Source organism: Magnolia sinica, chromosome 12, assembly GCF_029962835.1.
Source record: "Magnolia sinica isolate HGM2019 chromosome 12, MsV1, whole genome shotgun sequence".
Taxonomy (NCBI): domain Eukaryota; kingdom Viridiplantae; phylum Streptophyta; class Magnoliopsida; order Magnoliales; family Magnoliaceae; genus Magnolia; species Magnolia sinica.
This window is the reverse complement of record NC_080584.1, coordinates 83,977,783-84,049,871: the sequence shown is the minus strand read 5'-3', so window position 1 is coordinate 84,049,871 and position 72,089 is coordinate 83,977,783. Positions and strand designations below refer to the sequence as shown.

At 40.5% G+C, this 72,089-nt stretch overlaps 2 protein-coding genes, 2 long non-coding RNA genes and 1 other non-coding gene across 9 annotated transcripts; all 5 read right to left on the bottom strand.

Annotated features, from left to right (window-relative positions):
• Positions 1-9,344: 9,344 nt before the first annotated feature.
• Positions 9,345-17,551, bottom strand: LOC131221957 ((E,E)-geranyllinalool synthase-like). Of its 4 annotated transcripts, none has more exons than XM_058217256.1 (12): positions 17,179-17,551; positions 16,768-16,957; positions 16,216-16,433; positions 15,968-16,091; positions 14,583-14,698; positions 13,881-14,107; positions 12,514-12,629; positions 12,334-12,435; positions 11,568-11,783; positions 11,335-11,464; positions 10,280-10,525; positions 9,345-10,108 (listed from the first exon to the last, which is right to left on the bottom strand). In XM_058217256.1, the coding sequence occupies exons 2-12, from the start codon at positions 16,866-16,868 to the stop codon at positions 9,494-9,496; spliced, it is 2,211 nt and encodes a 736-aa protein (XP_058073239.1). In that variant the 5' UTR covers positions 16,869-16,957; positions 17,179-17,551; the 3' UTR covers positions 9,345-9,493. The 4 variants fall into 4 exon arrangements, with proteins under 4 accessions (XP_058073239.1, XP_058073240.1, XP_058073237.1 ...); XM_058217257.1 differs by having other exon boundaries at positions 17,270-17,551; XM_058217254.1 differs by lacking the exon at positions 17,179-17,551 and having other exon boundaries at positions 16,768-17,097.
• Positions 13,021-13,874, bottom strand: LOC131221958 (uncharacterized). The gene is made up of 2 exons (XR_009159689.1): positions 13,295-13,874; positions 13,021-13,258 (listed from the first exon to the last, which is right to left on the bottom strand). It is a non-coding gene; the product is annotated as an uncharacterized LOC131221958 (long non-coding RNA).
• A 6,194-nt stretch (positions 17,552-23,745) lies between the features above and the next one.
• Positions 23,746-53,227, bottom strand: LOC131221954 (uncharacterized). Its single transcript, XR_009159685.1, has 3 exons — positions 52,996-53,227; positions 52,889-52,965; positions 23,746-23,761 (listed from the first exon to the last, which is right to left on the bottom strand). It is a non-coding gene; the product is annotated as an uncharacterized LOC131221954 (long non-coding RNA).
• Positions 48,705-52,596, bottom strand: LOC131221953 (uncharacterized). Of its 2 annotated transcripts, XM_058217253.1 has the most exons (7): positions 52,432-52,596; positions 52,075-52,166; positions 50,888-50,966; positions 50,326-50,391; positions 49,553-50,245; positions 49,331-49,422; positions 48,705-49,011 (listed from the first exon to the last, which is right to left on the bottom strand). In XM_058217253.1, exons 1-5 carry the CDS (start codon positions 52,471-52,473, stop codon positions 50,099-50,101), a joined length of 426 nt encoding a protein of 141 aa, XP_058073236.1. In that variant the 5' UTR covers positions 52,474-52,596; the 3' UTR covers positions 48,705-49,011; positions 49,331-49,422; positions 49,553-50,098. The 2 variants fall into 2 exon arrangements, 1 of the variants encoding a protein (XP_058073236.1); XR_009159684.1 differs by lacking the exons at positions 49,553-50,245; positions 50,326-50,391; positions 52,075-52,166; positions 52,432-52,596 and adding exons at positions 49,107-49,158; positions 51,728-52,020.
• Positions 53,228-62,722: 9,495 nt separating the features above from the next.
• LOC131222163 (small nucleolar RNA R71) lies at positions 62,723-62,827 on the bottom strand. The gene has a single exon (XR_009159871.1). It is a non-coding gene; the product is annotated as a small nucleolar RNA R71 (small nucleolar RNA).
• Positions 62,828-72,089: the final 9,262 nt, after the last annotated feature.

The following is a 72,089-nucleotide window of genomic DNA, read 5'->3' as shown; positions in this document are numbered from 1 at the left end:
GTCCTTCTACACGACTGAAGATCATATTGGGAATATGTCCTTCTACACGACTGAAGATCAAGTTTATGAGCTATTCTCTCAGTTGTAGAGATTAAGAAGATTATTAGATTTGGATAAGAATACTAAAACTCCATGTGGCTTTTGTTTTGTCATGTAAGGTTCTCACCTGCTTTGTACATTTTTGCACCTGCAAATAACAATCCCGAAGAGAATCAATGCCATAAAAGGGAATTTTCTAAACTAAGTCAAAAACTGGTATTGGATCCAATTAATACAAGCAGAAAAATCCAATTGGAACTAGAAAGGAAAACATGAGAAAAAAAGCATCATGTACGCAGTTACACCAAGCATCTCTTTTACCCTGCTTTCTATAACTACTAGTTTAAGTAAAACACTTGAGATCCAGCTACTCTACAAGAAATGGAAGAACTTCCATTGCCTTGCACACCCAATCCATTTTTTTTTTTTTTTTGGAGAAATGGATTGATGCCATGATTTCATTACTCACAAAATATTACAAACCTTCAGGTGGGCCCAACAAAAAGGGCAGGCCCCATCTATCATGAGACATGGACAGGACTAGATACATCAGAGAAATAAACAAAACAAAAGGCGAAATCAAGGTGAGCATTGTTGTCCCGATCATGAAGAGCTTAAGCGGACCGCCCGGAGTCCAACCTTGTCAAGAAAAAGACTACCCCTGACCTTGACGGGGAGGAGCGAAACATTCGTGATCAGCGAGTTGGTCTAACAGCAGCTTGCCAAGTGAGCCATGCCATCCGCCGGCTCATTACCTTCCCTATAGATATGTGAGAAAATAACTTGGGCCAAAGCTTTGAATCTAGAAATCCTGGCAATCCAGTATTTCCATTTCCAACTGGGGGTAGAGGACCTATTCAAAAAATCAACGACCTGACTAGAATCTGATTCCACCATAATCTAATGGAAGCCATGCTGAACGCATAGTTCCAGGCCGTCATGAATAGCCCTGAACTCAGCGTTGATATTTGAGGTGATACCGAAACCCGAGGAGAATGCAAAGACGAACTTACCCATATCATCTCTACAAATACCGCCACCACCCTATGGACCCGGATTCCCTCGGGAAGAGCCATCGACATTCAGCTTGATCCAACCAGGACTCAGCCTCTGCCACCTAACCACTTGAGAAGGCCTGCACCGAAGAACCGACGGCTGAAGACCTAATTCTTCCATGAGAACCGAGTAGGCCGGGGGTGCATAAGAGTCGGATAGCGGGAGGTTAGAAAAATGAGCCACATAGATATATTTTGGTGGAGGGCAGAAGGAGAGAGGGTGATGTTCTCAAATCTAGCAGCATTCCGACCTTTCTAGATTTCCCAAAAAACAATACATGGAGTTATTTGAGGCAGAGGGGAGGGTTGGTTTGGGTCATCTCACCAGGCCAATAACATACTATTGATGGATGAAACAGAACTAAAAATCAAACCAAACATGCTCCCAAAGAAATTCCAAATGCACCTGGCGAGAGGGCTAGCGATAAAGAGGTGGTTCAGCAATTCCACTGAATGACTTGAGTCCTGAAGATAGGAACAACACTCATATCTCGAAGCCAACGAGATGCCCCATTTTTGAATCTCCATGTCAATTGGGACAACTCTGTTTATCAGACGCCATATGAAGAGAGATATTCAGGGAGGTAGGCTGGCGTGCCAAATGCAGATGGTCCAAGCTTTACGAGGATTTCTCCTCCTACACAAATCCCAAGCAGAGCTAACAGAGAATGAATCAGATGAGATTAGCGGCCAGAACCTACAGTTCGGCGCATCAGAGAGACAGAACCCGGCCTGAAATATGAAATCAATAATGTGTTGTGGAAGGAAACCAAACACGGGAGAGGGAGGGAGAGGGCCCGACTGACCCAGAACCTGATTAACTTGGATCGAGAGGAGATTGGCCGGAACTGGGGAGGACACATATTGTAACAAGCTGCCCATACCTATCCAATTAGCGGTCCAAAAATTGCAGTTACCTCGCCCGATCATCCATTGAGCTTGCCTATTCACAGAGGGGATGAGATCATTAACCTTCTTCCACGTTAGGGACGCGGCGATTGCAGGGCTGCCAACATTGTGTTGATAGCGGGCTGGTGAATACTTTGAAGACATGAAATTCTTCTCGGGACTAGTCTCAGAGTCAGATGAGAGCACCCAGCTAAGCTTCATCCGGAGGGCAAACATGAAGTCTTACAAGAATCTGATGCCCAAGCCACCTTCAGATTTAGGGAAGCCGACAGACATCCACTTCACCCAGTGAAGCTTTCTTTTCCCTTCTGACCAACTCTAAAGGAAATTTGCATAATGAAGCTCGATAGCTGAAATGACTTTGATAGGGATATGGGTGGCAGCCAAAGAGTGCACAGGAATGCTACCAAGAACATGCTTTTGGAGGACAAGTCTGCCCACCCGCGACAAGAAACGGGTCCGCCAGCTGTTAATTATAGCTGCAATCTTGTTGATGAGAGGTTGCAAGGAGGATGAAAGAATCCTGCTCAAGGAGATAGGGACACCCAGATACACCAGAGAGGAATGAGTGGCAGGAATGCCCAATGATCTCTCAATAATTCTAATTTTGCTAGGGAGAATCTTATTGGAGTAGATAAGGGCACTCTTAGTTCGGTTGATCTTTTGACTGGACGCTTGTTGATATATATCTAGGAACACAGATAGCGTACAGAGAGATTTTCGACCCCCATTAGTGAAAAGGAGAGTTGTTCGCGTACAAAAGATGGGATACTGTGATGCAACCTCTCTTGAGCTTGTAGGGGGTACATTCATCCGAAAGAACCAAACGGCTAATCCCTCTACTAAGCACCTCCGCTGCAAGGATGAAGAGGCTTGGAGACAGGGGGTCCCCCTGATGAATGCCTCGTGAAGATTTGAAAAGCCCGACGCTTCACCATTGATAATCACCGAGAAACGTAGATTGCTCCAGCATTTTTCCGCCATAAGAACCCAAGGCAAAGCAAAACCAAACCAAACTTAAATTCCTGCTTGACTCCCCTAAAAAAAATAAATGCATGACCATGACCAAAAGCAAGAAGCCTAAACATGAGAAGTAAATGGATATTCATTTCTAATGCTTATCCTGAAAGTACTGTTAGGATCAATGAAATGCAGACAAGTGAAAGTTATATATATTTCACAGCTATGTAATAATGTATACTGTGCAAGTATATCTACATGCCAATTTATCAACGTTTACAATCCCACAACAAAACAATGGTTGACAATAACATTTGTGACTTAGTTCAAATGATGTTGTTAAGGTTAAAGGTTATTTATTGACACAAGTAGTAGACAAACATATATCTCAATAGCTAAAGGATACAACAGAAAATTTTTTATTGAGATAAAGATTGTTTAGGTGGAATAACAGATGGCTGAAGATTCAAGCAACATTAGGCTCAGAAATCGGAGTACGAATCTCCATCAGAAACTTGACCGATAATATTAATTTGTAATCAGTTCACTCACATTGGTGTGGTACATGCAGGTGGTATGGATAGATGATTGAGGAATGAGTATGGGTAAACCTAAGTAATCGACTCTGATGCAAGTTGTACATCTCGTTTGAAAAAAAAAAAAAATCTCTCTTTTGAAGATGTTCTTTTTATCGCCATTAGTTCCAAGTAATGTTTTAGTTACTTTTTTTTTTTTTTGGAAAAAGGGCCTTAGCCCCAAATTCATTAATCTGAAAATTTACAATCATTTAGGAGGCCCCAACAAAAAAGGAGGCGGCCGCACCTATCATATACCTCAAGCTACACCTGGACCAAAGAAAAGAGCAAAAAACCTGCACAAAGGGCTAGACGAAAGGGTGGAAGACAAAAACCTAAAGACCAAAATCTGACCATCATAAACCTCTGATGGAACCAATCCCTAAATTGTGTAGGACTAATGACCCTCTAATTGACCTTAGGAGATGCTAGTGAAAGAGGAAAGTTCTGTCGGGGGATCGGTTGCTAGCTAACCTTGCTAGTGCACCAGCCACAAGTAATGTTTTAGTTAAAATTGGAATATCTACTCTTTGTAGGTTTGCCTAAATAGAAAAGGCTTGTTGGGGGCCATTGCACAAAACCTTAGGATCTAGCCTTCTAAAACACCAAAATTATGAGATAATAAAGCAATGAAATAAATCAAAGTACAAACCACACGACACAAGAGATTTTTATGTGGAAAACCCTCAAAGAGGTAAAAACCACAGGAACTCGTCCAAATCAACAATCCACTATGAAGTAGAACGTTACAACCAATCACAAGCACACACTATTTAGATCAAACCTTCTTCACTCATGCAGGAGTGGATAAATAATAAGAGAATAAAAAAAAATGGAGAGATCTCACCAATCACGAGGACGTAGAAACGCTGAGACGTTGACTGCAAAGTAAATCACCTCTACGACCAGAATCTCCCTTCCACAAGCTTCCTCTCTCTGTCTCTCTCTCTCTCTCTCTCACCTTGGCTGTTAAAAACTCTTAACACAATAGCTTTAGAAAGCCTTCTCAATGCCCTAGAAAAGCCCTAAGGACCCCTATTTGTATTTAGGCAACTTGCTTCCGTACTTCTTTGACAATCGCCTCAAATTTACGCAGTCCGCACAAGATCCAGACATGAATCTGCATAACCTCATTTGGTCAAGCAGAGTCCTCGACCGGTCGAGCGGACCTTTGACCGGTCAAGCAGACTCCTTGACTGGTCGAGAAGCAAGGAAGAATTAATTCAATTGATCGCTGGACTTTGAGTCGAGCCAGGACTCTACTGGTCGAGTGCCACCCTCGACCGGTCGAGCCGCCCACTCGACCGATGGAGCAGCACGGTAAAACACATCTGATTTACTCCATGCTGCCCAATCTCTCCTCTGAACTGAGGAAAACCCCATCAAGGCTAGCCAAATTATATATTTGAAGAAAATGAAAACAAAATTTTAAGGTAAGCCAAGCTTTAGTTTCTTTCATTCTTGTGAGTTTGAGGTTTAATGGGAAGCTAAGATTAATAGGATGAAGAAGTCATTAAAAAGTATCATTAAAGAGAATCAAGAATTAATGTTTTCTAGTGATATGTTACATGTGGAATGATAGTTGTGCGTGATTTTCTGCGGGAACACAGACAAGATCTAGACCAGTCATCGGATGGGCTATGACAGAAAATCACACAAACTAGACATTCCTCACCATTTGATCAAGACGGCCTAAAAAATGCATTGTGGCCATTTCTTAGCTCAATTTGGGAACTCGGTGTTCTGCATTTTACACTTTTTAGATAGTATTCCATAATGGTATAGTGACAATGTTTTCTATATTTTGTATTTATATCAGATGGGCAATGGTCCATATAGTACATATTATCAGAGATATAAATAGGAAGGTCTGTGGCGGGAACTTAATCTTGAAGCTTGACATGGAAAAGGTGTATGATAAGGTGGACTGGAGCTTCCCGAAGCTGGTCCTTCTTAAATTTGGTTTCATTCCTAATTGGGTTAAGTTGGTTGAAGTCTACTAAATCAACAATTGGTTCTTGGTTCTTGTTAATGGAGAGAGTTGCGGTTTCTTCAAATCCTCTAGAGGCTTGAGACAAGGCGACCCCATATCTCCCAGTTTATTCATCCTTACGGCTGAGGTTTTTAGCAGGGGCTTCTCAAGGTTGGTTCATAATGGGATGTGTAAGCCATTTAAGTTGAAGCTCGGCTACCATCTAATCTCCCATCTCCTGTATGCCAACAACACAGTCTTTTTCTTTCTTTTTTTAAAAATTTTTTTAACAGAGACAAATTTCATTGAAGGTATGAATAGAGAAGAACAGATCAGTATTTCAAGTGGGCACTCTCGCAAATCGTTGGATGTAGTCCGAGAATTCCTTTCTAAATACCAGCAGGCATCGGGTCAAAGAGTTAACATGAGAAAAAGCTCTTTCCTCTGTTCTTCCAAGCTCCCCGTTAGTTGAATCAGGAGCATCGAGAGGCTCTACCTGGGAGTCCCTATTGTTCAAGGAAGGATTAAGAGTAGCATCTTCAGCCCTTTGATTGATAAGATAGCTACCAGGATTCAAGGTTGGAATGGCAGGCACCTCTCCCAGGCAAGGAGATTGACGCTAATCTCTTCGATTCTCTATAGCATCATAATCTACATAATGGCGGCCACTGTTCTTCCTGCTAAAGTTCTGCACTCCATGGAGAAATCCTTTGCTAACTTCTTCTATGGGTGGCGAGAAGGCAAAAGGAACTTTCACTGAAAGAGGTGGAGCTCCATATCCACCCCTAAGGAAGAGGGAGGTCTTTGGATCAGAAAATTAAAAGATGTTCTCCGTGTTCTACATCTTAAATTGGCATGGGGTGTGAGATTTGAGTCGGAGGACAGCCTTTGGGTGAAATTCATGGCCTCCAAATATTTGCAACTCGCTGCTTCCTCTAGCGCTAGCAAATCGGCCTGTTACTCCTCTCCAATTTGGAAAATTCTGCTAGATCTTTTCCCCATCTAGATAGGTATGTCCAATGGGATGTGGGTCATGGGAGTTGCAGCATGTGGCGCAACAACTAGACTGGGCTAGGCCCTTTAGATTCCTTTCCTTCCCTCGATATCCCTACGGATATGAGGGAGCTCTGCGTTATTGATTTTATTAGTGACAACAGTCTAAAACAAGATGCTCCATTTAATCTTCCTGACTGGATCAAGGCTCATATTCTACATGGGCGTTTCTGCACCTCAGACTCTGACGTATCTAACCCTTAGACCCTGCCGGCCTCTTTACTGTTAAATTGGCTTGGGGCATGGTTAGGGAAGTTGGGCTGAAGAAGTATTGGGCTAAATGGGTATGGCATCCGTTAGTTCCTCCCAAGATTTCCATGTTCTTATGGAGATTAATTCAGGGCTCAATTCTAGTTGACAACACGATCCAAAGAAAAGGGATTCAGTTGGCCTTAAAATGTGAATGCTGCAGTGTTAGCCGTAACTCGATCCCTCTCCATGAAACTTAGTTGCACCTATTCTTGGAAGGGTTCCTGGCAGTTAACGTGTGGAAGCTTCTAGCCGACTCGATCGGGATCCAACAGGACCACCACTCCTGCATCCAGGAGCACCTCATTGGTGGTGGCAGCATCCTTTCCCTCACAAATATATCTCTATTATCCTCCATCTAGCCCCTACCTTCTTGCTTTGTGAGATCTAGAAAGCTAGGAACAAGGCTAGATTTAATGGCCGAAACTTCTCGGTTCAAGGAGTCTTCAGGAAAGCTAAGTGGTGGATAGAATCCTTGTCCTTCATCATTGGTCTGCTCAGCGATCTCATACTATCCATGCCTATTATTCGTCCTTTGCTCAAGCCTGTCCGCTCCGCCTAACCCCGATTTTTTATGTTGTTAGATGGACCAGGCCCACAATGGGCTGGTTTAAGCTAAATGTTGATGGATCTGCACTTTCTAATCTTGGGCCAACGGGTGGCGAAGGTATCTGCAGAGATAGTATGGGCCTCCTCATCTTCGCTTTTGCCAATGGTTATAGTTCCACCTCCAACAACAAGGCTTTTGCTATGGGACCTACATGATGGCATGGAGCTTTGTGTCAACCGTGGGATGGTCAGAGTCCTCATAGAATCTGAATCTAAATGGATTGTGGATTGCATTAATGGTGTGTCCTCCAGTGCCTGGAAATGAAAGTATTGGCTTTCTAGGCTCCATAGGCTGACTCTTAGGGGCTCCTTCCGTTTCTCTCTCATCTCTAGATAAGCTAACAGGCTGGCTAATGGTTTGGCCAAGTTGGGCAATGACCCAAGATAGCAGGTCTTTCCAGGAGGTCTTCACTCTCTCCTATCTGGTCCGGGTCATTTTCTTGTGGATAAAGCTGGGTTGGGAACTGTTAGAAAAATTATTTGATCGCCTTTGTATAGGATATGATAGGTGGGCCAACTCCTTTTATACCGGGTCCCTACCTAAAAATCCATATCTGTAAATTTGTCTTTTTAATGAAATGGTTCTCCTTTTAAATAAAAATAAAATATAAAATATATAGTACATATTTCATATCTAATATGTTGTTTTGTTTTTAAACGCCGACGGATAGAAGCCATTGGTGTTGGACTTATGCTGATAGCTATAACCATCGGCAACGGCTGTTGGAATTTATGGCTCTAGTCATCGGCATTACCAACAGGTATAATCATCAGATATATCCGTTAGAATTTTTAATGGTTAAAGCTGTCAGCTATAACCCGTCAGTGAGCAATGCAAACACTCTTCCTCAATAGTCCTTCCGACAGCTAAAGGCCGTCAGGGAAAGCTAATGCAGACATTTTTTTTAACTGTCGTTGTTGCTATGTTTTTTGGTAGTGTTGATTTGTCACTTTGCCACAATATGACGGAACGTTCACCATCTCTGACTTTTCTTTTAACAGGTAGACATGATAGTATCATGAGTAATCATCAATAAAGATGAAGTACTTTATCAAGTAATACAATGTGAAAATTGTACATAAATATAAGCATTTATTTATTTAAGGAGTTCTTTATTACATTTTTTTAAGAAAGGTAGGCGCACACCACCTATAATTTTATTGACTCGACAAAGAAACTGTACATGGATTCAAGGGGGCTCCACAAATAGAAATCAAGCCTTTCCTATTGTATACACAACATATGATAATAAAAAAAATGATAATCTAAAAAAATAAAAATGAACATGGCGATCTAAGACATGAAGTAGCCTTGGAGAACAGAAATATAGCTGGACAGAACAACAAATCAAACCATCACTTATAATCCACACTTCAAAAAGCTACCAAGATTCTAATCAACAACACTTGACAAAAATCAAACAGCTTCGCTTGATACAGCTGCCACACCCTTCCACTATCAACATAACCTAAACCTAAAGACTAGCCTCGCCGTAAAAATCTACTTGTGTTATCATTTTTATTAGTTTTAAGTTACAAGTGTCTTTCCTACAATGTATACAATACCGAAATCTGTCAAGTCCAAGAACGGCTAACACCCCTTTGCTCAGTAACCTCATAATTCGATCATTAGAAATGATCACATAAACATGGTAAAATGATTCTAGAAAATAACTAAAGAAGAAGAAGAGGTTTGTCCTCACAAAGTGCTTATTTATCGATAATATTTGGATTTTTAAAACATTTATTAACTATGTAGTTCCCAATATTTTTATTTATTTAGGATTAGAGGCTAACATTAAGAAGACATAAAATAAGCATGGTGATCATGAAGCATCACTGACTATTCAAACTTACCTATTTATACTGAACAAAACAAATGCTCTACAGTACAGCAACATAAGAAACCAAACCATCACCATGTAGGCTATAACAAATACAACTCCCACTCTATTTAGAAAAGGTTGAACTCTTTATTATTACAATAGGAAATTTGAAATAGAACTAAAGCCATACTACAAGAGTACCCAACAGTACAATCTTCATGTAAAAAGCCTAATTCAACCAGTGTCTTATGACCAAAATACAGGTTTAGCCACACTACAAGGCATTAATATCCTATGGTATGATCTTAACTGAAATTTCAAAGGGACTTGACGACCAAGGATCAAGCTTCTGTTTCTGAATGGTTTGATGTCTATATAACGTGGCAACATAGAGTGAAATCTTTTGCACCAATCTTCCCGACCCAATCGGGTCATTTTTCTTAGGGTAGATATTTTGCTACCATGATCTGGGAAACATCCAGCAATTGAGGGCTTGATACTTGCATTGTCCTTCATTGATCCATGGTGATCTTGGACAGTTTCTTGCTGGAGTGAGTATTGAACTTGCACTGTTAAAGGGTTGTAAATTGCTTTGTTGATGTCATCATGCTTCTCAGTTGGAGAGTCGTACCCATTGCTGGAGTTGAAGAACATCTGAAATACTTTTAAGCAAAACAAATGGAGTCGTTTGCATGCTTTGGGCATGTAGTTGAACTCATCCATTAGAACAAGTTCAAGCAACTCTTTCTTCTTCACATCGAGTATCTTTCTTATACTAGATATTGAGTATTCAATATTGGCTTCTGGGTTCTCCTTCATGTATAGAAGTACAATATTCATCTTCCCATCCGCTTCTTCCTTCTGAAAGTGAGCTTGGAAATGAGATTTTTATGGTGAATGATAGAAAGACAATTTAGTTGAAATTTTAAGTAATCTAGTCTCTCAAATCAGTTACCACTTTTATATCACATCTGCCAATTGTGGCACACACGCCTTTTACTTGTTATTAGTTTGATGAAAATGCTTGTTTACCTGGTAGCTTTGCATGTCATTCAGTAGTCGTGTTATAACCATGAGAAGCTTTGTAATAATTTGAGTGTCGGATTGCCTGATCAGGCATTTTGATAACCTTGGGCTCATCAAATAAATTGCGGGAAGAAGAATAGTATGTGCAGCAACGGAGATCATGCCGGTCTGGATATATTCATCTATGGACGGTGCAATTCGCATTCTGCTCCATTTGGCTTCCTTCAGCCATGACACAAATGTTTCGTGCCACTTCCACATATTTAAAAAAAAATAACAATAATAAAAATTTAAAAAAAAAAAAAGGAAGGAAAGAAACAACCATTAGCTTTGTTGTTGAAACTTTTAAAAAGCAATCTTAAGCCCACATGTATTCAAGTCATCCAATCCAGATGCTACCACATATGCCAGCATGGTGAATATGCACATTATCCAAGCCATCCATCAAAAGGGTGCCTATTGGAATATTTCCCATACCAAGAATCAGGTTCGTCCACTAGTCATGTGAGTCAAAATTAACTGAACAAATGTACGGTTGTCAAAAACTCAACAAGAGTTTTCTAACCCGTAAACATATTTCCAATGTCCCCGCTCACTTACACAATGAACCACCTTTATCTTTGTTGGGCAGTAGCATCTAAATAGTGAGGTCCACCTGATGGACGGCTTGGATATTTCACATGCCGAGCCCATTGTAAATGAGAGAGAAACGCCGAGCACATTGTATGGGGAGAACGAAAAGCCAATTCACTGATTCCCAATGTTGCACTAATCATGAAGTTGCCCTGCCCACTCACTAGTTAAGCCACTAGAAGAAAGAGAGATGGCGTAAATCTTTATTTACTGTAAACATGTTGCCCATCTGATGAAATTAGCTTAACTTCCAGGCCAGGGAAAATTCATGGTGGGCCCCAAGTTGTTGAACGGTCTTGATCACAAACAAGTATCATGCCTCGGCCCTTCTGCTAGGAACTGCCTGTTCAGTCTTTTTTCCAAGCAAACCACCTTAGCATTTTTCAATGACAGAACAATATGAAAATGATGGAAGTTACAAAAATTACCACGCCTCGAAGATTATCTGCAACATCACGCCCTTGTTTGTGCAATGATTTTGCAGCAATATCATTGATGAAATTGTCAAGTGCATCGAAGATGACCTTGTTGTAGCCACTCAGTCCCTCCGCATCCCATCTTGTGCCATTAAACAATCATCGATTTTAAGAAAAAAGACATAAAAATCATATACAAATTAACATGCAGTTTAAATAAGCCCACATAGGATGGCCGATGGTACCTCTCGACTGCTTCAGTGAGTTGATTTAACTCGTCCATCGAACCTTCCATATCAAAGAAATCATCAATCACTGTAACAAGGATTGCACTCTTAGCAACCGCCATCCGTAGATCAGAAAGTGAAGGACTGTATGCAAGAGTTGCAATGGCAAAGTAACAGTAAGTGGTCTTCTCTCGACCAAATCCTATGTCACGAAGACCTGACTCCTTAGACCACCTATGTTCATGAATAAGGATACAATGTATCAGGACCACTTTATGAAAATACAATTAATTAGTTCTACCATACCCTGTAAAAAATGGTATGAGACACCTTACTTACAATACCCACAATGTTTGATTTGAGAAGTGAAATGGGTGCATTCAAATCAACTAAGGAATTACATGTAGCAGTTTACACGTACAATAGACAGGTAAAAGGCTGGATGGTTGTTACTGTTACTGTGTTTGTAGGAAAAATAAAAAATAAAATCAAGTGCATTGTTTTCATTATATTATAGTGCAATCAGTTGCTGTGAGATCTGCCATGATCACTCATGCCAATTCCAATTGTCCCTACTCATGTGCTCCACCTAAGTTATGGATTGGCCTGATTTTTAGGTTCATGGAAAATGAGGGATGACATGTAAGATGATAAAAGTGGATGTTATTAACACATCATAGTCGGGTTCCATAGCAGCTAATTGCATTATAAATAGTAAAAACGTTTGCACTGGATCTAATAATGGAGAAGATCAAATGGATTTACTAGAAAAAAGATTTAGCACCTTGTCAACTCCTCCAGTTCATTCTTGAAAGTCGATTGACGTAGTGCATAGTTGTCCTTTGCTAGTTGTAGCAGCATAGTGTCGTTTAGGAAAGATAACCTGCTGTTAAGGTCTGTCATTTGATCTTGAAGAACAGGAATGTGCAATTACCATGAATTGATGACATTTAAACGCCCATACCTATAATAGGAGGCCTTTCCCATCCATAGATAGTTTGTTTTGGTTCTTTCAATGGTCACTCTGTGTTCCAGATGATCCAATCGAGCAAGCCATGGAAGCATTAATTCATGTTCAATCTATGCCATCACACACATTGAAATAATCCATAATTATTAGTTTCAATAGTTGCATAATTCTACTGCAATTATCCAAGTATCATGTTATATAGTAAAAGCTTCAGTTCTCATTTTGTGTAAACAAGAGCCTCATGACTCAGAATGTTATGATACATTGGTTACACCAAAATAATCAATTATTTTCACTTCTTCTCATGGATGGAATCGATTCTATTTAGTACCTGTTTGGTAAGCAAATTGTGAAAGAATTACTTGTTTTTGGAGCATGGCTAGAATTTGTTTCTTATCTTGAGAAATGGTTAGGATATATTTTTCTCAATAATTGATTTTTTTATTTGAAAAATAAGTATTAGTAAAAAAAAAAAAAAAAGGAAGAAAAAAAAAGACCCTACCAGCTTCCATCTTGGTTAACAACTGTTGAGCCCACAAGATGGATACTCTAAATCTATGAATAGAACTTTGTTTGTGAGAAAAAAAAAAAAAAAAACACGAAAAGAAAAGGAACTTTGTTGGTTAAGATTTAAACCATCTATTATGTTAGCCACTAATTGAATGGCAACAAAATCCAAATTAACTAATTATTGAGAAGTCCCATGTGATTTCCTCCACCTATGGAGGAACTTAAAGCCCTTCCTTATCAAGGAGCACCACAACGAGTGTATCACTCTGATCACCAACTCCTTATGAATACATCATGTCCCACTGGAATTGGATAGAGAAAAGACCTTCAATGTTTGGAGACAAATACGAGAGAGAAACAGAAGGGAGCAGAGAAAATAGGAGGTTCCTCTTTCTCTTTCCCTCTCCCATCATCACGCATGCATACATGTGTGGTCCACCCTTGGCTCTCACATGACCATGTCCCCAGCCCTATAGCTGAGCATGAAGAAGCTCTTTCCTTCATCTTTATTGTATGGATAATTCAGTACGATGGATGATGGGCGTCAGCTTTCATCACTGATCAAAGGATACAATGTAAGATTTCCAGTTTTAGTTGTTTTTGTTTTTAAAATTAAATGTATCTACATGAAAATCCTTTATGACACATTAAAATCTATAAATTTGTTTTTGGCAAAACTTTGCACTTCCGCGCACATCTTTTGAACAACATTATAAACAAAGGTGGGGCAACCATGGCTTTAATACTTTTTCTTAGGTGGGTTAATGCGTTTAAATGATGAGGCCCATCAAAATTATGCATTTTGGGGTATTGGTTGACACAAGCCCAGCCCATTGAAAAGGGGTAATTACCTCTTTGTGAAAATTGGACATAGCAACACTATTCTTTGCATTTCTCATGGCCATTTCCTTCTCCAGTAACTTTCTTGAGAATGCTCTAGCATCCTCAAGTTCATTTTCACCAATAAACATGAGGTCTGTCGCTCTGTGAACATTTAACATTGCAGTTGAGAAATATTCGCAGTTTTCTTCAATTTGTTTTTTAATATCCTCATGTTGCAAGAACCAACAAAACCTCCCTGCAAACAAAAATTCAAGCATGGTCAGGAAGATCATGGAATGAAGATTGATACTCTGGCAAAGGATGATGGTTCACACGCACCCACTGAACCAATGACCCTAATTGGTAGACCATCAGTGAAGAGTTAAGGCATGTTAGAGATTATACTTATGTTGGTATCTATTTTCATGATCCATTGGGACTTTTTTTTTCCCTTGTATTGGGTTATCTTGATAAAATATGGTAATACGGGAAGATAAGGTGTCCCAATGGAGGAGTAAAAATCGATATCAATGTAAATGTATTCTCTAACAAGACGGTAAGAAACCAATGGTTTGAACTTACACAGACAAAATTTCATTATCAGTTGTCCTATAAATCTTATTTCGGGACTCTGATACATTTGCAATTGCTCAATGATTGCATATGAACATCCGGCAACTGCAACGGGAAACTGAACCATGAGGCCACAGGAGAGAGAAGAAAAGGCTTACTTGGAGATACACGGTAGCCATTCATTCGCAAAATTCGGAATGATAACGAATCCTTGATCATCTGTTGTGGGGTTATGGACTCTAACATTGCTTCTGATTCTTGCTTTCTCCAATTCCTACACATTTATTTGAAAAATTGTGGCATGCATTTCCCAAAGTTAGTCCAATTTAAAACTTTCTTACCCATTCCATGGAATAAAATATTATGGCATTCGCGGTAACAAATTTTCATCCAGATCTGATGGCACATGGCAGGCCGAATAGTATTGGCAAGCGAGAGTTTACATGGAAAGAGAGAGGAGGCCCTACTATACTTTATTTGTCCTCTTTTCCACATTGTGGCCACATGCTCGTCCACTCATATGTTTCCAACTCTTTTGTGATCAGTGTTTCAAATATTCAATCAGACCCAAAATTGTTTTTGTGGGCTGTTCAATCAAACCCATTTGAACTATCACTTCACAAAAGGTTGCCAAGTGAAAATAAAAAAGGAACAAAATAACATTATTTGTGATGCATGGGTTAAAATTCAATGTATGGACGAGGAAATGGGCAATTCACGGATTAATCTAAAATTTGATGAATTTACCCATGATAGTTTTCAGCCGATCCCATTTAAAACAGGTGCAAATTGTCCCATGCATGGAGGACTCTTTAAAAAAAAGAAAAAAAGAAAAAAATAAAAATAAAATCTGATTACACCACCATGGAAGTAATGGGTGTGGCGGTGAATCCGAAGCTGCAGAAGAATTTAGTTACCAAACATGAGTCCAATAAGGTCAAATTGAATGTGGATGGGTTATCAAGAGGTGACCTAGGAGAGGGTGGTAGGGTAGGCGTTGGGAGAGACTTTCAAGGAAAGATTATCTTTGCATCTCACAAAAGGTATGGATACGCTTCCAACGCAGTTGCGGAATCTCAAGCCATATTAGATGGGTTGCATACATTCAATAAAAAGGGGCTTAAATGATGTTTATGTTGAGAGCGCTTCGAAAATTCTTGGGGGGTGTTTGTGCAAAAGTAAGGCATCTTCCTGAAGGTAATGCAGTCCAAACTTTCTGGTATTTACTGCAAGCGTTAAACTATGGCAGATAGCCTTCTTCTTTTTCTTTTTCTTTTTGTTTTTCTTTTTTATCGCTCTCTTGATTTCTTTCTTTCTTTTTTTCTTTTTTCTTTTTTCTTTTCCTTTTTCTTTTTCTTTTTCTTTGTATTTATTTATTTATTTTTTTGGTTTTTTTCGTGAGAAGAGTGTGCATAGTTTTCGGTTGGTGGTGGGGTTTAATATCTTGAGGGGATGAGGATTCGCACTTCCCTAGCTTGTGTGCTCGCGCTTTTCAGTTAAAAATAAAAGCACTTTCACTAATGTCTTATGTTACTTGTATTACCTATAGATGCCATACAAAACCCCTTCAATTTCCTCTGGAAAGTACTCTGCCAAACCCAGTCTCTCCAATCGATCGATCATGCAAAGCTTTACAAGTTCTTCGTCGATAGGATACACCGGTGGAACTGTACCAAAATTCAAAGGTTAGAAGTCTAGAGCGTGATTTAAGAATGAGGGAAACAACACTCCCAAGTAAGAAAATGAAAAAGGAAACCGTGTAACTGAGGCGAGTGTTATATTTTTCCTCACCTCCGTGCTTGCATCTTTGGACCACAGATTCCAAGTACACCATACAATCTTTATTTCTTGTAGCCATGAAAGCCTGAGCAGTGGCAGAAGGTGACTGAAACAAGGAACCATCTTCGCTCAGATGCTTAAGTATATGCTCGCAACTTAAATAATTATCCGGCAATGCTTCCATATATGATAAGAGTGGGGGATAATAAGCTCCATCTAAATATTTTTCCCTGCATTATTACATGTCTGTTAGCATACTCATAAACACATTACAAAGGTGGCTGCTTGGGCAGAGCGACGATCAGCCCGTTCATTTACTAGGGTTCAAAGTCTGGCACAGGCGTGATATTTAAGCCTCGGTTCGACCCATATCAATCATAAATGGGCCTGGTATGTGGCCGAGCCCCAGCATGAGCCTCAAATCAAGACATCCACACAAGACCAGAATTTCGGCATCTAAAGCTTGGACCATGCCCTATGGGACCAGAGATTTGGGCCAGACTGACTAAGATCTACAGACATGGATATCTAAAGTAGAAGTTGGACTGCGGCAAGAAGCAATACATTTCAAGTATCCTCCATCTCTCCCCGAAGATTTTGTCCACTAATTCCACCAAGCCATCGGGAAACACATCCAAGGCTGCAGCTTGCGCAAGCTCAATCATGGCGGGGAAAGCAATGGCAAACCAACGAGGACAAGGACCATCTTCCTCTTTAAGTAGCCTCTCTGTATTTGCATGAATAAATTGCAATCCTGAAATTTTCAAAGAAGATGAGCTTATCAAGTTACAAAGGTTATACATGGTTAAACAATACAAAGTTATATATCTTTAAAAGAAGAGAGAGAGAGAGAGAGAGAGAGAGAGAGAGAGAGAGAGAGAGAGAGAGAGAGAGAGAGAGAGAGAGAGAGAGACGGTGAGCACAAAATACAAACTACAAAACAGATCCACATGATACACTATCACAGCTACGTACAAATCAAAATTAAACCACAATGCCAACACAAGCCAGTCCAATTAGGACAGCAAGCAGCACTTCCTTGAGCCATGAGACACCCACGATGAACCTAAGACATCACTAGCATCTCTGATTTTATTCCCGGGCCAAAAATGCAGCTGAGCGATCCTGAACTGGGTCACCAGCTCGATGTTTGGATTGGAAATCAATCGTCTCTACAGAGAGAGGCAGCAGAAGATGGGAGCCGTCTGCTGCCGCTGCCAAGAATTCCGAAAAGGCCATCAACCTCAGTTAAATTGGTTTCGATCGCAGCCAAAGATGGGAGAACGAGCACACTTTTACGCCAGGCTGCGGCCTCCCAATGATCTCAATTGGTTTTAGAGAGAAATGGGATGGGATGATGGGTAGTTGGAGGATCAAAATAAAAGGATAGTATTAAGAAGAAAAACTTTAATATTCTCTTTTGTGTGATTGATGATCAGGTGAAACTGTCCATTGCATGGTAGGAGGACACCTCAGCCTGTGACTTTATTGAAACAAAGTAACTTTTCTGGACACTGCCTGTGACCTTATTGAAATAAAAAAATTAAAAAAAAAATTTGTTTAAAAAAATAAAAATAAAAATAAAAATAAATAAATAAAATAAAAAAGCTTTAGATACGAAAATAGCTTTGCAGAGGCTAACGTAAATCTCAGCCTTTTTGAAAAGTAGATGAACAAAAACCACCTAAAACATTAAACTGCGCAAAGAAATCCATACAGAAACCACAACACCGACCTAAATGGCCCCAAAACCAACACCAGCAGCCCACCAGCGGAAACTAATAATGTGGACAGCACACTCAAAACCAACCTCTAGAAACTTTTGAATAAGCTGCTTGTGCTAATGTCACCGCAGCTCACAGCATAGCCGACCCAAAACTATGCTTATTTGATTATCTGACTATTGGATATGTAGAGATTTATTGTGCTGTTAAAAATGAAAAATAAAAAAAATAATAATAAAAAAAAAATCAATGATATATATCTATTTAAACAAATCTGCGAAAATTGAAGGTTAGGATTGTTCAACCAACCTAATTTTTGGGACTCTGACTCAGCGAGGATGGGCTCAACATTTCAGTCCCCATGCATACAATTTCTGATAGACTGTTTATCAAGCATCCTTGGTAATGACCCTTCCTGGGCACAAAGCTCAGATCTAGTCAATGCTCTGTGGGGCCCACCACGATGCGTGTGTTATATCCACGCCACCCATCCATTTTCTAGCTCATTTTAGGGTATGAGCCCAAAAATGCCCAAAAATGAAGTAGATCCAAATCTCAAGGCAGACCACATTACAAGCAATAGTAGTGATTGAATGCCCATCATTGAAAACTTCATAAGGTTAGTGTAATGTTTATTTTCCATCCAACCTGTTGATTAGGGGCTGGAATGGCGAGTGTTCAATCATCACTATTTATTATGGTGTGGTTCACCTGATATTTGGATCTACGTCATTTTTGGGCTCACTCTCTAAAGTTAGCTTGAAAATGAATGAAGTGTGTGGATAAAGCACATGCATCATGGTGGCCCCCACGGAATACTGACTAGCATGCAATACTCGAGGGGTCACTACAGAATCCCAGTCCTGATGCCTGCATGCGAGATTGTAGCTGCTCATCAAGGAATGCTGAAAGGTTTGATGTAATGTCAAAGTATCAGGCCAATATGATAATTAGCTGGGTCACACAACAAAAGAACAGTAAAGAGAACATTTATCATTGTTCAAAACTCTATGGGGAAATGAAACCTCAGCTACTTCATATTAGCCTGATTTTTGATAGATGAAACCTATGAAATGGAGTAGTCTGATGAGCGGCTCAGATCTCAAAACCAATTTCTTCGTTTCTAAACACAAGGCCAGTACGTAACTTTTGCTTTCCCAAGTTACAAACCCTACTGACGCAAACCTGTATTTCAGTCCTTGCAAGACATTTTGTGTGGGTATAAGAGAAAGTTCGTATCAAAACTATAAATATATAATACCTATCTCTATGTTGGTGGACCCCACATTCCATCTCCTAAGTGCAACCATACAAGCCATGGTCGCAGGCAGACACTCTATGGTGGGGACATTGTACTGGTCTGGCTCTCCCCAAAACCCTTCCTCCTTCTGATTACTGAGTATCCAGTCCAAACATTTCTGGAACATTGGACGGTTGGGATGTTGAGGGTGTGGGATCATGGCCATCCATGCTGTGTCATAAGCTGAAGGCAATACAAAGGAGTAAATATCAACGAATGACAAACGCTCTTTCTTGATTTCCTTAACAAGAGCAGCAATGGATTCCATATAAAATAATAATAATAGTATTCTCCTGCAACACAAAAGAGCTGGTACTGCTCAGCAAATGAAGCAATGTTCCTTATTTGTAGTCTTTGGTTTTCGAATAATCAACGCGATGGTAGGCGCCGACACCCAGTGTAAGCAATTTTCACACGTGAAGTTACGCCTACCTACGTAACATGTCTACCGTTCCCATTTTCATTTATATTGGATGTGACTCGCATGGACCCTTTGTTTACAGCCTATAACCTTTGATGTGACCCAAATCAAAGACACCAAAGATACTGTGTTCTATCACAGAAATCGAAGGAATGTTCCTTGCATGTTGCCTTTTGGATTGTGAATAATCAATGGTAGGCGCTGAAATCTAATCTAAAAATTAAAAGAAGGTGACTTTTAGCCATGAAGCGTGGGTTTGATGAAAGATACAAATCATGGTCGCTCCGTGCATGAACCTACGTACGATTGGTGTGGCCCACCTCATGAGTTGCCGATCTAGCCGAATTTTAGAACAAGTGTTTGGGGGGTTGCAACATAGTCGCCGAAGTAGTTGGGAGTTGCAATAACTCTGTATTACACATCCCATGCACACCCCATGCTAAGCATAGCAAATAACGTAAGGCATGACATTCTCGTGTGCCTCATATGTGCTAATGTGTCATATGTATCATCATTCATGTTCCCTTGTGCCTTGTGTATGCAAGAAATCTCACGAGAAGCATTGTACCATGTGTTAATTGGACAGATGCCACTGACTACTAAGAAAAGTTTTAATTTTATTAAATAATAAATTTGAAAATAGTTTCTAAATTTTTATGAAAATGTTTTTTCTTAAACAAATCAAGAAAATGATATTTCTATTCTCATAGTTTTTATTTTTCTGAAAATAAAGTTTCTCAAGAAATACTATTTTCTTTTGGACGCGAAGTACCAACTTCTTCTCCCAAAAAGAGCCATTGACTTATGACATGCACACGGGGCCATGGGTGTTGTGATATGGACTGGCTATCAGGTGGGCCTCACTGTACACGATACACTTGTAACAGACAAAATGCGAAACACAACGTAAGAACCTATTTAATTGAAGTTTTGGTTAGACAGTCGCCCACGTTCTAGTTGCGGCTCAAACAACTTTTTCTTTTTTACTGCATCAATCCCCTCGATACAAGCATTAAAACAGGCATGCAATCAACAACGTTTCTTAATTGGGGCCCACATTTAGATAGGATTACATCTAAGATGATAGTCATTAATCACACGTAAAGAGGCCCAATTCCAAGGTTATCCTTCTGTCTACGTTTCCCAGACGATCAGAAGGTTGAGATCGATGTAGGTCATTGAACATCGACGGTAATACCAGCTTGTTTGTTGCCTTAGAGATGACCCTCGGTAGAAGGAAAACAACCTTCAAAAGATGGTGTAGCTAATAGATGAAGTAGCTGAGAGGATGGCTACGGACGAATAGCAACAGGTTTGACCCAAGACCCTTCACAATCAACCATTTACCCTTTTCGCAAGAAACATCTCTTTCGACACTTCGGTAGACGACTTGGATAGAGTATTTGGGAGACATGGGAAAATCTCAGACGCATTTATCCCTTGGAATCACCATCTCAATAGATCAAGAGGCTACGGCTTCATTAGATTCAGCTATGAAGAGGAGGCCAGAGCAGCAATGGGCATACTCAATGACGAAAGGGTGGATGGGAGGATTCTGTTGGTTCAAATGGTAAAGGCCTGTGCAACGCAATCGCCCAACTACCGCCCAGCCCTTCCCAAGGAACCCATTTAGCCCTCTCTGGTAACAAATTCCTAACAGGAGCAGGAGGACAGGAATGTGACCCCCAGCAGGAGGGCAGATCTTTCGCTCAAACAGTGAGAGACCCGATTGTCTCTCGCTCACCAGGTCTTCGATCAAATTACTCGGTGAGTACAATGGGCACAGATGGTGTTCAACCTAATGCCCCACAGAAAATTTTGGTCAAAGCTGGCAATAGGAGTGTGGCTTTAAAGTTAAGGGAGCTAAGCTTGGCCCTAGTGGCCCATACAGCGGACAGCAAGGTGCAAATTATCCTACTAATCCAAGATCTTAAAAGTTCCAAGTATGTCTCATCTGCCATTGATGTATCACGCATTGGCCTAGACAAATTCCTCTTCGTTTTCAAGACTAGGATGGAACTGTTATCTTTCTTCTTAGATTCGGTCCTCCACAAGAAGATAGGTATAAAAAAGGTTGAGGCATGGCCCCCTAAATTCGTGACAGAAGGCAGAGGCAAATGGATTCAGCTTCATGGCATCCCTGCTTATGCCTGGATGGAATCAGTCTTTAAGGCGTTGGGCAACACTTTTGGCGAGGTTGTGGAGGTCGATAGATGCTCGATTCTAGGTCTTGTCCAAGTAGCAACTAGAGTAAAAGTCATTATTTATCTGGGCACTGATACGCATTCTCCCAGGGGGCTAATTGTGGCAGAGAAAATATTTCCGATTTGGCCAACTATCGAAACCTTTAACGACTTGCCAGAGGCAAGTTCTAGGACCCAAATCAGGCAGGTTAGGGGCCAGGAATCTACCAAGCAGTGGGTGGAAAAGGCTTTCTACTACCCTGCTCCCCCCATAGAAGCATTGGGTATACCTCCCACCCTTCGTCCCTCCCCAAAGGATTCAGGTCAAGACAGACGGCCCCGCCTCTCTACCTAACAGCAACTTAGCCAGCAGCCTCCGAACATTCAGGGAATCCTACAGGGTGTCGAGATGAGCCCCCCAGTAGCTTTAGAGGACATCAGCTCTCCTAACATTCGCGCCAATGACATCAACTCTTACCCTTTCTAACAGCAGGAGTTCTAGCAAGACGAGCGGTGTGTAACTATCATTCCAACATCGCCTATGTCTGACCACTCCCTCAGACAACCTTCCTCCTCCCAATTGCACATGGTTCTCCTATTCTAAGCTCATTCAATGCCTCGCAAAGCCCTCTCTGAAGGCAATACCCCCTACAAATAGGAGAAAACTTTGAGGAAAAACATGGCGATGCTTGAATCTTAGCTTGGAATGCTGTGAAGGAGAGAAGAGTTCTCAATGAAGGGGGTCGCCTGGCAATTGATCTTTCCCCCTACTTCAAGCTAATCCTCTCAACATACACCCAACCAACCTCTCCCCTGATATTTTCAACATACCCAAAACCTGATCCTCCCAAACCTCGAAAGCAACAGGCCTTAGGAGTAGAGGTGTATAACAGAGAGAGGTCAACCTCTGCCTTAGCTATTCCCCCAAGCTTCAACATAGCTCAGTCAACTACAATTACACCCCAGTCGCCCTCACCTGAGACACCAGAAGCCCCGATAAAAGGCTAGCTCATGGGGGGGCCTCTGCCTATCACAGTCCATCCCTCCTCATCATGATTCAGAGAATTCTACCCCTCCTGGTCAAGGCAAAGAGACGGACCCAAGCAGTAGAAGAATCCCTGGAATTGCATTGCGTCCAGCGAAACAAAGGATCAAAGGCAGAAAGGTAGTGGCTGAAACCAACTGGTATGGGAGACTTAAGACATTGAAGCGAAGGGGCGAATTGTCATCCAAATTTATTCATGGATAAAATCCTTATTTAGAATGCACGCAGGGTGGGGAATTTACCCATGATTAAGACCATCAAGAGATTAATCAGAGAGCTCCGTTTAGCCATACTGGCAATCTTAGAACCTATATATGCTCAGGGACGAGAAATGTATCAGCATGGGCTTGAAGCTGGGCTATCACTCCTGCTCCAATGCCAGCTAGGGTGGGAAGATTTGGGTATTCTTGGCATTATTTCTGTCTGCTCAAGTTGTAGCTGCCTCTAAACAAATGCTGAACATGGTTGTGGGTCGCCATAATGCCTCAGTTAAGATATTCATTTCCTATTTATACGCGAAGTGCTCCAAAATCTTAAGGAAGAATCTGTGGGATGAATTGGTTCAACTAAGCTTGGGAAATGCCATTCCCTGGGTGGTGTGTGGCAAATTTAACGCTATGCTCTCCCAAGCTGAGCGACGTGGTTCTTTTTCTTTCGACGCTAGGAGCGCAACGAAATTTGTGGAGGGGCTGAACAATGCCAGTTTAGTTGACGCCCTCTTCTCGTTCAACCATTTTATTTGGTGTAATAGCCAAGCAGGCTAACCCAAGGTCTGGGCAAGATTGGATAGAGCCTACTGCAACGATTGCTGGCTACACAACTTCCCATCTTTTCAAGTCAAGCACCTCCCAAGGCAAAATTCTGACCACGCCCCACTTTTATTATCTTTTCCCTCGCTGCAATCTTTGGGCCCCAAAGGCTTCAGACTCCAACGGATGTGGTGTAGCCACAAGGGATTCCGAAACCTTATCAGAAGCACCTGAGCATCTACAACCTCAGGAGACACTATGCAACTGTTTATAGGCAAAATGAAAAATGTTAAATAGGCCCTGAAAATCTGGAACAAAGACATATTTGGCAACATCTTCCTAAAAATTCAAACCACCACAGCAGAACTTAGCCAAGCCTAAGACACCACTTAAGTCTCTATAAATCCTCTCACCCATCATGCGATCTAGCATACCAGAGAGAATCTGTCCCACCTCGAGCTTTACGAAGAAATCTTCTGGAAACAAAAAGCTAGAGCACATTGGTTGTTAGAAGGAGACCGCAACACAAAATTCTTCCACTATTCAGCTATGGGTAAAGCTAGAAGATCAGTGATCTAAGAGATTAAATTGCAAGGGGGGTGGTAATTTCTAACCAATCAGAGATAAGGAAGGCTGCCCTGGAGTTCTTCCAGAACCTATTTCAAGCGGAAATAGAGCCAAATTTGGGCGAACTATTGGAATGCATCCCGCAGTCAGTTACCAGGAAAAACAATCAGATGCTTCTACAGGCCCTATCCATAAAAGAATTGCATGAAGTAGTTAAAGCCCTCCCATCTGATGGCACAGCGGGGCCGAATGGGTTCTCAGGGGCATTATATCAAGAATGTTGGGACATTATTCACCTTGATCTTCTCAAAGTAGCCTACTTCTTCTTTAGTGGTGGCAACATCCCCAGAGCTCTCTCAGCCACGCTAATCTGCCTTATCCCCAAGATAAGTGCTCCCTCTAACTTCTTTGATTTTAGACCAATAAGTTTATGTAATTGCTTGTATAAGATTTTTTTGAAGATTATTACGACAAGGTTAGGAAAAATCCTACCCAAAATAGTCTCCATAGAATAGGATGCCTTTGTGCAAGGAAGGTCCATTGCAGAAAATTGCGCCCTTGTGCAGGAAATCTTCCGCGACAACAACAAAAAGGTCAGGGGAGGTAACATTCTGCTGAAGTTAGATATGGAGAAATCATATGATCGGCTCAACTGAAATTTTCTCAAGGAGGTTCTCTCTAAGTTCGGTTTCCACTAAGGTTAGATTTCGATGGTGGAAAACTATTGGATGGGCTGCTAGAGCAGCTGGCTTCTTTCAGTCTTCAAGGGACCTTAGACAGGGTGACCCCATCTCCCCAAGGCTATTTGTTCTTACAGTTGAAGTCCTCAATCGTGGGTTCTACCAGCTTGTGGTGGGAGGTTCCTGCCAGCCCTTTAAGATGCACGCTAATTGCACGTTAATCTTTGCTGACGACACGATTCTATTTGTGAATGGCTCTAGAGTTTCCTTGAGAAAGATTAAGAATTTCCTGAACAACTATGAGAGCATATCAGGTCAAAAAATCAATACAAACAAGAGTTTCTTCATCCCTTCGTCCATGATGTTCGAGGCTGGGAGTAGAGCAACCTCATTTATCCTTGGCGTCTCCAAGGTGTCAGCTCCTTTCCAGTATGTGGGAGTTCCCAACTTCCACGGAAGGCTTAAACGTGCGTACTTTCAGCCATTGTTTGATAAAATCTAGAATAGAATTCTCAATTGGAAGAACAAAATTCTCTCTCAGGCGGGGCGTCTTACCCTTGTCAACCATGTTCTGGGCAGCATCCTTATCCATACTCTGGCGGCTATGGAAGTCCCTTGCAACATTCTGGAGGAATTCGAGAAGTCCTTTGCAAATTTCTTCTAGGGGGTGGGACAGTCTAAAAAAATGCTATTGGAGGAAATGGGAGAGTCTATCCCTCCCCAAATCGGAAGGAGGTTTGGGCCTAAGAGGTCTGAAATCTGTCATGAAAGCGTTCAGGATGAAGCTTGCTTGAACAACACTGTTTAAAGGGGAAGCGAGTTGCTGGAGAAAATTCATTAAGGCTAAATATGTGTCTGACTTCCCCCAGCTACCTCATTCGCTCGTCTCCATGCATCACAGATACGTTGCCACTGCCGCTGCATCACCTATCTGGAAGAGAATCAGAAACCTATTCCCCTTGGTGCATTCCAGGTCCCACTGGTTGGTGGGTAGAGGGGACATCGAGTTCTGGGAGGATGATTGGTTGGGCCTAGGGCCTCTACATCAGTGGAGATTTCTATCTCCTACTGCTAATCCTCAACCCTCCATGGTTAATGAGTTTATTGGCCCTCATGGTTGATCGACAGGGCCAATGCCTCCCATCTCCTGGCCCAATCAGCCTTTTACCACATCACTCTTAAAGGCATCTGCACTTCGGAGGCTGACAAAAAATGCATCTGGATGGACGCGACAAATGGTGAACTGTCCATGGCCTTAGCATGGCAAAGCATCAGATCCAATGCCAGCAAGCAACGTTGGGCGAAATGGGTGTGGCATCCCAAACTGCCTCCAAAATTATCTCTTTTAACTTGGGAGATTTTCCACAAGGCGGTCCCGATGGACGTTAGTCTTAAAGTAAGGGAGTTAGCATGGCGTCTCGATGTAGTTATTGTCCTTAGCCCCACAGGCCTGTTGTGGAATCCATTGATCATCTATTCACTTCAGGTGGTGTGGATAACAATGTTTGAGCGTTCTTCTCATGTTGTTGTGGCATGACAAATCAGATAGAGTCAACGACAGGTAGGGGCATCCATTGGTGAGCATGTCCCATTGCTCCAGCAACGCCACCACTCTTAAAGGGCTAATTCCCATTTTTATTTTTGGGAACTGTGAAAGGGTAGGAATAACAACCGATTCGAAAATCGTGTGCCTACTACCCAGGATAACATCACTGGCATCCTTTTTTGGATTAATTGGGTCAGCGGGTTCTTGTTGTCGAGACTCAAATATTGCATATTTTTCCCCATTTATATCTTAGTTTTATGAACATGATATTACTTAATGGTATATTTTATACATGTTTATTTTGAAAGGAGAGTTTAAGAGCTTAGATTGAAAAGGATGTTAAAAGCATGGATTTGATCCTCAAGAATGACAAAGGCAAAGAATGGACCTTTGGAGATCAAGATTAAAGATTTCAAGACCCCAAGAGTCAAGAAAACCAAGTGGAAAAGGAAGGAAGTGAAGAAATTAGTACAGAAATTCGTAGGATCTAAGCTTAAATGACATCGAACTAGTTTCGATGACATTGAAGCTAGTATTCGATGACATCGAACACTGTTAGATGACATCGAAGAATTAAAGAAAAATCAAGTTTGGTTACTGGACAAATTGGATGCAGTTTTCGATGACATCGAATACAGTTAGGTGACATCGAACAATGATTGGAAAATCAAGTTTGGTTGTTGGACAAATTGGATGCATTTTTCGATGACATCGAAAGCAGTTCGATGACATTAAAGAATTACACAGAATTTATGCGGAGTGTATAAATTTGAGGCGGTTTTGTGATCTTACGTGAACTAAGCTATAAATATAGGTTTCATATGGACTTTTTAAGATATCTAGGGTTTGAAGGAGCAGAGCAAAGGGGTAGAGCCGTCATCTAAGAGTCTCTTCTTCCATTCTTCTTAGTTTTTAATGCTTTCTTTGAGTATTTTAAATACAATCATGTTTATGGTTAGCTAAATCCCTTAGGTGGGGGCTAAGGGGTGAAGCTTGTAGCGTGATTGAGATGTTTTTCTTGTTTGATTCTTATTCTTGTTGAACTTCTTTGATTCTAATTTGATATTTAAGGAATACTTTCAATTTTTAATGGTTTGTTGTGAGTCAAAGTATAATAGATCTACAATAGCTTTGAGTATATTCTTTTCCTGATTTGAGATTGTGAAGATAGTAAATCCTATTGTTCACCATCATCCATAGGGCATGGCTGGGTGATCGAATCTCTTCTAACATTTACAATTCTTCTATATTTGGTTGTAGGATTGGTATATCTTATTTTTTGCCATCGTCTCCTGGGCATGGTTTTAAATGATGGAATCACTTCCATTTCTCACAACTCTCATCCGTTGAGAATTAGGTTAACGAAAGTTCAGATTGATTTTATTGATATATCTTCCAATTGGATAGGATAGGACTCCAATTCCAATTGTGTTCCTTAAATCAAATAAGGAAACATCCTAATAGCTGCAAGTGGATCCATAGGCACCTTAGTTCCCACCTTTGAATTCTTAAGTTTTAATTAAATTATTCACAATTACTTCTTATTATTTCAGATTTAGATTTAGATCTTCTTCCAGTTCTAATTCTATATACTTTCAGAATATACACAAGTTCAGTCCCTGCGGATTCGACCTCGGTCTTACCGAGATTATTACTACATTGCGACCATACACTTGGGGTTGTGAACACCTGCCAATCCCCAACCAGCTCAAAATGTCCACCATAGTTTTGTTGAAGTCCTTGTGCATCCCGATCCCAGCTCCTAATCCCCAGAAGGTGACTGTAGTAAAGTGGGCCAGACTGCCGGCAAGCTGGATAAAACTCAACATGGACGGATCGGACAGAGGCAACCTGGGCTGCTCGGGTGGGGATGGCGTAGGTAGAGACGACAATGGCAAATTCCTTTTCGGTTTCTACTGCAGGTACGAGATCGGCACTAATACTGGGGCGGAGATTAAGGCAATCTTGGACGGCCTCATTTTATGTGCTCTCTTGGGATTCCCCAGAGTTCAAGTTGCTAGCGATTCCAGCATTGTTATACAGGCCTTGTCCAACAGTAAGAGCGCCTGCTGGTCCATCTCGCACACCTTGGAGATTCAAACTGCCCATACGCCTAGAGATGCTAATTCGGTGGCAGAAGGCTTGGCCATGCTAGATAGTGAATGCTATCATGACTGTGACTTTCTTTCTTGAGAGGCCTTACCATCCACTCTCTGTGGCCTCCTATTTCTTGACAGAGTGGGCTTAGGAAACCCACTGATGTTTAGCCTTTGCTACTGCCTTCGCTACTTTGTTTTCGAGCTGTATGGTCATATTACAGCGGGGCCCATTTCTTTTTGCTGTCGGCCTTACCCCGAAGCATGCTCGCGGCATCTTTTTCGTTGAATATATCTCAAATTTTGAAAAAAAAAATAATAATAAATAAATAAATCAGAGGACGCGCACTGGAGTTATGTGTACCCGAGCTAGTGCATTTTTTGTGTCACTTGCCTCACTCGTGGCATCACCACACACGTGTGAAAGATCAGAGCTATTCATCAAGTGGTCCTTAACTTGTACTGTGTACGCGTGGCAAACTTGATGATCTTCATATGCCTGAAATTTTAGGTATGGCATCAACACATTGATGATCAGCTGATGAGTGTCTCTGAACGAACATGTACGATGATGATCAGCTGATGAGTGTCTCTGAACGAACATGTACGATGATGATCAGCTGATGAGTGGCTCTGAACGAACAAGCATGTACGAACGGTTCAAAGGAGATCAAAGTTCCATGGGTCCTGAAATGATGTATTTATTATATCCATACCGTTCATCCATTTGGAGAGATCATTTTATATCATATATGAGGCCAAAAATGCAAAGCGTATATGCAGTTCCTGCCCAAGGATTTCTGGGATGGGCACTGCCATGTTTTTGAGAAATCAATTCGGTTCATCTTTTTGCGAGGTTATTTTAGGACATGAAATATATATAAAAATAAAATAAAATAAAATAAAATTGAGGTGGATCCAAGACTAAATTAGGCTACACAAGAGGAAACAGTGAAGATTTAGTGAGCACTGTTGAAATATTCTCATGGCCAGAAAAGTTTTGTATCATTCTAATTTTAACTTTTTCTTGTGTGTTTTCCCTTGATCCCCACTGACCTTATAAACAGTTTGGATGCCATATAAACATCCAGGTAGAGCTAAGAAAGGTTTCGATGGTAGAAAAAATTTTCCCCACTTATCCCTCTGGTGTGACCCACTTGAGTTTTAGATCATTTTTGGTCGCATGTTCTAAAATGACCTTAAAAAATATACGAACGAGTTGATTTCTCAAAAATTATGGTGGTGGGCACCACCCAGCATTCTTGCCCAGGAACTTAAAATGATCTTTAAAAAAAATGATTTTATGTGGTCCACGAAATTCCCCTGCAAGGACCAATTCGGTCCAGACCGGTAGGCAGTCCGCTTCCATCCTAATCACGCAATTGTAATCTACAGCTCATGGTCTGACGTAGTGTACTGGTGTGGCCAACCTAATGAACGTGGACAGATATTTATACTACATAATTATTATCGTGTGGCCCACCTTTTGTACTAATAGGATGACCAACATAGGTCAACAGTGATGCTTGCTTTTATCACAGTTGTTGTGAAGAGTCTTCTTCTTAGGCCCTCAAGATATGGCTGCCAACTGGTATCCGACAGGGACTGGTTTAATTCCTTGTGCAACCATCGATTCTGGCGATTACTTCTGGGTTTTGGGGAGATGTCAGACATATTGCAACAATGGAGATGGGGCTGAGGGGGTGTCATCGATCCTTCAATCGATTCTGGCATCCAATAGCTGGTTTTGTGAGAGGGCAGAGGCGCCGGCCAAAGCTGGGGTTAAAGCTTCAACTATTTTCCTTTTCTGGTCGAATACCAACCTTCGGGCTATTTTGGTATTATGTATATTCGAGTTGGGTAAGCGCCCAACTCCTTGTCCGTTGATCCTTTTGGGTGGGCCTTGTTTATGGGACCTATTGGGCTCTGTCTAATGGACCGAGCTTATTCCTGATCTCGTGGTGGGCTCTCGATGGGCTAAGTGGTCCAATGGATCATTTGTGGGTTGTCTCTTTTGGCCACCTTGTGAGCCCACTTTAGTAAACTTTTTGGCCCAATTAAAGCCTTGTAGATGGCCACATGAATGCCCCTATTTTGAGCCCATACCTTTTATTTTTTTAAGCCCATTTTAAGGCCTCTTGAATGCCATTTAGTGTTTTTATGTGTCCTCTCTTTTAAGCATGTTTATGGGCTTATGTTATGGATCTGGACCATTTATTCAACTCACAATGAGCGTTAAATACTGTTATTCAGTAGGTGAACACTTGAACATTTAGACCTTCAATCATGTGGACACTTATGTATTAAATCCGAGTGATCCACTTTATGGATCTTGATGAAGGACCTAACTATCCATCTGATTTAGGTAAACGTGTCATCTGGATTGTCTGACCTATGAATGTTAAGGGCCAGACCTCTATTGCTCATTACTAATTTCTTGATAATATAAAGTCTTGATTAGGTTCAATATTGGGCCCATTACCCATACTCCATAAGTTGATATGGATCGTTAATTTAAAAGAAAATGGGATAGAGAAACCTAACGGTTTGTTTCCTTTTAAGGCCTCCTATATATATTTCAACGATCAATGCCAACCACTTTGTTGGCCAAATCGGACTATTTAATTGAAAATCCATTAATAACAGGATTATATTCACAAATTTTATTTTTTTTTAAAAAGGAAAATCAAATATATTGATCTGGAACAAAATTACATCGGGTCTCCCGAGGAAAAAAGGACCAACAGAAGACCTATCATAACAAAACAAAAGGCAGGGACTAGAGCAATCCAAACAGAACTGACAAAAAAATTTAACACAAACCAGGAGGGGTTACTAACTCCTTACAGCACGTAAGCCGACCTTGTCCAAGAAAACAAGCCCTCTGACTTGTCTGGGTAGCTCATCTTTGCTCAAGCAACAAAGAAGGGATTGGGATGAGCTCCCCAAGTGAGCAAGCGTGTCTGTCGGGGCATTACCTTCCCTGAAAATATGCGAGAACTCCACCTGTCCGAGGCGACAAAGCCTGTCCGTTCTAGAGAGCCAGCCTTTCCATTTCCAACCTAAGCCTGCATTTCCTTTGAAAGCCTGAACCACTAAGTCTAAGTTTGATTCTACCACCACGTTGAAGATACCTTTGTTAATATAAAGAGATAATCCATCGTGAGCCGCTCTCAATTCTGCTCCAATGTTAGACATCACCCCATAACCAATCGAGAAACCGAAGATGACGTCTCCCTTCTCATTTCTACATATGCCTCCGCCCCCTGCCAAACCCAAATTTCCTCTTGAGGACCCATCCACATTGACTTTAAACCAACCTGTAGGTGGTTTCCACCAAGCCACTACTGAGTGTCTAATTGGCAACTCGCCAAAAGTCCCACCAGACAAGGATCAAGGAGGGAACAAAACTGATCGACTCGTGGATAGCCACCACGACACCTGAGTAATCACAACAGCAACCGTAGGAGATTTCTTATCGAAGACAGCTCCATTTCTGCCTTTCCACAATTCCCACCAAATGAAAGCAGGTGTCAGATGCTGGGAGATCGGAGGCGAGGTGTGGCCTGAATAGGACCCCTCCATTGAACCATTCTAGCTTCTACTGAAGGGGCCTGCAGGACAGAGATCTCAAACAGCGATCCGAAGAAGCTCCAAACTGTCGTGGCCAAGTCTCCATTCAAGAAAAGATGAGAAAGGGACTCCACGGAAGGGCCCCGCATCGAGCCAATGCTACAACAAATACACCTTGAGGCTAGCGAAATTCCCCTAGATTGCACCGCTGTCTCCACTGGAACGGCTTTGTGGAGGAGCTTCCAAAACAACAGAGAAATCTTCGGTGGCAAATTTTCATTCCAAACCCACCTTGCCCAGACCTTTCTGGGAGCCAACGGTCTGCTTGCAGCCCAAGCCGATTTGAAAGAGAAAATGCCAAAAGGAGTGAGCGGCCATAAGGGAGTGTCAGGACCTTCAGATAGGTAGAAACCGCCTTGAAAAATATGATCAACAGCTTCTTGAGGAAGCAGGGAGAGAGCTCCAGAGGGAGGGAGAGGACCGCATGGACCCAAGAACTGGTTGACTTTTATAGGAAGATTGTCAACAGAGATGTCTCCCGTCACCAGGTTCTGGAGTGGGCCAAGACCCGACCAGTTCGTCGTCCAAAAATTACTATTCCCTGCACCAATCTCCCACTGAACCTTAGCTTCAATAAACAATAGTAACCTGGAAATCCTCTTCCAGAACGACGAGCCGAGGCCAGCGTAACCTCCAGGGATTTCAGAGAGCCGTAGGTGGGCATATTTCGTTGCCATGTAGGAAGCCCAAAGGCTGGAATCGTTGTGGAATTTGATGGACCAAGCCAACTTTAAATGCAACGCAGTCATAGTTTCTGACAGTTTTCGGATTCCAAGCCCACCTTCATCTATCGGCTACACAATGGTCTTCCAATTTCTCCAATGCAATTTTCTCTTCCCATCTGCCCATCTCTAGAAAAAGGCCGCATACCTTCTTTCCAACTCAGCCAGGACCACTTTTGGGAGGGCAGTAGCTACCATAAAATGAATGGGAATACTACCCAGCACAGGTTTAATAAGGACCACTCTCCCAACTTGCGATAGAAATCTTGTTTTCCAACCTCTGATCCACCCCTCCACTTTATCAACCAAGGATTGGAAGGCACTTACTTTCAGCCTATTTACTGCCAGGGGAACCCCTAGGTAGAGAAAGGGGCCAATCGACCTTGCAATGCGAGAAGGTTTGAAATGGCTTTAACTCTGGACGCCGGGAGCTTATCAGAGCAATAGAACGAGCTTTTCCCACGGTTGATGCTTTGGCCAGATGCCCTCTTATACTCGAACAACAGAGCCTTAGTCTTGCGCAGGGAAGCCAAACCACCATTAAGGAAGAGCAGGGTATCGTCCGCATAGAGGAGGTGGGAAATCATTGGGCAGCCCCTCCTTTGAGCGAATGGTAAACATTAACCTGTCGACATGAGATGATTAAGGCCACGGCTAAGCACATCTACGCAGAGAATGAAGAGGCTCGGAGAGAGCGGGTCCCCCTACCACAGCCCTCGCGAGGACTTGAAAAAACCTGCAGCCTCACCGTTAATCAACACCGAGAACCAACTTCTAGCCCAACAGTTTTCTAGTAAGCTCATCCATTTTTGGCTAAAACCAAAGCGCCCAATAACCTGTTTAAGGAAGATCCAATCCACCCTATTGTATGCCTTTTCCATATCTAATTTAAAAACTATGTTACCCCCTCTACTCTTTCTATTTAAATCTCTGAACAACTCTTGAGAGAGAGAGAGCAATGTTTTCGAAGATCGAACGTCCCTTGATGAAAGCACCTTGCTCAGCTGAAATCAGGGAAGGCGACACCTGGTTTAACCTGAGCGCAATTATCTTCAATAGAATTTTGTATAAGTAATTACATAAACTGATCGGTCTATAGTCGGACCACCTTCTTGGGGCAGGTCCCTTGGAGATGAGGCAAATGAGGGTAGAGTTGACCGTCCTAGGCAACTTTCTCCCTGGAAGAAATAAATCATCGCCTTGTGTATATCCTGACCGATAATGTCCCGGCAGAATAAGAAGAACGCACATGAGAAACCGTCAGCGCCCAGGGCTCCCTCTCTTGGGATGGACTGAGCTACTTGTTTGACTTTAAGTAAGGAAGGGGGCGATGTAAGATGGTCGTTCATCTCCTGCGTCAGCAAATGGGGGACTGAGTCCAACAAGGCAGACTCCTTGTTGTTGGGGCTCCCTGAAAATCTTTCTTCAAAATGCCGCACTGCCCGCTTGATCTCATCCTGGTTTGTTAACTCCTCGCCAAAATCTAGCATGATTTTGCTAATTATAGCTCTACATTGTCACTCTGAAGTAGACGCATGGAAAAACTTTGAGTTCTGGTCTCCCTCCTTTAGCCAGTTGTTCCTCACTTTCTGTTTCCAAAACAACTCTTACTTGATCTCTAGTTGAGCTAGGCGATTCGAGGCTGCTTGGAATCTAGTCTGAATATCGTTACTTAGGCTCACATTGGTCGGGGGCTGTTGCAACTGGAGGTCGGTCGCTTCAAGCTCTGCTTCTGCTGCTTTCATCTGATAAAAAATGTTGCCAAATTGTTCCTTGTTCCAAACTTTTAGCTTAGCCTTGACACTCTTAAGCTTAGCAAGCTCGTTGAAAATCGGCTGATAAGATTCAACTTTATCCTAAGCTGCTTTAACAACCTAGAGGAAAGCATCATCCCTCATCCACATCATCTGAAATCTGAACGACCTTGGGCTGCTAGTGGGTTGGGGAGGTAAGTCTAGTAGAAGGGGATTATGGTCGGAGTTAACCCATGGTAGGTGCTCAATATGGAAACACGGAAATGAGGAAGCCCAGGGAGCATTGATGAGCATTCTATCAAGCCTTGCCTAGATTCTGGTCAACCCGCCTAGTTGTTGCACCACATGAAATGCAGACTAGCAAACCCCGCGTCTATCAACCTAGCATTCTCGATCGCCTCAAAGAATTCCTTAGTGCTTTGCCTGTCATACTCACCTCAGCTTCGTCTTTCTGCAGCATTGATGATCGCATTGAAATCTCCACCCACTCCCCACGAGTTGTGGAGAGACGACAACAGATCAGCTAACTCGTCCCAGAGAGAGAAATCTCCCGAGAATTTTAGAACAGCTGGCATAAACAGAAGTGAGATAGACAGTCAGTTATATGTGCTGCACCTGAATCTTTACAATTAAGGATTGGTTAGAAGCTTTAAAAATTGAGCAGATTAACAAATCTTTATAAAAAAATCAGATTTTCCCACCCTCATTATCAGTAAAGAAAGAGATGTGGAAACCAAGATTTAAGCCAACTCTAATCCTATATGCGTCCCTGATCATCGATTCAAAAATCACCACAATCTAGAGGTTATGACGTCTGATCATTCTCTTCAAGGTTCTGATTGTTCTCTTGTTACCAATTCTCCAGGCATTCCAAATTAGAATCTTATCCATCCGTGATACAACCAGTATTCACAATTCAAATATTTAAATTCGTGAAATTTGATCTGATTGTGTTAGCCACCACAATGACCTTAATTGGTGAAGATTTTATGGATTTTGAATCTTAATATTGGATACAGTGGAAAGATTGCATATGGTTGCATTTATGCTCAATGTGGATGGTGACGAAAACACAAATGATCACCATTTGGTAAGGGTTTGGACAAGGTGGAGTAAATGGCGGTAGTAATATAAAGTTAAAAAACTCATCCTACCCATAGGTATTAATCGTACTTTGAATTTATATAATTGACATCGCTTAGTTTCATATTCAGGAGAATCAGTTGGATGTCATAACTACCCCCCATAGGAGGAGTGATAATAATGTGACCAATTCTCACTAGGATTCATTAGTTGGGCCCATCTTCATCCTGGGTAGTTCAACTGAAGGCCTTCATCAATTGAATTTATAATAAATTTTCTCTACTAGTGAGTTTAATTCATGAATTGTTTTATGTAAACAATCTGCTAATATAAGTATATTTTGTCACCAGTTGCAATTCTAACTCAAATGTATCATGTTTCTGCCTTAATTGGGTTTAATATGTTCAACGAAAAAAGTCCATTGAGATAGTCATGGGGTACTTACGGTTGAACCTTTCTTTCGAAAAACCTAAACCTCCAAAATCATCTAAAATTGCATGGAATGTTAATCTCAAAACCTCGGAACATGGATGTGGACATTATAAAATTGGAAAACGGAAACATAGTTCCGATAAGGGATCCTTAGGTCCTCCAAGTTCTCTGGCTGGCAATCAACCTGTGAATGGATCGAAACATAAGAGGGCTAAAAAGAATAACTTCTTGTTTTGCATGAAGTCGTGCCATAAGAAGAAATACTGCATAAAGTATAAGCAGTGGCTCATAAGGAAAGGTAATAATTCAATTATGGTTTGTTTTAAATATAATCTAACTGATGTGCCGGTATATTCTTGGTGGATAGATTCATGAACAACTATTCACATATGTACTTCTATATAGGACATGCTACAGAGCGTGCTGCTAACTGATGTGGAACACTCAGTATAGGTCGGCAATGGTGTTAGAGTTGACGTGTAGGGAGTTGGAGTCTGTATACTTAGGTTAGGGTTTGGTCATTTATTGGATCTAGTAGATACATTTTTTGTGTCTTCTATACGACCTAATTTGATCTCTATTTCTTGTTTGAATAAATTAGGTTATTCTTTTCAATTTGAGAATAAAAGATTGAATATTTACTTTGATTCAATTAATATTGGCACTAGATCTATGGAGAATAACCTATACCAATTGGACTTCAATATCTCACATGTTTATAATGTAAATGTCATGCATGAAAATAAAGTAAGATCTAAGCGAAGACTAAACCATAAAAATTTTCCAATGTTTTGGCATATAATATTATGCTATATCTCTCATGAGAGATTGGATAGGTTGGTGCGAGAAGGAATTATTCATTTTTTTAAACTTCTCTGACTATAAAATATGTATTGATTATATTAAAGGTAAATAGTACAAAAAAAAATGGTACAATAAGAAGTTTAGGACTCTTGGAGGTGATACACATGGACATTTTTTGGTCATTTCCTACAGCATCGTAAAGTGGTTGCAAATATTTTATTAACTTTATATATGACTACTCTTGTTTTGAGTACATTTATCTTATCACTGAAAAATCAGATGCCTTGTATGCTTTTAAAATATATAAGGTTGAAGTTGGAAATCAACCTAACACTATGATTAAGGTCGTCAGGTCTGATTGTGGTGGTGAATACTATTACAAATATGACAAATCAGGTCGCAATCCATGACCTTTCGCTAAATACATATAAGATTGTGGCATTGTCGCCCAATATACCACGCTTAGGACTCTAGAGCATAATAGTGTGGCTAAAAGATGCAATCGCGCCCTTATGAATATTGTACGTAACATAATATATAAGCAATTCAACATTATCAGAATCTCTATGGGGTGATGCAATCAAAACTACAGTTCATATCCTTAACAGGGTCCTCAATAAGATGTAAGTAAAACCACTTTTAAGTTGTAAAATGAGAGAAAATCAAGTCTTTAATATCTACATATTTGAAGATGTCTTGTGAGGCCAAAGTTTATAACCTACATGAAAGAAGGATCAATCCTAAAAACATAAGTTGTTTATTTATACGATACCTATAAATGTTAAAAGGTTATCGAATCTACTGTCCTTTCCACTCCATTAAGATTATTAAGACTAGGAATGCTAGATTAATTAAGGACACTAAAAATAGTGGGAGCACAAACATTAGAAATTTTGTATTAAAGGAAGAAATGATTGTGACTCCCGTCGTTGTCATTCCAGACCACATTAGAATGAATCCTGCAGTTGAGCATATAGTCACTGTAGATCACCACAATGAACCTTTTATACAACTCACTGAGGAATGAAATCAAAATCTCACTCAAGAGACGAAGCCAATAAGAAGATCTGAAAGAGAATGGAGGTTTGCGATTCCAGACGATTACATTGTATATTCGCAAACACGAATTTAACATATAAGGGAAAAAGGATCATAAATCCTTTACACGAACCAAAAAAGTGCTAACCATTCCCGTTATATTGATGCCATGAAGTATGAGTTGAAATCCATGAATGACAACAAATTATGAAATCTTGTTGAGTTACCCCCAAGGAATAAATCCAATTGGATGTAAATTAGTATTTAAAACTAAATAGGACTACAAGGGTAATGTTGAAATATATAAAGCCCGACTTGTTGCCAAGGGTTTTAACTAACATGAATGCATTAATTTTAATGAGGCTTTCTTACCAATTTCTAATAAAAGTATATTTTGGATCATAATGGCTCTTTTGCTCATATGGATTTGGAGATATATCACATGGATATAAAGACTGCGTTTTTGGAGATGATTGGTATAATTGGTTGGATACTGAAGATTAAGGGTTGAATTGGTTGATGTTAAAGATCATTGGTATGATCGGATCCATAATAAAAATGAACGGCCTCATTTTCCTAAAATTAGTGATTAAAGATCAACGGTTAAATTATTTTGAAATTGAAGGTTAATTGCCTCATCGAATTTATATTGAAGATCGTGGTTGACAGCCTGATAGAGTGTCAAATGAGCTTCCAGGCATTTTCAAACCTGAAGTTGGGATGACGCACAACTATCCTTGACAATTTCCATGCTGCTGTAATCTGAAAAAGCAGCTCCATAGTGAGTTAGGATAGATTGGTTCTTTTCCTGCCAACATGCAACGTATAAATAAATATTGTAGAGGTGGGACATAGCGTCGTACTCGTAAGTGGATTGCGTCCTGCCCACACATGGATCGAATTGATTCAGGCAGGAGCTCTGTGGGGCCCATCGTAATGTATGGATTTTATCCAGGCCGTTCATCCACTTTTCTAGATAATTTTAGGGGATGAGCTCAAAATAAGTAGATATAAGGCTCAAGTGGACCACACCACAAGAAGCAGCAACAATATTGACACCCACTGTTGAAACCCTCCTAAAACCCACCATGATGTTTATTTGCTATCCAACCTAATCAGAAGGCAACGTAGACTTACTTCAATGAAGTTATGTGCAACTATGCTGGGTGGGGCCACTGTCATGTTTATGAGATATTAACTCTGTTCATCTATTTGTGATGTCATTTTAAGACATGCAATAAAAAATGATGTGAATTCAAAACTTAAGTTGGCAACACTGGAGAACATAGTGGATATTCAGTGAGCAGTTATTGTTGAAATATTCTTATGGCTATAGAAAGTTTTCTATTAGGCTAATTTTTATTTTAATGTTTTCACTTTTTCTTTTCTGTTTTTTTGTTAGCTTGTTAGTACACCATACTGTCAGTTCACATTTAACTGTTCTTAGCATTGAAACGAGGTATCTTTCACCCAGTCTACCTTTTCACTTGATCAAAGTGAGAATGACCTTATAAACAGTTTGGATGGCATATAAACACCATGGTAGAGCTCAAAAAGCTTTCGACGTGGAAATTTCTTTCCCCAATTTTCCCTCTTGTCTGGCGTCCGTAAGCTTTTGATCCACCTCAATTTTGATCACATGTTTTAAAATTACTTGAAAAATAGATGGATGGGTTGACTTCTCAAAAATATGGTAGTGGCCCCACCCAGTAATATCCTTGCCCGGGAACTTAAAATGATCCAAAAATGATTTTACCACAGTGGGCCCCACAAAGCCCCTGCCTATACCAATTCTTATGGTAAGCCTTGAGCCAAAAAATAAAACAGATCCAAAGATCAAGTGGACCACACTGCAAAAAGTAGTGGGAGATTGAATCGTGTACCATTGAAACCCTTTTGGAGTAGTTCACATAAATTTTGGATCAATATGATATTTGTTTTTCCTCTTCATCTAGGTACTTGTGATTGAATGAAAAATAATCACTATAGTGGGCCCTAAGCCTTAAAAATTGTAATCATGAGAATTATTGCCCCACTGCTATTCGTGGTGTGGTCTAGTTAAGCATTGGAGAGAACTCATTTTTGGGATCAAGATCTAAAATGATCTCACCATATGAATGAATGGGGTGGATATAATAAATATATCATTATGGACTCTTGTAACTTTAATCTCCTTTTGAATGGTGGGTACAACTGGGAGCACGACGAGCTTCAGCGCTAGTCTTCACCCGACTGGTGAGGTAATTGACGGTGTAGTACACCAGCCAATCTGCTTCCCCATAGGCAGTCCCTTCCATCCTAATCACCCAGTTGTAATCGGCAGCTCATGGCCTGACATAGTGTACTGGTGTGGCCAACCTAATTAATGCACTGCCCAGAAATAATTCGTACTGTGGCCTACCTTTCACCTTTTGTACCAATAGGATAATCAACATAGGTGAGGGGTTAAAACGTGTGATGCGGCTACGTACTGTACGTGATCTTTTATTTTGTGAGTGGTTATAACGTATGATAGCTACTGTACATGATCTTTTATTTTTTTCGGATGTTTTAAAGCCACTAGCATCCTAACAATGTAAATTCTAGCAACCATCCACGTCATATCAACCACAATGACTTAAGGCTGGCTTTGGATGGAGCGTTACAAACCTCATTATAATTATAAAAATAATACATCAAAACATAACCCCCTATGCTAAGGAAGGATGTAAACTCTGTGGAGCCCACTATGGAGGTATATGTCTTATCTACACTGTCCATCCATTTTTCCGGCTCATTTTAGAGCATGAGCAAAAAATTGAAGCATATCCAAAGCTCAACTGGACCACACCACAAGAAACTGTGAGGATAATGGCATCCAACTGTTCATATGGTTACATGGACCTTGATGAAGGGAAAATGCAAATATCAGCTGGATCCAAAACTTCTTGTATGTTTTCCCTTGATGAAGGGAAAATGAAAATGTTCAAGTGTTCACCTAATTTTAACTTTTTCTTGTATGTTTCCCCATGTTCCCCACTGACCTTATAAACAGTTTGGATGGCATCTAAACATTAAGATAGAGCTAAGAAAGGTTTCGACCGTAGAAAAATTTTTCCCCAATTTTCCCTCTGGTGTGACGCACTCGAGTTTTAGATCATTTTTTGTTGCATGTTCTAAAATGACCTCAAAAAATATATGGACGTGTTGATTTCTCAAAAATTATTGCAGTGGACGCCAGCCAGCATTCTTGCCCAAGAACTTAAAATGATCTAAAAAAATGATTTTATGTGGTCCACACAATTCCCCTGCAAGGACCAATTCGGTCCAGACCGGTAGGCAGTCCCCTTCCATGCTAATCACACAGTTGTAATCTACAGCTCATGGTCTGACGTACTGTACTGATGTGGCCAACCTAATGAATGTGGACAGATATTTATACTACATAATTATTATCGTGTGGCCCACCTTTTGTACTAATAGGATAACCAACATAGGTCAACAGCAACAATCCACGTCATATCAACCACAAGGACTTAAGGCTGATTTGGATGGCTCCTCATGATCCTCTTTATAATTATAAAAATAATATATCATGACATAACCTCCTATGTAAAGAAAGGATCGATGTAAACTCTGTGGAGCTCATTTTAGGGCATGAGTGAAAAATTGAACTATATCCAAGGCTCAACTGGACCACTCCACAGGAAAAAATGAGGATAATGGCATCCACTGTCGATGTTTATTCTGGCACCCCAACTGTTCACATGGTCAGATAGACATGGATGAAGGGAAAACGCAAATATCGGCTCGATCCAAAGCTTCTGTAACCCCTCAAGAATTCAGCCGTTGGCATTAAATTCACACAGTTTCCTTTGGTGTGGTCCAATTGTATCTTGGAAATGCTTCAAATTTCGGTTCAAGCCATAAAAGGATCTTAGAAAATGGATGGACGGCATGGATAAAAAACATGCATCAGGGTTGATCCCACAGATTTTATCCCACTACGACCATCAGCTTCTGCTTAGAAGTCGAGTCTAGAAATGTTGATTATTTAATATAACTTAAATACATTGTATCTTCCCTGATACATTATTTTTGTAAATATGGAGCATCTCATTATATATAAGGAAATTTACAAAAACAAAAAATAAAAAATAAAAAAAATAAAATCTATCCAATTAATATTGAATTTACATTTCATTATTTTTTCTAAATAGGTTTTCAAAAAGCCACCTCATTAATTGTTATTATTATCGGTCCACTATCTCGCCAGTTGGATGGGCCGGCAAAAGGACTGGATGCTTGACTGGGCCTGTAAAATCCACCTTGACAACCAGTAAGTACTACATCTCATGTTAGGCCAACCCCCATCCATGATTCAAAAGGTCCACATGATTAGAAACGTGCATTGGGCAATGATCACTCTCCATACTATTTTTTATATATTTTTTTTTCTCTGGGCCTAAACTGGGATTACACATTTAATGGATATAGTAGATTTTGCATATGCATTACGATGGGTAAGCGCCTAACAAGCTCCTTGCCGATTGATCCTTTTGGGCGGGCCTTGTTTATGGGACCTGTTGGGCTCTATCTGATGGATCGAGCTTATTCCTGATCTCATGGTGGGCTCTCGATGGGTTAAGTGGTCCAATGGATCATTTGTGGGTTGTCTCTTTTGGCCACCTTGTGAGCCCACCTTAGTAAACTTTTTGGCCCAATTAAAGCCTTGTAGATGGCCACATGAATGCCCTTATTTTGAGCCCATACCTTTGTTTTTTCAGCCCATTTTAAGGCCTCTTGAATGCCATTTAGTGTTTTTATGTTTCATCTCTTTTAAGCATGTTTATGGGCTCTTGTTATGGATCTGGACCATTTATTCAACTCACAATGAGCGTTAAATATATTGTTATTCAATAGGTGAACACTTGAACATTTAGACCTTCAATCATGTGGACACATGTATTAAATCTGAGTGGTCCACTTTATGGATCCTGATGAAGGACCTAACTATCCATCTGATTTAGGTAAACATTTCATCTAGACTGTTTGCCCTATGAATGTTAAGGGCCAGACCTCCATCACTCATTAATAATGTCTTGATAATATAAGGTCTTGATTAGGTTCAATATTGGGTCCATTACCCATACTCCATAAGTGGATACGGATCATTAATTTAAAAGAAAATGGGATAGAAAAACCTAACCATTTATTTCCTTTTAAGGCCTCCTATATATATATATATATATATATATATATATATATTTCAACGATCAATGCCAGCCACTTTCTTAGCCAAATGGGACGATTTGATTGAAAATCCATTAAGGACAGGATTATATATTCACAATTCAAATGTTTAAATTTGTGAATTTTGATTTGATTGGGTTAGCCACCACAATGACCTTAATTGGTGAAGATTTTATGGATTTTGAATCTTAATACTGGATACAGTGGAAGAATTGCTTATGGTTGCATATATGCTGAATGTGGATGGTGACGAAAACATAAACGATCACCGTTTGGTAAGGGAATGGACAGGGTGGAGTAACTGGTGGTAGTAATATAAAGTTAAAAAACTCATCTTATCCACAGGTATTAATCGTACTTTGGATTTATATAATTGAAATCGCTTAGCTTCATGTTCAAGAGAATCATTTAGATGTCATAACTACCTACTACAGGAGTGATAATGATGTGACCAATTCTCACTAGGATTCATTAGTTGGGGCCATCTTCATCCTGGGTAGTTCAATTGAAGGCCTTCATCAATTGAATTTATAATAAATTTTGTCTGATTATGAGTTTAATTTATGAATTGTTTTATGTAAACAATCTGCTAATGTAAGTATATTTTGTAACCAGTTGTAATTCCAACTCAAATGCATCATGTTTCTAGCTTAACTGGGTCTAATATGTTCAATGAAAAAAGTCCATTGAGATGGTCATGGGATAATTACAGTTGAACCTTTCTTTGGAAAAACCTAAACCTCCAAAATCATCTAAAAATGCACGGAATGTTAATCTTGAAACCTCGTGACGTGGATGTGGATATTATAAAAATAGAAAATGGAAACATGGTTCCAATAAGGGATCCTTAGGTCCTCCAAGTTCTCTAGCTGGCAATCAACCTATGAATGGATCGAAACATAAGAGGGTTAAAAAGAATAACTGCTTGTTTTGCATGAAGTTGGGCCATAAGAATAAATATTGCATAAAGTACAAGCAGTGGCTCGTAAGGAAGGGTAATAATTCAATTATGGTCTGTTTTAAATTTAATCTAACTGATGTGTAAGTAGATTCTTGGTGGATAGATTAAGGAATAACTATTCACATATGTACTTCTATGTAGGACATGCTACAGAGCGTGCCACCAACTGATGCGGAACACTCAATAAAGGTAGGCAATGGTGTTAGAGGTGACGTGGAGAGAGTTGGAGTTTGTATGCTTAGGTTAGGGTCAGGTCATTTATTCGATTTAGTAGATACATTTTGTATACTTTCTATAAGGTATAATTTGATATCTATTTCTCATTTAGATAAATTAGGTTATTCTTTTCAATTTGATAATAAAAGATTGAATATTTACTTTGATTCAATTAATGTTGGCACTGGAACTATGAAGAATAACTTATACCAATTGGACTTAAATGTCTCATACGTATATAATGTAAATGTCATGCATGAAAATAAAATAGGATCTAAGCGAATACTAAACCATAAAAATTCCTCAATGTTTTGGTATATGATATTATGCTATATCTCTCATGAGAGATTGAATGGGCTGGTGCAAGAAGAAATTCTTCATTTTTTTAGACTTCCCCGACTATAAAATATGTGTCGATTATATTAAAGGTAAACAGAATAAAATTAGAAAAAAAAAAAAGGGTACAATAAAAAGTTTGGACACTTGGAGGTGACACACATGAACATTTGTCGGTCATTCCCTACAAAATCATAAAGTGGTTACAAATATTTTATCACCTTTATATATGACTACTCTTATTTTAGGTACATTTATCTTATCAGTGAAAAATCAGATGCCCTAAATGCTTTTAAAATATATAAGGTTAAAGTTTAAAATCAATTTAATAGTATGATTAAGGTCATCAGGTCTGATCGTGGTGGTAAATACTATGACAGATATGACAAATCAAGTTACAATCCAGGACCCATCACTAAATACATATAAGATTGTGGCATTGTAGCCCAATATACCATGCCTAGGACTCTAAAGCAGATTGGTATAGCTGAAAGATGCAATCGCACCCTTATGAATATGGTACGTAGCATGATAAGCAATTCAACATTACCAGAATCTCTGTGGGGTGATGCGATCAAAATTGCAGTTAATATCTTTAACTGGGTCCTCAATAAGATGTAAGCAAAACTACTTTTAAGTTGTAAAATGGGAGAAAATCAAGTTTTCGATATCTACAAGTTTGGGAATGTCCTGTTGAAGCAAAAATTTATAACCTGCATGAAATAATGATCGATCATAGAAGCATAAGTTGTTTATTTATAGGCTACTTAGAAATGTCAAAAGGTTATCAAATCTATTTTCCTTCCCACTCCATTAAGATTATTAACACTAAGAATACTAGATCAATTAAGGACATTAAAAATAGTGGAAGGGACAAACATTATAAATTTTATATTAGAGGAAGAAATGATTGTGACTCCTGTCATTGTCATTCCAAACCATGTTAGAATGAATCCTGCAGTTGAGCATATAGTCATTGTAGATCACCACAATGAACCTCCTATACAACTCACTGAAGAATGAAATCAAAATCACACTGAAGAGACTAAGCCAATAAGAAGATCTGAAAGAGAAAAGAAGTTTCTAATTCCAGATGATTACATCGTATATTTGCAAAAGCACGAGTATGACGTATGGGGGAAAAAGAATCTTAAATCCTATACACGAACCAAAAAAGTGTTAACCATTCCCGTTATATTGATGCCATGAAGTATGAGTTGAAATCCATGAATGACAACAAATTATGAGATCTTGATGAGTTACCCGCGGGAAATAAAGCCAATTGGTTGTAAATTGGTATTTAAAACCAAACAGGACTCTAAGGGTAATGTTGAAATATATAAAGCCCGACTTGTTGCCAAGGGTTTTGATCAACTTGAATGCATTAATTTTAATGAGACTTTCTCACCAGCTTCTAAGAAAGACACATTTTGGATCATAATGGCTCTTGTGGCTCATATGGATTTGGAGATATATCAGATAGATATAAAGATCGTGTTTCTGGAGATGATTGGTATGATTGGTCGGATACTAAAGATTAAGGGTTGAATTGGCTGATGTTAAAGATCATTGGTATGATTGGATCCATAATAAAAATGAACGGCCTCATTTTACTATATATATATATATATAAACCACCTTAATTTTCATTGATAACAACCAGATAGCTATACAGCGTACAAAGATAAGAAAGGCATTCGGGCCACCCTAACTACAAAATTTTCATGGGGGGCCTATCGTAAGGGGTCACAAAACGACCACCTATGTACAAATTCACAGAAAATTGCAAAGCTACCAGCCTAAGGGATGGATGAGATAGTTCTGATAGATCCAAGACCGACCTTATCAAGGAAAATCTGACCATGCACCTGCGTCGGGAGAGAGGCCATATGAAGATGTAAAGATGAGGACTGACTCCCACTCCCTTCTTGAGTCATACTGTCTGCTAGGCCATTTCCTTCTCAAGAAATGTGAGTGAAGGTGAAGTTGCCCAACTGTTTTAAGGCGTTTATCCTAGCAGCCCAAGGTTTCCATCTCCAAGGGGTGATCGACTTATCCATGAGAAGGCCAACCACTCTAAAGGCTAAGGGGTGATCGGCCTTTGAATGCTTGGTACAACTGGGAGCACAACGAGCTTCAGCGCTAGTCTTCACACGACAGGTGCCCACACCGACCAGGTAATTGATGGTGTAGTACACCAGCCAATCTGCTTCCCCAGAAGGGTAGGTAGTCCCTTGCATCCCAATCACCCAGTTGCAATCTATAGCTCATGGTCTGACATAGTGTGCTGGTGTGGCCAACCTAATGAATGCACCGCCCAGAAATAATTCGTACAGTGGCCCACCTTTCACCTTTTGTACTAATATAGGATAATCAACAAAGGTGAGTGGTTATAACGTATGATGCAGCTACTGTACATGATCTTTTATTTTTCAACTGTTTTAAGGCCACTAGCATCCTAACAACGTAAATTCTAGCAACCATCCACGTCATATCAACCACAATGACTTAAGGCTGGCTTTGGATGGTTCATTACAAACCTCGTTATAATTATAAAAATAATACATCATAACATAACCCCTTATGCTAAGAAAGGATGTAAACTCCGTGGAGCCCGCTATGGAGTTATATGTCTTATCTACACCGTCCATCCATTTTTTCGGCTCATTTTAGGGCATGAGCAAAAAATTGAAGCATATCCAAAGCTCAACTGGACCACACCACAGGAAACTGTGAGGATAATGGCATCCAACTGTTCATATGGTTACATGGACCTTGATGAAGGGAAAATGCAAATATCAGCTGGATCCAAAACTTCTATAGCCCCTCAACAAAGCCACTGAAAAAGCATCACAAAAACCAGTTCCTATCCATATGTGGCAATGCCATGGAAAAGAGCTTTCTTTACAACCAACTAAAAGACACTCTTCCAGCCTTACCAATTTTGCTCTTTTTAGGCTATCTTCACTTCTTTTTGTTCACCATGCGAAAACAGTGTTTTTGATCAAGCCCATTCAAAACTGAGGTGGTTTTCAACACATCATGACAGACAATGGTCCATGTTTTTGCCTCTATGTCATACTGAACACGCCACATTATGGATGGGAGCGAAAAGTATCCATTCCTTGCTTCTAACAGTAATGAATAGGTGTCCAATAATGGCATGATTAGACAAGACTAAAAGACAAACCACAGCTGCTTCAATGATGATTCGGATGATGGATCACTGCCGGCTAAGGCAAGTAACCAGCACCAACGTGTTTCTCGGGCTAATCCAACAGGCAAATGCGTTGTTTCAGTTCATACATTTTTCTGGGCTGGTAGTTGATAGATTGCGTTTCAACTTTGAGGTTGGAGGGTTCCATACTATACTTACCTATCAAATAAATATGTAAAATAGACCACATGCACTGAATGAGTATAGCCCACAAATGGCAGCCTGACATTGTTCAACTGTCTTTCTGTTAAAGACATCATACCACACTCTATGAGTAGCTCACATGAATGCCACATGGCAAATGTGGATTATGCGTGAAATAAGCAATTTACATATATTATGTAGGACAAGAAATTTTTGACCGAGATTAACTCAAACCATAAACGCACTACAGCAAAGTTGGCCTTTCCCGGTCGTCAAAACCGCCGGTAAAGGTTAGGCAACTGCCGGTAAAGGTTTTACCGGCGGCCATTAGCCTTTACCAGTGGTTTTGGAGGATACCCCTACATCGTCAGTTTTTTACTGCGTTGGCCGAAAACGAGAAAACCTATGGTTACCGACAATCCGTAGCCATTGCAATTTTTGCTGTTTCAATTTTTCCTGCCCACTTTCACCATTGGGGAAAGAAAACGATTGCAGGCAAATCAATATTATGTATAAAGCACACAAGAACTTAATTCAAAATCTTTTTTTATATAGAATAATTGTAAGCAATCCTTAGTTTTCATCATATAAACTACTAGAACCTAGTGTGTTAAAGCAGAAGAAAAAGTGTAGAAAGATCTCTCTACACCACTTTATTTATAATGTTGCAGGTGAAAGAACCACTCTAACAATACAACCCAGGCCCACTTAATCCAGTCAAAAAAAGATCCACAAATATATAATAAATAAATAAATAAATAAATTTGCAGCAAATAACAACAATGATGTTTGTCATGTTCAGAACTTAAAAGGTGGAAATAATATTGATAACAGAACTTGCAACAGGGTCTTATATTCTGTACTAGTTGGCTAGGTGATGTTTGCAGTAGGAGCTGGTTCTTCTGAGGCTTCTATACTTCAGTTGCTAGATCATTTGACAATAAAAGGAGATGGAAACCAGAACATCAGGTGACACATTTAATTAAATTAGAGTATAGTTGACATTCTCAATTCACTTACCCTAATATTGGCATCGTCATAACTTCTTGTAAGAGAAATTCCACATTTCTATCTGACAATTTTAAAATAGCCATATCACAACATTGTCTAGTGTGTATGTGAATCTTTTTGGTATCACATAATTAAAAAAATAAAAAATAAAAAATAAAATAAAATAAATAAATAAAATTGGCATCTGCAAATATTTATTTGGCTTGCTATGACAAAGGAAACCATAGCCTCACCTGACGAATCCACCAATATACATAAGTTGATATTTTGTACCCTTTTGAAGAATCGAATTTCTCTATCCCACGCAGTAATCCAATGAAACCTCCTAACATTCAAAAAGGAAGTTAGCAGTGAGATGGACCCAGGTACAAAAATCAGTGTGGCATGTTAACAGTCTAGAAAGAGGAGATAGTTCAAAATGCATTGGAGATGGAGTTAGTGGTAAGAGGTAACACCTGAACAAGGTCAGCCATTTCAGCCTCCATGTTATCATATTTTTTAGCAAAATCAGCGCGGAGAGATATAGAGAGAGTCGGGGCAGGGAGAGAGATGGAGATACTGTTGTTACAATGTTGGAGAACACAATCGCACCCTAAAGAATGGGAACATGTAAAACATGTCGCACCTTGATGCCTTTTTCTTAATTCAAATGTACCATTGAAATCAATTACCTTAATTGGATTGACTCTATCATGTGATGCATTTACCTGCATCCTATCATGTCTACTCAGCTGGTGAACATCAACGCCACAGGATGCCAACTCTGAAGCAGGTGTTGTCCCCTGATACTCAAAATTGTGGCATGTAAAGCAAGTTCTAGCTGTATTCAAACCTCTAGGACCATACAAATCCCAATAGAGTGGTGCCTGAGATGCCAAGTTTACTTATTAGAGGGGGGAAAAACATCAGAAATTATTTATGAAAAGGAACTAGTGAAATTCTAACTGTTGCCAGTGCATACAACAAACGTTGTCTGTCAGTCATATGGCAATGGATTATATCTAGTTTCTTGCCAGCTCGAAGAAGCAATTCAAGTGTTGCATGACTAAAGAATGAAAAACGCTTGAAATCATCATTCTCCGCATAAAACTGTCCTCTCCAGAAGAATTTAGCCAGATGATGAGGCTCAATGAAATAGACAGGAAGACCTGTTAACAATTCTAATCAGCATGAATCATAACATCATTTGCAAATGGAAGCTAAGAATTAATGAGGAACTATCGCTGACCTTCGACTGTTCCAACCCAAATTTTATTTTGGAATAGCTTATCAGTTGTTGGAAATGAATATGTTTCTAGAAGATGACGACAGTGAAGAACATGGAATCAAAAAACTAATGAGGCGCCAATTTGGTCCCTTGCAAAGGCATAAGTAAAAGCATACTGATGAAATTCTAAAGACATGATGGCAATATATTCTATATGAAAAGTAAAGCAGGCCTACATAAGCAAATGCTAATACTAAACAATGTTGTATATTGGAGGCATTTCATTGTACCATTATTGTGAAAACCCAACATCATTACAAGAGGATCGTTTTTTACAAGTATGTTCAAAGATGATAGATCAATTGACACTTGATGTAAAGTTGACTGATGATCACTTTACAAAAACATTATCATGAAAATTGCACAAAGCGGATGGGAAGAACACTTAGTATCTGGACTTCTTGAATGTAATGAAGCACATCAAAATGCAATGAAGTTCAAATTCAAAATGCAATGGAGCACATCATGATCATTTAAATGAATGCTTGATACACAGAAAATTTTTAGAGGGAATGCTGGAAACTCGAAATAACTTTGAGTCCTTTATATCCGGCCACAGCTCCTTCAAGAAAACAATCATCATGCATACTGGGTCTTGATACCTGTCCAAAGATAAAATAAGTAGGATAAGAAGAAGAAGTGAATGATTTTGAGTCCTAGCTCATCTATTTTAGAGTGAAGCATTCCTTTATAAATGAATAGGAAAGCTGAACAAGGAAAATCATGGAGCATGCAAGGGGTAAAGACAAAGGCTGCAAAAGGCTCATGGATATTTCCTAAGCTGACATTCAAGTTAAAATATTAAGAGAAGAAATTCAAAGGTTTTATAACAATGTTTTGACAGAATAACAAAACTATCAGGCTAGAAGTTGAGCCCATAGACAATTACATGAGCAAAGAAATCATTTTACCCCATATTTGCATAGTTCCATGTTATTTCATCCTTGCGATAGACAGTTCTTCAAAAATATTATTTCTTTAATATTCAAATTGGGTTCAAAGGTGACTATTACATGATTTGATTGATGCACCATGGTTCACGCTGTTTCCAGTTCCAGCACACTACTGGAGAACAATTTTTTTTTAGTGCACATAAGCAGGAGGATCTTCAAGTGCTTGGGTTTCATCTCTTTCATTGTTTCACTATTTATGACATTAATGCATGCCAAGAATATTTTACTAACATCTATAAACTAAGAAGATATTGATTTAAAAAGTTCTAAAACATGAGATGGAGGATACAAGACTTGAAGGCACACAAGAGGGTTTGTCTGTAACAATCATTACTGTGACAAAAAAAAAAAAAAAAACACAACATAAGCTGTCAGTATATTAAAGGGAAGACTCAAAATGCATGAGTTACCTGATAAAAGAAGACGCTCTGCCTTCTAACAGCTGAAACCAGGCCATATTTGATGTTTTCTATAGATTTAGAAAACTTTTCAGCACCACCTTCTGAGAAAGTAATGTTGAAGGCAAGCTCATATGGCTCCTAGATATAGACTGCTCCAGCTATGTTTAACAATATGCAACAACAAAACTAAGGTGCATACATGAATATTTCGAGAGATTGATAAAAAGATTGGTCCTGCTTTTGGTGAATTTGGTGTGATAAGAACAAATAAGAGAGAGAATTCAGATCAGATGCCATAGCCAGTTATTATTTGTGATATGGGTGTTGAGAATTTTGATGGTGAAGATTTAACTTACAAAGAGATCTGGATAGGCTTCATTGCTGATGCTCCTGTCCTCAGAGCATCTACAGTTTCTGTTGTTGCCTTTGCACCTTCAAGCATAATCATCTACATACAGGATGGGTATAAACATTGTTTCTGGCGTAGAAGAAGCCCTTCGTTGAGATTATAACATGCACCAATATGATTGCATTATCAGTAGTAGACATAAGTAGACGAGGAAGAAAATATTAACAAAATAAATAAATGAATGAAATTTCAAGGAAAAAAGAAACAACACAATTGCTCTCTTCAGAGAGTGCATAAAAAGTATTTATAAACAACATCTGCATATATAAACATGCATTATAGATTAGCAAATACTTATACCCACCAGTGAATAACCAACAAAAAGGTAACCTGTGTAGCACTCCATGGCTGTGACAATGAGCAGCTCCTTTGCGCAACTGATACAGGAAACTATGTAAAGAACAAAATAGAGAAATTCAAGTAAGCTAACATGTTCAAGGTCTGCAAGATCTGGAAATCTGCCTCACCAAAGCGGGGGAAAAAAAAAAGGTAGAAGAAGAAGAAGAAGAAGAGAAGCTAAAATATAGTGAGAATCAGCAAACAAAATGCAGACATGAAAATGTAAGACTTCTAAAACTGAGGTTTTAACAACAGGTATTAACAATTTCCATAAGCAAAGGCCAAAAATGAAGATTCATATTGAAACCTACAATTAAAAATAGGCTTTGGAACCAATGGGGGTCTAGATAAAGGATTGCATTCTTGACATTTCTTGACCCATATATTAACACGTTTTTTGGTCATTAGACTTAATATTAAACAAGCTGATTTTCAATTCCAAAAAAAAAAAAAAAAAAACAGCCCTTCCACCATCTCTTCTTGGCCTAAAACGAGCTCACTTCACTTGGGAAAAGCTACAACTCCCAACCAAGGCTTCTCCGTTGCACCAAAAACCCGAAAGCAGGAAAAGGCAAGTTTCCTCGAGAGCATTGGATTCTCCAGCCACACCTCTACTAGCCAAACACTAGAAACCAAGCTAATAGCAGATAACACCACCAGCCCTAAAGCAATCAACCCCACAATATCATATATTGGCAAAATAGGCATCTTCAAATACTAATACCAAAAGCAGTCAGAGGATGCAGCAAAACAGGAGAGAATGCTACCAAATAGGGATGACACTCCAACTAGGGCTAGGGTATTCCAATCAGGAAGAGTTTCCTTTCAACCCAAATCTATGGTGAGTCCTATAAAATCTACATTCTGGATTAGCGAATTAAGGCCACATTTGTATACATTTGGTGTAACAGTACTGTCACGCCCTAAACTCGAAAACCGGGCTCACAAAATTCTCAATCTCCGAATCCAGCGCCGACAACTTCCGAAGTACCCCATTCTCGGTTCCCAGCACCAATACACCTGGTTCCGATCCTGGGATCCTACAAGGAGGATTTCAAACATGATTTTGATTCAGTATAAGCATAACCATAAGCATAACCCACGAACAATAACCACAAGAACACCATCACAAAATTCACTATGATCAAAAACTTTGAGTACAATGCGTATGAAGGGAAATACAAGATAATAACGGAAACTCCTAAAGCCCAACTGCATGCTCCTACTGCGGTGAGGCTACAGCTGCATCCTGATGTCACCTGCACGCATCAATCATGCATAAGCTTATAAAAAGCTTAGAGGGTGGTGTAAGTGTGTGCGCAATATGAACGTGCTCAGAATATAATGTCAAAGTAATGCGGAATCATGTTGATGAGTACAAGAATGCAATCAGCCGTACCAAGGTTATGCGGTGCAAGATATGAATGTTATCGGTCATATCAAGACCATGTGATGCGAAATGCAACTCATGCATGCCAATCATCATCCACATATCAATGGAGCTCCTCACTAGAGCATCAAATATCAGTACGGTTCTCACTCTGGATAATCACCGGGGTTTAGTACACTCCAAATGGCACTACTCCTTTCCCAGGCATGCAATCCAAGTAAGCGTAAGAAACCTCACTATCCACCTGACCAATAGTCTGCCAATACCTATCCGGCACGTCGATAGCGAACTCATTCACGAGATGGTCATACTCAACCTAGTTATGCCCCCTACCCTCGAGCGAGTAAGGCCACACCCATTTCCAACCGACTACGACATAGTGGGAGACACGACCTCTTAGTATTCGGCCTTGGAGTGCTACTCGGTCTCGACATTGGAGTCATCCTCTGGTACCATCGGGTTTAGAAATTTTCACCCAGGGACATTTATGGCACCCCAATACTAGAAACAGTATTTTCAGTGCCCGATCCTGCCATCCACAATATGCCTGTTGAGGCCATAGCCCTGATGTCGCTAGGGCGTGCAGTAATCATGTCATACAAATGCGAAGTAGATGAATCACACTACCAGTCATGTAACAATCCTGCGCATACCGCATGCAGATGTAGGGCAACTCTGCTTATTAGGGAGCACATAAACAATCTGCCCAAAGGCATATACTATGATCAATCACTCCTCATATCAAGCATACATATGATGCGTATGAGCATGAATCATGGAACTATACTAAACATGTTATATGGTGATGAATTCTGTTCATAACGAAGATGGGACTAGACGGCGTACACACTACAAGTATGGGCCTATCAATGGGCCCTAGGGAAAGTTACAATACAGATGTTTAACCAACATTATTCTTACAATGTGGACCTCAAACCATCATTGCTCCCAAGGCATAGCCTGCCCTAAACATCATTACATAAACCATAGTGGAATTACACATTGCAATGGGCCTATATACATCTCATTGGGCCTCAACGCATAGGCCTCAAACACATCAAATGAGCCGCATACGTGGGCCTCATATATATCAAGGTGGGCCTCAACAACGAGCCTCATACATCACATCAAGGTGGGCCTCAACAACGGTCCTCATATATCACATCGGGCCTAATCAAATGGGCCGAATCAGTGGACCAAACCAAATGCGCCAAGTCGAATGGGCCAATTTAAATAGGCTAAGTCCAACTCATCTATTTTTAAAAATCAATATACATACATACATACATATATATATATATATAAATGAATCATATATATATATATATATATATATATATACATACATACATACATATATATATATATATAAATGAATCATATAAAAAGATCAATTGGACCACACTCCAAATAACAGTGGTGACAATGATTTCCACCATTAAAATCCTCAAGGCCCACCATAACATTCATGTTCCACCCAATCTGATCATAAGGTCACACAGACCTAAATTTAGAGGAAAAACAAATCCCCTGTTAGTCCAAAACTTCTAGAATCTAAGGGTTTCAATGGTAGATGTTTAATCCTACTATTTCTATAGTGTGGTCCACGTGGTACTAGATCTACCTTATTTTTTATCTCAAGCCTTAAAATGAGCTTTCAAAATGGTTGGACGGTTTAGATGCAACACATGCATCATGGTGGGTCCCATAGATGGACGGCGTGGGTGAAACAGTGGGTCTCACAAAACTTGGTGACGCCACTACAACAACTAGGTAGTTGGAGTGAGGTACACCAACCGTCCCACTCCCAAAATGGGGACGGTGTGTGCTACACACAATGCCAGTGGGTCCCATGTGGGGCCCACCATAATGTTTATTTGCCATCCAATCTGTTAATATGGTCACACTGACCCGGATTGAAGGGGAAAAACAAATTTCATAATGACCCAAAACTTTTGTGACAACAAAAGGGTTTCAATGGCAGACGCTCAATCCCACTATTTCCTGCCGTGTGGGCCACCTAAGTTCCACATGCGGCTGATTTTTGGGGTGGTCCACTGCCCTAAGGGGGCCTACCAAATGCATGGTGTTGATGTCCAACACAGCTTACGGTGGGGCCTACGCATGGGACCCACGTCCCTGCCCTCCTTTCACGTCCCAGCGCAGCAGGACGCTGCTGCGTGTCCTCTGGACGTTAACAGCAGCACCTGCTGCATCTTGTTTTATTTTATTTTTTTAAAATAGATTTTTCACGGTTTTTCCTATGTGGGGCCCGCATCAGGAGAATCTGACCCAGCCGTTGGATTCTATGGCTCAAGACAGCCTGAATGAACCCAATATTCGATGTGTTTTGGTGTATAGAAACATCAGAGTAGGCCGTAGCATATTTTAATGGTAAAACTCACTATTTTCTATGTTGTGGCCCTCTAAATAATCGGATTGGCTTCATTTTTCGGCTCGACGCCTAAAATGATCCAGGGAATGGGATGGATGGCGTGGATCAGATGCATACATTAAGGTGGGGCCTGCATGAGTGGCCCTCTCCAAAGCTTGTTAAATCAAGCTAATATTTTTGTTTTCAGTTCACGTCCAGCGTCCCTAGACGCTGGACAGTTATGGGCATAACACATATATTTAAGGTGGGCCCTGCTCAGGTGGGCCACTAAATGGCTGGGTGGTGTGGATAAGACATACATCAAGTGGGGTATATCCGGATGGGCCACACAGTCACATCGTCACACACAATAAAAGTGAAAGAGAGAGAGAGAGAGACCGAGTGATGGAGGGACCCTGGCACTATGGGCCCTCCCTTCCATACAACACAACTTATATCAAGTGGGTCCCATTACATGTGGGCCTACCGATCAAAATCAACGGTGGAGATCCTTTTCTCCACCAAAATGCAAGGTCTAGATGACCCTATTCATGCAAGGAAGATAAACATCATGATGGGGTCCATGGAGAATGGCCCCATCATGGAATGATCATGAGAATCAAAGTGGGCCATCAGCCACATCTAGGGTCCAAAGTGAGATCCATACCATCAATCGGTAGGCCTCACTTGGCCTATCATCAAAACATGAAAATCTAGTCTATAAAGCACCCACCGTTCGATCTTCTTATTCCGATGGAACGCCGATCTCCTTACCTTCAATTTTGATGGAGATAGATGATGAATGGATGGTTGAGATGAGAGATGAGAGAGAGGGAAAGTGGGTCACACTTGGCTTTGGGAGAGAGAGAGAGCTTGAACATTGGAAATTTTTTTATTGCTTGGGAGATTTTTTTTAGAAATGAAGGAGAGAGAGAGAGAGAGAGAGAGAGAGAAGTGATGGGATGATAAGAAGTGGAGTGATGGGTGATGAGTGATGGGTGGAGTGATGGATGAAGTGATGTAAGGGTTCACTTTGGGGTAGCTTATGTAAGAGAAAGGTAAGGGTAGGGTATGGGTTACTTGTACTTGACTTGAAGTGTGATGTGTACTTGATTAATGAGATTGATTGATTGATTGGATAGGTCGTAGGATTCTCTCAAAATTTGCACACATGGCATTTTTCTCGAAATCAACGCGGCCCCATAACTTCTAGCCTAGGTATCGAATCGGTGCACGAGTCACGGCGTTAGAACCTCTGTGACGGCGCAGTCGCTAAGGTACAAGTTTCAGGTCGAGCAGACTTCAGTATGGAGGACTCAACTTAGGATCGTGTGCAAACATTAGATACAAATCTAGGGTTGCCAGAATTCGACCGAGAGGACCGCGGAAGCCTATGGAACAGTACAGACTATGATACGGGCCTTAAAACTCTCTCTTCCAAATAAAAATTTCATCCTCAAAATTACACAATCATCGCAACTAGTCAAAACTCATAAAAAAGAGGAAACATAACATCATCATATAAAATCGGAGACCGTATATAAGATACAATATATAATCAATCATCAAAGAGATGTAGATAGCGCTCTCGAATCTCGGCCTCGCACTCCCAAGACGCCTCATCAACAGAATGTTGACCCCACTGAACCTTCACTAAGGAGATGACCTTAATTCGGAGGACCTGCTCCTTTCGATCGAGGATATGAACTGGCTGCTCAATGTAAGAAGCATCCTCACAAACCTCTAGCGGCTGCCAATCGATAACAAGAACGATGTCTGGCCGACACTTCCTCAACATAGAGACATGGAAAATGTTGTGGACACCAGACAACAGAGATGGCAACGCAAGCCGATATGTCACGGCGTCAAAACGCTCAATGACCTCGAAAGGTCATATGAATCTCGAGGCAAGCTTACCCTTCGCTCCAAATTGAACCACACCCTTCATGGGCGAGACTTTGAGATACACTCTGTCCCCAACAGCGAACTCCAAGGAACGACGCCGGTGATCAGCAAAACTCTTCTGCCGGCTCTGAGCTATACGCATCCTCTGCCAGATGATATCAATAGCCTCTGACGTCTTCTGCACAAGCTCAAGACTTAGGAGACACCGCTCTCTGACCTCGGTCTAACAACTTGGAGATCTGCATGGTTTGTCATACAATGCCTCAAAAGGAGCCATGTCAATGGTTGCCTGATAATTGTTGTTGTATGCGAACTCAGCCAATCGCATGTGCTCAACCCAACTACCCCTGAAATTAATCGCACAGGCCCGAAGCATATCCTCAAGTATTTAATTAACCCTCTCGGTCTGGCCATCGGTCTGCGAGTGATACGCAGTGCTGAGCTGCCAATCAGTGTCCATCGCTCTCTGAAGGCTCCTCCAAAACTGAGACGTGAACTTTGGGTCTCGATCTGAAACAATCGAGATAGGAACACCGTGCAGTCTCACGATCTCATCAACAAATGGCCTGGTGAGCCGGTTCGAATGCCAAGTCTCACAAATTGTAAGAAAATGTACCGACTTTGTTAGACGATCCACGACAACCCATATGACATCATGACCGCGCTGAGTCCTCGGCAAGCCCATAATGAAATCTGTAGATACGTGCTCCCACTTCCATGTCGGGACGCTCAACGATTGCAATAGACCAGGGGATCTCTGATGATCGGCCTTGACACGCTAGCATGTATCACACTCGGCCATAAAACTGAAGATTTAGCACTTTATCCCTGCTCAAAAATACTGTCTCCTCATATCAAGATACATCTTCGTCGAGCTAGGGTGGATAGAAAATTGCGATCGATGTACCTCGGTCATAAGATCTCTGTGCAACTCAGAAATATCTAGGTGTTGAGGGTCAAATATTGCATATTAGACCCCAGTTATTACTTGGATCTACAAACATAATACCGTTTAATGGCTGATCTAATCGTGTTTGTGTTGCAGGGCGTATTTACGAGCTTGGACTGGGAAAAGGTACTGAGAGCATGGATTTAACATTCAGAATGCATCAAGGCAAGGGAAGGACTCCAAGGGACCAAGATCAATGGAATTACACGCCAGGGATCTGCAAAAATCAAGAAACTGAAACTCAAGCGGCTTGGAAGACGTCCAGAAAGCAAGATCACAGGCTTCCCTCTATTCTTTCAACTCAAAACTTCATACATGGCCTGAGGACCATAAACGAACCGTACATGTCGAATCTCAGCTCCCGGATCCCTGTGGAAGTGGCTCAATAGACACTTTAGCCACTAAAGCCGTGATTTGGGGCCCACTTGCTATCCGGATGTGCCTCAACTTCACTCTCCACGATTAAAAGGATATGAGAAAAGAGATGAACGGAACAGATCTCGCATATACATCCAAGTAGACCCCACCTTGAGTGGCGTGCACATCCAGCGCACGCACACTCGCTGTGCACCGGAAGAACTGGACCGGTCAGCAGGCGCTGACCCGATCCATCTCCTCAACAGAGACAGCGGGCGGACGCTGTTCGTCCGTTTTCACGTAGTGGGCCCCATCAATCGCAGTTTTCGATGATCAGAACCGTCCATATGCTCTGAAAGGTGACCAACACCATCGCCTATCTTTCCTTTTTGGCCCATGCACACACACAAAGGTAGAGTACCTGTTAAACGTCAGATGGACGACGGAGTAAGCAAACTTGTGGACAACACCGATTCTCTCCAAAAAATACTTATTTCCAGAGGGTTTTTCGTCCTGAACCTAGTGGACGGAATGGATTTCTCAAAATACATCACTGTGGGGTCCACCGACCATCACAGCGCTCAAACGCGCAGGCTCTGTTTCGCAACAGAGCCTGCGGTGGATTCTTGTGGGCCACCCACTGAGGTGATCGGTTCAATCTAAACCATCTAATGGATTCCAAAGAGGCTTGTAACCATCACCTAGGTGGACAAATTGTAAAAAACAGTTTGAGATCAGTTTGGATTGTTTAAACAGTGGACAGACAGCAGGAAAAGAAAACATCGGATCTCTGCATCTACCGCAAAACTTCTCTTGAAATTTCACCGTCTGAGCCAAGATTTCATGGAAAGTTCAATGGATGGATGGGATTTCCTGGCCAGTCCCGATCTTGGGCCACACCAATCATCAGCGCAAAACAGGATGCACAGTTACGTTCTGCGAACGTCTGAGAAAGCCGATAGCTGATCTTGTGTCCCAGCAGCTCACTAACGCAAGATGGGCAGAGTCCCACCAGGAGTCTGCTGCGAATGGAGAGGAGCAGAGGCGGACAGCTGCATAAGAGGGAGAGGCTTTGGACGTGGAAGGTGTTCTGGGAAGGAGTTTGGCTGCTGGTGCTCGGTCGTGGGTCTGGGTTCAAGAAAGAGAAACAGAGAGGGAAGGGGAGCAGAAGGGAGGCTGCTGCCGAACATGGTTGCTGCTGGACATGACTGAGACGTGAAACAGCGGAGGAGTTGGAGTTTTGGACGGTTGAAGAAAGGCTGGACGTGGAGTGGGTTTTCTCTTTTTCCTTCTTATTCTCTTCTTTTCCTTTTTATTTTTTATTTTGTTGTTTTTGTTAGCCCAGTCATGTGTGGCTAAACCTCTTAGCTAGGGCTAAGAGGTGAAGCCTGTAGCGAGATGGGAGAGTTTATTCCATGCAAGTATATTAAATTTCTGAACTTAATTTGATTTAGTTGATTATTATAAGGAATATTTTTATCAGTCTTTAATGGTCTGTTGTGACTGAAATTACAATGGGTTTGCAATGCCTTTGAATATTTCTTTCCTCTTTTTATATTTATGAAGTCAGGAAGCCCTGTTGTTCATCATTGTCCCATGGGCATGGTAGGATGATAGTACCTTCCTGATCTTCATACATTGTTGATTGGTTGGTAATTAGTTTAATCCTGTTGTTTGCTGTGTCTCCTGGGCATGGTTAGATGATGGAATCCATTCTAATTCATATACCTTTCATCTCTTGAAAACCAAATCAAGTAAGTTCAGTTTGAATTCCGTAATCCTTGATGCAGGCATAAGATCTCCCTGATCTCTACAAGTGGATCCTCTAAATCCCTAGTTTCCTTCCTCTGAATTCCTTAAAGTTTTAGATAATTATTCCACCATTATTCCTTAAATTTCTATTTGGTTAGATCATATCTTAGTCTAGTTCTAGTTCTACTTGGTTTTAGGAAACGTACAGGTATCAGTCCCTGTGGATTCGACCTCGGTCTTACCGAGTTTATTACTACATCACAACCCTATACTTGGGGAGTGAACAAGTTTTTGGCGCCGTTGCCGGGGACTGACGGTTGTGATTCTCTGAAGTTAATTGGTTTTAGGATTAGTTTAAGATTAGGATTTTACTAACCTTAGTTTTTATTTATTTATTTATTTTTATTTGAGTTCAAAACTAACTTATTTCCTGTTTTATAGGATCTGGACATAAGTTTCTAAATTGGTAATTCCTTCCTAATCTCTCTACTTTTTCATATTTTTAGAATTAGGGTTATTTCTTTCCCTTCTTAGAAATTAACTTTCTATTTTTGTTTTATTTTAGTAACTTTCTAATTCTGACACTTTTAGAATCTAATTTTGTTTCTTAATTTATTTTTAGAATTCTTTAGAAACTAACCTTCCTATTTTGTTGGCCTTTAAGATAGAAATCTCTAATTCGGTACACTCTTTCCCTACTTTCTATTTTTCAGTTCTCTTTTAGTAATTTACTTTCTAGGACTTTCCTATTTTATTTTAGAAGTTTCCACTTCCTTTTAAGAAATCAGTTTACTACTACCTTTATTTTAAAGGGTTGTTCCTCTTCTCTTAGAATCTAATTTATTTTATTTTATTTTGCAGGTTTTAACTCAGGACTCCAATTTGGTAATTTCTTTCCAACTCTCTCTTTCTTTCTAGATTTTCTTTTCCTTTCTTAGGATTAGGCTTTTAATTGAGGGCTGCGAGTGTTTTCATGCCCAAGTGGGCCCGTGACGACACTCGACGTCTCTTGACTGAAGGAGGATTGGTTGAGGGGTTCACTATCCATCGCAGGACTAGATACTGCTCGAAATCCCCTGAGTTAACTGATGTTATGGCTGAAGACCAACCTCCTCCACTTCCACCCAGGGTGGAGGATACCCAAGATGAAAATGAGGTGCAACAGGCACCCCCGCCTCGTACTTTACGAGATTATCTGCAACCGGCGGGAGTGAGTATGCCCTCATGCATGATTTTTCCTGAAAACACAGGACAAATGGACATCAAGCCAGGAGTTATCCAACTCATTCCCAAATTCCATGGACTTGAATCAGAAAGTCTATATTTACATTTGAAAGAGTTCGATGAGATTATAGCTACATTATGTTTTCCTAATGTATCTGAGGATACAATTAGGCTGAAACTCTTTCCTTTTTCCTTAAAAGAGAAAGCTAAGACGTGGTTACATTCACTGCGTCCTAGATCCATTGGCACATGGAGCGACAGCAGAGGGAATTCATAAAAAATTCTTCCCACATCATAAAACGATTACCCTCGGAAAGCGATCATGAACTTTGCCCAAAGGAAGATGAAACATTCTTCCAATGTTGGGAAAGGTTCAAAGATTTGGTCGATTCATGCCCACAACACGGATTTGAAACGTGGTGCATTACAAATTTTTCTATGAGTGACATCTTTCATGCGCCAAATGGTCGAGACAATGTGTAATGGAGAATTCATTAATAAAGATGTTGACGAGGTATGGGATTACCTCGATAGTCTCGCTGAAAAAACACAATCATGGGACTATTACCCAATGGCGAACACCACGTCTAGGCCGACTCAATTAAAGGAGAAAGGTGGATTATATCTCTTGAAAGAAGAGGATGATCTCAAGTATAAAGTGACTACGCTCATAAGGAAAGTTGAGGCCATGGAAGGAAAGAAGGATAAGGTCAATGAAATTGTTTGCGGCATCTGTGATTGCAACATTCACACAACTGAAAACTGTCCTACAATACCTGCCTTTCGAGGAGTGTTGAATGAACAAGCCAATGCCGTAAATAATTATCAAAGACCTTTTACTGGACCTAACTCTAACACATACAATCCTGGCTGAAAAAATCATCTAAACTTCAGTTGGAGAAATGGACAAACGGCGACTCCTCCAGGTTTCTTCAATCAAAATCCAAATCAATTGAAACCTCAAGAGGAACCGATTCAAAATCCCATACAAGAGCTGGCTCAGGCAATGCGAGGAATTACAGATTTTATGCAAAAGATAGATTCTCATATGACGGTTATAGAAAAGGGGATGCTTCCTGCACAACCTCTCCCCAATCCTAAACCGCGATACGAGAATAATGATCCCAGCTCTTCAAATCAGATGGGGCATGCTAAATCCATCACCACTCTTAGGAGTGGGAAGATCATTGATAAAACTCTTCCGGTTAGGCCCGAAAAGCCTCAAGAACCAAAAGAGGACAACAATGATGGATCCGGTGATGCCCCACAAAAAGTAGAACCGAAACTTCTAGAGAAGCCAGTTGCTCCATTCCCCCAACGGTTGGTTTCACCAAAACCTCTCTCTAACTCTCAGGATATCCTAGAGGTGTTGAAACAGGTGAAAGTCAACATTCCTCTACTTGATGTCGTTAAACAAATACCTTCATATGCCAAATTCCTAAAAGACTTATGCACGACCAAGCGACGGAAAATTATTCAAAAGAAAATCTTCTTGACTGAGAAAGTGAGTGCCATCCTGAAGCAAGACGTGCCGTAGAAATTCAAGGATCCCGGTAGCCCAACCATATCATGTGTAATCAGGAACCATTGAATTGATCACGCACTTCTTGACTTAGGAGCGAGCGTCAATCTGATTCCCTACTCGATATACAAACAGTTAGGTTTGGGTGAATTAAAACCCACCCTAACCACACTACAACTTGTTGATCGCTCTGTTCGTGTACCAAGAGGGATAATTGAAGATGTGTTAGTCCAGGTCGATAGATTTTACTACCCTGTAGATTTTATCATCCTGGACACCGAACCCATCAATAACATGAGCACTCAGATTCCCGTCATTCTTGGTCGCCCATTCCTCGCCACGTCAAATGCAATTATCAATTGCAGGAATGGTATCATGACTATGTCTTTTGGAAATTTGACATTGGAATCAAACATTTTTTTCAATAACGGCAGCAACTCAGAGGATGATGACGATTTCCACGACATTAACATGATTGACTCTTTCGTGGAAGATACGACACCTCTGACCTTATCCTCCGACCATCTAGAGATGTGTCTGGCCCACTCCCATGATTTTGATGATGACATGATTAGGGAGACGTGCGTCTTGCTTGATACTGCACCGGTACTTGAAGTTAACCGATGGAGGCCACAATTTAAAGAATTACCACAAACTGATGTAGTGCCTCTACGTCTAACCTCAAGCCGCCGAAGCTTGACCTAAAACCTTTGCCCTCTGATTTGAAATATGCATATTTGGGTCAAGATGAGACATACCCGGTGGTGATCTCTGCCCACCTGGAGAAAGAACAGGAGAGTATGCTTATATCTACTCTCATTGAGCATAAAGGAGCCCTGGGATGGACGATAGCGGACCTCAAAGGAATCGATCCCTCGATTTGTACTCACCACATATATCTTGAGGATAATACAAAAACCGCTCGGCAACCACAACGTAGACTAAATCCAAACATGAAGGAAGTGGTTAAAGCCGAGGTTCTTAAACTACTAGACGTGGGTATTATATACCCTATATCTGATAGTCAATGGGTGAGTCCAACTCAAGTGGTCCCTAAGAAGTCCGGAATCACCATCGTAGCCAATGCTAATAATGAACTCGTGCCAACTAGAGTCACTACTGGTTGGAGAATGTGCATTGACTACAGGAAGTTGAATACCGCATGAGGAAAGACCACTTTCCTTTACCATTCATTGATCAGATCCTGGAAAGGTTAGCCGGTCATTCCTATTACAGTTTCCTTGACGGGTATTCGGGCTACAACCAGATAGAGATAGCGCCTGAAGACCAGGAAAAGACCACATTTACATGTCCCTGTGGCACCTTTGCTTATCGAAGGATGCCATTCGGACTATGTAATGCCTCTGCCACCTTTCAGCGATGTATGCTTAGTATCTTTTCTGATATGGTAGGGCAATATCTAGAGGTCTTCATGGACGATTTCTCTGTTTACGGTCCATCTTTCAGCAAGTGCTTGAAAAGTCTTAAATGTGTGTTGAAAAGATGTGAAGAAAAGAACTTGGTACTTAATTGGGAGAAGTGTCATTTCTTGGTTCAGAAGGGAATTGTCCTTGGGCATATCATTTCGTCCAAGGGAATCGAGGTAAATAAGGCAAAAATCGATCTTATCTCTAACCTACCTCCACCCAAGAACATCAGAGACGTGCGATCCTTCTTAAGACACGCAGGATTTTACAGGCGATTCATAAAGGACTTTAGTCTTCTCTCTCGTCCTTTATGTAATCTTCTTCAAAAGGATGCTCCGTACGAGTGGACTGAGCAGTGCCAGGAAGCTTTCACCAAGCTTAAGGGCACGTTAACCACTGCACCTATCATGCAGCCACCCGACTGGAGCCTTCCTTTTGAGCTTATGTGCGACGCTTCTGATTATGCTCTTGGAGCGGTCCTAGGCCAGAGAAAAGATAAGCGGCCCTACATCATTCATTACGCAAGTAGAACTTTAAATTCTGCCCAGGTAAACTACTCGACTACGGAAAAGGAACTCTTAGCTGTAGTGTTCACCTTGGACAAATTTAGGTCCTACTTGATCGGATCCAAAATCATTATCTACACAAATCATGCGGCACTTAAGTATCTTCTTTCTAAGAATGATTCTAAGCCCCGTTTGATACGATGGATCCTTCTACTCCAAGAATTTGATTTGGAAATTAAAGATAAAAAAGGGAGTAGAGAACGTAGTGGCCGATCACCTTTCTCGCCTTAATACCACTGATTCCCTTGGGGCGACCCATATCAATGATATGTTCCCTGATGAACAACTGTTCAGAGTTTCCCATTCACCTTGGTTCACTGATATTGCTAATTATCTTGCTACAGGTGCCATACCAACACAGTGGACTGCGCAAGATAAGAAGAAATTTTTCACCGAGGTGCACAACTTTTTCTGGGATGATCCTTATTTATTTAAATATTGCCCAGACCAAATCCTAAGGAGATGTGTACGGCGAAATATTGCCCACCATCCTTTTGTCACTCTCAGGCTGTGGTGGTCACTTTTCGCTAAAAAGACCACGGCCAAGATTCTGATGTGGCTTTCTTGGCCCACTATGTTTAGGGACACTCATGAGTTTTGCAAAGCTTGTGAGCGTTGTCAGAAATTGGGAGCATTGTCCCAACAAAATATGATGCCTTTGAATCCCGTCCTTATCATTGAAGCATTTGATTGCTGGGGCATCGATTTCATGGGACCATTCCCCCAATCGTTTGGAAATCTGTACATTTTGCTCGCCGTGGATTATGTCACTAAATGGGTTGAAGCGATTCCGTGTCGAAAGAATGACCATCGCACGGTCATTAAATTCCTAAAAGAAAACATTCTTTCTCGATTCGGAACACCTCGAGCCATCATTAGTGATGAGGGCTCACACTTCTGTAATAAACCATTTGAGAGTTTAATGAAGAAATACGGTATCTCTCATAAGGTAAGCACCCCATACCATCCTCAGACAAGTGGACAAGCTGAGATTTTCAATAGGGAGATCAAACACATTTTGGAGAAGACGGTTAACCCAGATCGTAAGGATTGGTCAATCCGATTGACCGATGCCTTATGGGCATACCGTACTGCATTTAAAACTCCTATTAGAATGTCTCCCTTTAGACTTGTCTATGGGAAGGCTTGTCACTTGCCTGTGGAGCTGGAACATAAAGCGTACTGGGCGATCAAAAATCTTAATTTCAATCTGGACAACGCTGGCTCGCTACGCAAACTTCAATTGAATGAACTTGAAGAAATCTGGAATGATGCGTACGATAATTCGAGAATTTACAAGGACAAGATGAAAACATTTCATGACCAACACATTTTGCGAAAATCATTCACGCCTGGTTAGAAGGTCCTTTTGTACAATTCTCGATTACATCTCTTTCCGGGTAAGCTTCGATCTCGTTGGACCGGCCCTTACATTGTTGTTACTGTTTTTCCTCATGGGGCCGTTGAGATAAGAGATCCCGACAATGGCAAGGAGTTTAAAGTCAATGGCCATCGATTAAAACCATTTGTCGAGAAATTTGATTCAGAGGACATGTCCATGCCTCTAACTGATCCTGTTTACCAGGATTAATCTCCTAGTCTGATGGAGGTATAGATAGGTTTCCTGTTTTCTTAGGACTAGGGTAGTTACTTTATTTGTCTGGCTGAAGACGGTAAACTTAGCGCTCCTGGGAGGCAACCCAGCTCTTCATTTCATTTCATTTTTATCATTAGTTAGTTCAATGTTTGTGGGTAACATTGCTGCAAACCCTCACGAGACTACAACTCGTCCACTAGGGGTAACCTAGGGGTTTAAAGGCTTGTTGCATACGCTAAATGCAATCGAGAGCACCTGCGAAAGTGGTATAGGTAGGATTGTATTTTTGTTATTTTATTTGTTGGTTTCTCTCTTGTGCTGACCGCTCTTACGTAGAAATCTTTGAAAAGCCTCTTGATTCTTTCATTCAGGTACTATCTTTCCATCACTCTTATTTTTCTGTTGTCTCATGTGCATTGCATGTCTATTTCTTTTTACATTGAGGACAATGTAGATTTTAGGTTGGGGGTGGGAGATTAGGTCACCTAATCAGCATTTTCTTGGTCTTGTACAAAAGTTGTGAAAATTTTAAAAATTTTCTGACATTTTGATGAATTTGAAGTGATTTTAATAACCATCTTGGATTTAAAATTACAAGATAAGTGAAGTTGGTAATTTATGACTCTTAGATTCAGTTATCTATTATATTAGATTTCACAGTGAAGTTTGAAGTATTAATCTATAATTGGAAGTTTTAAACATTGATTGAGTTATGAGTTCACATGTCACATCTCGCTTTCACATTAAGATTTCAGTTTGATATTAAAGGGTTAACTTGGTAATCACTAAGCATGTAAGGAACCAGCTTGGAAAATTTGAAAGAAAAAAAGAAAGAAAAAGGAGAGAGAGATACCTTTGGAAAAGGTTAGGCGAATAATTTTCACCATAGGTTTGCTCCCTATAGGTGTGGATTCAATTCTCCTCTCCCTCGGAAAAAAAAAAAAAAGAACTGAAAGGCAAATTCTGGTTTAAGTTTTGAGTGTCCTAAATACTGTTTTGATTATCAATGTTATCATAAAAATTATCCATTGGATTTCTTAATGATGATAAGCCGAGATTTTATTATACACTCATGATACTCATTGTTTAGAATTGTTCTAATTAATGCATAAATACTTTAAACTTGATTATGAAATTTATTTTGTGCTTGATTCCAGGAGGAAGTAATGCCCAACAGTCATGCATCTTAGAATTTTCGTATCTAGATTGCTTTTCAAAAATCACTTGAGTTCATAGAGATTGTCCTATAATTCTCGACTTATTTTTCGCATACTTTGCTCGGGACTAGCAAAATGCTGGTTGGGGGTTGTGTTGAGGGTCAAATATTGCATATTAGACCCCAGTTATTACTTGGATCTACAAACATAATACCGTTTAATGGCTAATCTAATTGTGTTTGTGTTGCAGGGCGTATTTACGAGCTTGGACTGGGAAAAGGTACTGAGAGCATGGATTTAACATTCAGAATGCATCAAGGCAAGGGAAGGACTCCAAGGGACCAAGATCAACGGAATTACATGCCAGGGATCTGCAAAAATCAAGAAACTGAAACTCAAGCGGCTTGGAAGACGTCCAGAAAGCAAGATCACAAGCTTCCCTCCATTCTTTCAACTCAAAACTTCATACATGGCCTGAGGACCATAAACGAACCGTACATGTCGAATCTCAGCTCCCGGATCCCTGTGGAAGTGGCTCAATAGACACTTTAGCCACTAAAGCCGTGATTTGGGGCCCACTTGCTATCCGGATGTGCCTCAACTTCGCTCTCCACGATTAAAAGGATATGAGAAAAGAGATGAACGAAACAAATCTCGCATATACATCCAAGTAGACCCCACCTTGAGTGGCGTGCACATCCAGCGCACGCACACTCGCTGTGCACCGGAAGAACTGGACCGGTCAGCAGGCGCTGACCCGATCCATCTCCTCAACAGAGACAGCGGGCGGACGCTGTTCGTCCGTTTTCACGTAGTGGGCCCCATCAATCGCAGTTTTCGATGATCAGAACCGTCCATATGCTCTGAAAGGTGACCAACACTGTCGCCTAGCTTTCCTTTTTGGCCCATGCACACACACAAAGGCAGAGTACCTGTTAAACGTCAGATGGACGGCGGAGTAAGCAAACTTGTGGACAACACCGATTCTCTCCAAAAAATACTTATTTCCGGAGGGTTTTTCGTCCTGAACCTAGTGGATGGAATGAATTTCTCAAAATACATCACTGTGGGGTCCACCGACCATCACAGCGCTCAAACGCGCAGGCTCTGTTTCGCAACAGAGCCTGCGGTGGATTCTTATGGGCCACCCACTGAGGTGATCGGTTCAATCTAAACCGTCTAGTGGATTCCAAAGAGGCTTGTAACCATCACCTAGGTGGAAAAATTGCAAAAAACAGTTTGACATCAGTTTGGATTGTTTAAACAGCGGACAAACAGCGGGAAAAGAAAACATCGGATCTCTGCATCTACCGCAAAACTTCTCTTGAAATTTCACCGTCTGAGCCAAGATTTCATGGAAAGTTCAATGGATGGATGGGATTTCCTGGCCAGTCCCGATCTTGGGCCGCACCAACCATCAGCGCAAAACAGGATGCACAGTTACGTTCTGCGAACGTCTGAGAAAGTCGATAGCTGATCTTGTGTCCCAGCAGCTCACTAACGCAAGATGGGCAGAGTCCCACCAGGAGTCTACTGCGAATGGAGAGGAGCAGAGGCGGACAGCTGCATAAGAGGGAGAGGCTTTGGACGTGGAAGGTGTTTTGGGAAGGAGTTTGGCTGCTGGTGCTCGGTCGTGGGTCTGGGTTTAAGAAAGAGAAACAGAGAGGGAAGGGGAGCAGAAGGGAGGCTGCTGCCGAACATGGTTGCTGCTGGACATGGCTGAGACGTGAAACAGCGGAGGAGTTGGAGTTTTGGACGGTTGAAGAAAGGCTGGACGTGGAGTGGGTTTTCTCTTTTTCCTTCTTATTCTCTTCTTTTCCTTTTTATTTTTTATTTTGTTGTTTTTGTTAGCCCAGTCATGTGTGGCTAAACCTCTTAGCTAGGGCTAAGAGGTGAAGCCTGTAGCGAGATGGGAGAGTTTATTCAATGCATTTAATTTAAAATTTCTGAACTTAATTTGATTTAGTTGATTATTATAAGGAATATTTTTATCAGTCTTTAATGGTCTGTTGTGACTGAAATTACAATGGGTTTGCAATGGCTTTAAATATTTCTTTCCTCTTTTTATATTTATGAAGTCAAGAAGCCCTGTTGTTCATCATTGTCCCATGGGCATGGTAGGATGATAGTACCTTCCTGATCTTCATACATTGTTGATTGGTTGGTAATTAGTTTAATCCTGTTGTTTGCTGTGTCTCCTGGGCATGGTTAGATGATGGAATCCATTCTAATTCATATACCTTTCATCTCTTGAAAACCAAATCAAGTAAGTTCGGTTTGAATTCTGTAATCCTTGATGCAGGCATAAGATCTCCCTGATCTCTACAAGTGGATCCTCTGAATCCCTAGTTTCCTTCCTCTGAATTCCTTAAAGCTTTAGATAATTATTCCACCATTATTCCTTAAATTTCTATTTGGTTAGATCATATCTTAGTCTAGTTCTAGTTCTACTTGGTTTCAGGAAACGTACAGGTATCAGTCCCTGTGGATTCGACCTCGGTCTTACCGAGTTTATTACTACATCACAACCCTATACTTGGGGAGTGAACAAGTTTTTGGCGCCGTTGCCGGGGACTGACGGTTGTGATTCTCTGAAGTTAATTGGTTTTAGGATTAGTTTAAGATTAGGATTTTACTAACCTTAGTTTTTATTTATTTATTTATTTTTATTTGAGTTCAAAACTAATTTATTTCCTGTTTTATAGGATCTGGACATAAGTTTCTAAATTGGTAATTCCTTCCTAATCTCTCTACTTTTTCATATTTTTAGAATTAGGGTTATTTCTTTCCCTTCTTAGAAATTAACTTTCTATTTTTGTTTTATTTTAGTAACTTTCTAATTCTGACACTTTTAGAATCTAATTTTGTTTCTTAATTTATTTTAGCGTTCACTATCAAATAGGTTTTCACAGGTTCACCCAAAACCTTCACAATCATGTCTTTTTCAAAGGACTTACACAATTTAAAAACCCTCACTTCTGAGTTTTCTAGTTCTCCTCAGATAACCAACAACTTTGAGATTTTTCTGGCTTAACCTTAAACAAAACCAAACAATGTAAATTACACAAATTGTAAAATACCTGATTTTCTCCTTCGTTGTAGCAGCCCAGAAGAACCAAGTCGGAGTAGAGATTTGAATGTCAAAGTTCAATGTCCAATACTCACTTTATAATGGTTCTAGGTTCTAATAGATTTTAAATTAAACAAAAGGGCTAGCTCTAATTGATTTTGATTCCAGAAAAAGGAAAACAACAATTCCTCTTTTCAGATTAGATTGGAATGCAAGAAACAAAATCAATTAAGAAAGCTAAAGAAAGATAATATTAAATATGCACACTTAGCTTATATGGAGCACCGACTTATCTCTCAGAAGACCGAATTAATTTAGCTTAAAGTTCATGTT

Excerpts from the sequence above, each read along its gene's own strand:
- LOC131221953 (XM_058217253.1), bottom strand. The coding sequence starts at position 52,473 with ATGGAGTGCTACACAGGTTACCTTTTTGTTGGTTATTCACTG. Across the intron at positions 52,167-52,431 it reads TTTTTGTTGGTTATTCACTG|ATGATTATGCTTGAAGGTGC; the intron begins GTGGGTATAAGT and ends TCCTGTATGTAG. Across the intron at positions 50,246-50,325 it reads TTGGGTTGGAACAGTCGAAG|GTCTTCCTGTCTATTTCATT; the intron begins GTCAGCGATAGT and ends AATTGTTAACAG.
- LOC131221957 (XM_058217254.1), bottom strand. The coding sequence starts at position 17,006 with ATGTATAACCTTTGTAACTTGATAAGCTCATCTTCTTTGAAAATTTCA. Across the intron at positions 16,434-16,767 it reads AGATGGAGGATACTTGAAAT|GGAAAAATATTTAGATGGAG; the intron begins GTATTGCTTCTT and ends GTAATAATGCAG. Across the intron at positions 12,436-12,513 it reads GGAAAGGCCTCCTATTATAG|CAGGTTATCTTTCCTAAACG; the intron begins GTATGGGCGTTT and ends AGACCTTAACAG.